Genomic DNA, 72,089 nt, shown 5'->3' on the forward strand with positions numbered 1-72,089 from the left:
ATTTTATCAGTTTCAAAATCTTCCCAATCCCAGGTCCAATCCTCCCAATCCTCCCTCTCATCCCTGCCTCCTTGACCTGACGCAAGATGTCCATCTTCCCTCCCAACTGTCAGTCCCTCCTACCTCAATAACCAATCCCCACCACTGCCTACCCACACTCACCTATTACCATCCCACCTACCTTCCCCAACACAACCCCTCCTCTATTTATTTCTGAGCTCCCTTCCCCTTCTGAAGAAAGGTTCCGATACAAAACGCCAACTTTCCTGCTCCTCTGATGCTGCCTGGCCTGCTGTGTTCCCCCAACTCCACACTGATTCTAGTATTAATAGTTCTTGCCATCTCTGCGAAGATATGGGTGTTTTATCCAAAGGGATTAGGTTACAGAGACTGAAGAGAATTGATGTCAGTGATTGAGAGGAGTGTGCTGCAGTGACTGAGTGGATTTAAATATCATGAGATATTGGGAGTTGTGTGCACTGACTGACTGAGGGTTTGATAAACAGTGACTGAGGGTAGTTAGATGCAACGAGTGAGGAGAGCAGTAATCAGTGTATGATGTGAATGAAATATAATGAATGAAGAGTGTAGGATACGACAGGGTGAGGTCGATTGCCGTGACTGGGTCGAGTGGGATTCATTGACTGGCATGAGTGAGAGTGAGTGACTGAGGGCTGTGTGTATTGCAGTGGGATTGAGGGGAGTGGGCTGGTGTGGCTGACAGGAAGGGGATGGAGAGAGGGAGGGAGGGGAGGTGATGCCAGTGACTGAGGGGTTATGGAGGCAGGTTCTAAGGGAAGTGATGTGTGGTTGCTGAGGGGTTCTGGGATAGAGTGACAGAGAGAAAAGTGTGGGACGTAGTAACTGAGATATGTGGGATGTAGCGACTGAGTGGAGAGGATGCTAGGAATTTTTGCATAGAGCAACTGAGAGGAGTTGGATCATGTAATGACTAAGCTAATTGAAATGCAGAAACTGAAAGGACAGAGATGAAGTAAGTGAGGGGAGTGGAGTGCCATAGCTGGATGGACCGTGATCCATGAATAGAGTGTGGGATGCCGTGACTGAGGCGAGTGGGTTCTGGTGACTGAAGAGCATAAGATGTAACGACTGAGGCGTGTGTGAGCGACGGAACTGAGGAGAGTGAGTTCCAATAAGTTAGCTGAATGGGATGTAGGAACTGAGGAACGGCAAACAGTGACTGAGGGCAGCGTGGTGAATTGAGAGGGATTCAGTGAACAGGGGAAGCTTTGAACATAGCAGTCGAGAAGAGTTGTCTGCTGTAGTGACCGAGGAGAGTGTGATGGATTAACTGAGTGGAGTCAGATGCGGTGACATGAGATGTCAGATACCTTTGACTGGGAAAAGTTGTGTTGTGGTGAGTGAGGAAAGAGTGGCGTGATCACAGGGATGGACATGAGGTTGTGATGAAATGAATGACAGATAGTGGCAGATGCGGGTGTGCTGCGGCAAATGAGGGAAATGTGATGTAGTGGCCGTGGGTCTGCAACACAGTAACTGAGTGGAATGGGAATGTTGTGTTTGAGGGGAATGGGATATTGTGTCTGAGGGGAACGAGATGTTGTGTCTGAGAGGACTGGGATGGAGAAGTTGTCAGATTGAGATGAGGTGTCTGAGGTGACTGTGATGCAGTGACTGATGAAAGAGGGTTTCGGCGACTAAGGAGAGTGCAATGCCATGTATGAGAGGGGAGTGGGATGATGTTTCTGAGATGTATGGACTCTGAAGTAAATGGGATGCAGTGACTGATGGTAATGTGTTCTAGTAACTGAGATATTGGGTTGCAACGATTGAAGAAGTGGAAATAATATACTGAGGGGAGTAAGACATAGTGACAAAAAGGTATGTGCTGTAATGACTGAGGGGTAGGGAATACAGTGATCAGACTTACTGAATGCAGCAACTGAGAAGAATGAGAGGGCATTAGGGTACGGTGACAGAGAAAGTAGAAGACAGTGACGAAAGAGCAAATTGCAGTGACTACGGAAGTGGGCTCAGTGTCCAATGGGAGTGTGGTGTAGGCAGTGAGGGTAGAGGGATGCTGTGAATGCGGAGAGTTAAGTGTCGTGATTGCAATGTCACTACGTCACTGACGGGAGTGTGAATCAGCAACTGAGGTGATTGCCAGCGAGTTAGGCAACAGAGATGCAGAGACTGAGGGGATTGTGACTGTGCAGGGTTGTGGGGTGTGTGGGAGAATTTGAGATGATTGGGATGTCAGCACAGAGAGAAGTAGGATTAAAGTGACTGAGGATAATATGTATTAGTGATGATCAGCTGATGGAGTGACTGAGGGGGTTCCAGTGAAGTGATTGAAGCCAATTGGATGCTGTACTGAAGAGGATGGGACGCGGTGTGTAGTTTTAAAGTTATAATTTTTTTTCTTTTGGAATGTGGGCACCAGTGACTGAGCAGCATTTATTCCCTATCCCGAGTTATGTCGTCAGAGTAACACAGCATGGAAACAGGCCTATCAGCCCAAACTGGACCATGATGAACGTGGCACCCATCTGCCAGTTTCAATTGCACACATTTGGTCCATATCCCTCTCAACCCTTCCCATCCATATACCTACCCAAATGGTTCTTAAATGTTGCTATTGTACCTGCCTCAACCACTTGCTGTGGCAATCCTTTCCATACATGCACAATGCTCTGCATGAAGAAGTTGCACCTCAGGCCCTACTTAAATCTTTGCCCTCTCACTTCAAACCTATGCCCTCCAGTTTTCAATTTCCCATCCCTGGGAAAGAGACTACATGCATTCATCCTCTCTATGCCTCCCATAATTTTATGCAACATGCATTCTTCACCTCCCTGTCTACCAGTGACGTCGCTTTCACCGAACTAGTACTTGTACTCCTTGGACCCTCTTCCACAACACTTTTTAGGACCGCACCATTTACTGTATAAGTCCTACCTTGGTTTGATTTTCCAAAGTGCAACCCCTCACAGTTATCTATTACCTTTGAGAAGTTGCTGGTTGGCTGCCTGTCTTCAACCACTGCAGTCCACCTGATATGGGTTGACCCACAATGCCATTAGGAAGAGAATTTGAATATTTTGAACGAACTATCGTGGTTTGAATGGGAACTTGAAGATTGTGGTCTTGCCACGTATCTGCTACACTTGCCCTTCCAAATGGAACTGGCAGTGGGTTTGGGAAGATTGCCCTGAGGGTCTTTGATAATTTTCTGCAATGCATCTTGTAGCGAGTACACACTGCTGCTACTGTGCATGGGTGGTGGAGAGAGTGGGTGTTTGTCGATGTCACGCCAACCAAGCAGGATGCTTTGTCCTGGACTGTTACAAGCTTCTTAAGTTTTTTTTCAAAGCTGTATCATTCAGCAAAGTGGGGAGTATTTCATCTCACTAATGACTTGTGCCTTGTAGGTTGTGGACGTACATTGGGGAGCCGGGAGGTGAGTTGCTCTCCTCTGACCTAATTTTGTAGCTCTGTCTATCACTTGCTGCATGTTCTGTTTGGCATGCAAGTAGTCCTGTTTGTTAGCTTCACCAGGTTGACACAACATCTTAAGTGTGTCTTGTGCTGCTCCTGGAATGTCCTCCTGCATTGATTGGGAGGATTGGAATGTAGTGACAGGTGAGAGAATGCTATATCACCAGAGTTGAGTAGGATACAGTAAATGACGGGAGTAGGATGTAGTGACAGAGCGGAGTAGATTGTAGTGTTTGAGGTGAGTGGGATTTATTGACAGAGGAATGATATGAAGGGACTGAGTTGACTGTGAAGCAGTGACTGAAGGGAATACAAATTGTTAACATGGGTCAATGGTATATGATGACTGATGGATGGTGGATACAGTGACTGAGATGGATGGGACGTGATGACTGGGGTAAGTGGGAAGTTGTATTTTGGGAAAGTGAGATGTCATGGCTGCATGGAATGGGATATAGTGACTGAGGTGATTGGAGTTCAATGGTGGAGAGAAGTAGGCTTTGTGACACTTAGGCGTGAGAATGAAGATAATGAGGCAGAGGGATGCAGTGACTGGGCATAGTGAGAAAGCAATGACAGAATGTTTGCGATACGTTGACTGAGGGGAGTAACGTGTTGATTGGTGGAAGTCGGATGCAGAGACTGAGATGCGTAGGATGTGGTGGTTGAGCGGAGTTGTATGTAGGTATTGACACCATTGGGCTGCACTGACAGACAAAATGAATTGGAGCGACTGAGGGAGAGGGAATGCAGTTGAATCAGTGGAATTCAATGCATCGGCTCAGGGGATTTGGAAAATGTAACTGAGCAAATCGCACATAGGGACTGAGCAAAATAGGATACCGTGACTAATGGAGTTGGGAAAACTGATTTGGGGGAGTAATTTTTAGCTATTCGAGGCAGCACGATGTGGTGACCAAGGCTTGTTGAATATAGTGAGTTAGAGAAGTGTGAGGATATGCCTGAGGGGAATGGGATACAGTTACTGAAAAGAGTGTGGCGGTGTGACGAAGGCCTGTCACTGTCTGATTTTGTCTCTCTATCATAGAATCCCTAGAGTGTAGAAACAGGCCCTGCGGCCCAACATATCCACAGCGACCATCCAAACCCATTCCCCTATAAACCCACCTAATCTACACATCCCTGAACACTATGGGAAATTTAGCATGGCCAATCCACCTAGCCTGCACATCTTTAGACTGTGGGAGGAAATCGGAGCACCCGGAGGAAACCCACACAGACACGGGGAGAATGTGCAAACTCCACACAGATAGTTGCCCGAGGATGGAATTAAACCTGGGTCACTGGCGCTGTGAGGCAGCCATACTAACCACGGAGCCACCGTGCTACCCCTATCTTTGTCTGACTCTCTTAATTTCTGCCTCCCTCCCTCATTTGATCTGTCTGTCTTTCTGTCTCTCCCCGTATCTTGGTCTTTCTTTCACTCTCCCCAGATGTGTCTCCCTGCCACCTTCGCTCTCTCACCACCTCATCCCCTGTGTGTGTGCGTGCCCGCTTATCTCTGCAGGTCTGCATTTGACTGTCTGTCTTTATCCTCGTCTCTCTGTCTCAGCCTATCTGGTCCTATCTCTGTGTCTCCCTATTTTCGTCTGTCTGTCTCTTCCTGTCTTCATCAGTCTGAGTCTTTCTTTCTGTGCCTTACACTTTCCACCTCTCTATCTCTCTCAAAATGTGCTTCCCTCTCTTCATCGTTTTCTCTCAATGCTAACATCTCCTTTTCTTCATCTGGCTGTCTCTCCTTGTCTGTCTCTGCTTTTTCTTTATATCTCTTCTTCTTCTCATTCCACTTCTCATTCTCCTGTATGTGACTTTGGATCGTGGCTTGGTTTTCCCATCTGGATGAGAGTTTATTTATCTCTCCCCATCTCCTTGCATACATTGTTGCCTCAGCCTGTCACCATGTCTCCATTCCTTTGCCTGATTCTCACGCTCTATTTTTTTTGTCTCCTCCGTCTTTGCCTGTCTCTCTTTGTTTGAAACTCCCCATCTTCTTATACCTCTCTCTCTCTCTCTCTCTCTCACCTTCCCTCCCTGCATCATTCTGTCTGTCAGTCTTTCACTGGTTTCACTGTCTTTATTTGTGTCTCCCTGCCTTCTTACGACTGCCTCAATCTGTGACTCCCTATCTCTGTTTCTCTGTCTTGATCTGCCTGTCTGTCTGCCTTTCTCTGTCAGATGTCAGACAAATAGATGTCTACCTGTCTGGTTTTTATGTCTCTATTTTTTTTTCTGACTCTACCTCTGAGTCTCCCTAAATCAGTCCATTTGGTTCTTTCTGTGTGTCTCCCTGTCTTTACCTGGCTCTCTCTTTCCAAGTCTTCCAGTCACGCTTTCTCTGTCTCTGTCAATATCTGCCTCCTCTCTGTCTGTTTGGCTCTCTGTCTCCTGAGTCAGACAGCATTCAGTTGTCTCTCTGACAATTGGGCAAAGACGAAAATGGAGTGTCGAGTAAAGATACAATGTAAAACATAAACTATTGATGAGTTGGGAGCAATGAGAAGAAAAGTGGAATCGGGGGCGGGGAGTGGTGTGTGAAGAATGGTCATTGAGGGAGGAGAACGAAGACCAGTGCAGTGAATTGACAGCAGAATAATTAAAACACAGGGGAAGAAGAACTAAATGAGGAGCAAGAGTTAAGGGACATCAATAGGATGGGTGAAATTGTGCTAATCAATACTGTACTCTGTGGGTTTAACTCTGCGTGTGCATAACGTGTTGATGTTTTGCCTTGTGTTTAGATATTCAGTACCAATGGGTTAATGTGTTGCTTACTTCGGAGGTGGAGATCAAGATTGAAGAGGCGAAGAAAATCGCCTTGCAGAGGGTAAGATATTCTGCTGTACAAAGTGGGTAGATGCAGATTACTCTCCTCTTGGCTCCTCTTAACTGTCTGCTTTCACTCATTATGGAATGGACCTCAGCAAAAATGAATGGTTACTCCTCATGCCGAGTTGCCCTCAAGTCATACTGAAGCATATGTTTGGTTGGGAAAAGGGAGACTGTCCTTTGAGGAACAAAATGGTCTCCTTGGAAGTGTCACGCAGCTTGGGACAAAGGAATAGGTTGAATGCATTGACACTGTTCCAGGGTAACAGGTTGATAAGGAAGTTCTGAATGGCCTCCTGTATCGAACAAGCAGGATCAATAGTGGAATTGAGTGGTGCCCTATTGCTGAATAATAGATTCAGTGTGAGAACTGAATGGCCTTCCTCTCCTTTGTTTCGCCTTATTTTATTGACTCCTCAATTCCTATCTTCTCTTTCTCCTTTGCCCCCATCCCTGCTTGCAAATTCCTCAAGTTCTGTCCTTCTCTATCTCTATCTCTAGCTCTTTCCTTCCCACAGACTGTCTCTCCATGGTCCTGCTGTTGTATTTTCTTACTCCTCACTTTCTCTCTCACTCTACCCCTCTCCCATCTTTTCTCCCGGTTCTTGATACTTTTGTCGCAGCCTCCATCACTTTCCTCCCACTCCCTGTCTTGCCTCTGTCTTTACCTCAAAAGTCGTCTTCACTCCCTCCTACTTTCATATTCACTCGTGGGAATTGAGTGGGGTTTATTGGCCAGTTCTTGTTACCTGTTAGTATCTGCCGTTGAACTCAATGGCTTGTTAGGGTATTTCAGAGGGCAGTTGAATGTCAACCACATTGTTGTGAGTCTGCAGTCGTGGGTAGTCCAGACAAGCTGAGGATGGCAAATTTCCTTCTTTGAAGGGCATCAGTGTACCAAGTCAGTTGTGCCAACCAAAGAAACTGCAAATACCGTGAATCAGAAGCAGAAACAGAAATTGCTGGAAAAGCTAACAGGTCTGGCAGCATCTATGGAGGGAAAACAAATAACATTTTGGACCGGGTGACACTTTCTCAGAACAGTTGGTAGCATGAGATATTTAATTTTATTGAATTCAAATTCTACCATCAACTCCGACGGGATTCGATCCCAAGACTCCAGAACATGATCTGAACTTCTGAGTTAATAGACCAATGGTAATAGCGTTAGACTATGGTCTCCATTTAAAATAGCCCCTCTTTCTTTCCCCTTCTGCACTCCAGCTTCAGAAGATGGTCAACAAGAGAGCTGGCCAGGAGCTGGAATTGGCCTTGGAAGAGGAATACTGTTTGGCTGTGGACCTCTTGGAATCTGAAGGAAGCTGACCATGTTCATTAGACGCTAACACTGGGTGATTGCCTCACTTGTTGATTTCAGCCTTGACACTGAGCGACTGGAACTCCTCTTCAGGAAACACTTAGAAATTGTTGTTTATTTTCCAATTGTTTTCATGGAGCATTTTATTTGTATACATTTATGCCAATGCACTGCTGAATCTGCTTGGCTTGTGTGATTATTGATATGCTGACCCAGTCAAATTTGTGTCTTTCTTTGTCCGTGTTTATTGAGACCAGTGAGAATTGGTTGTGGCTCTTGGTGGCTAGTCACTGTTCGTGTATCCTTATTCAAGCCATACACATATCACTGAAAAACAGAACCAAAAGCAATACCAACCACCGCTGCAAACCAAAGCATAGAAATAACAAGTGGGACAGAACGCCGCCACTTCGTCAGAGCCACTCTGATGATATTACCCAACAGGGTGATGAAACATCTGAATCCAAACACACCAGCTTGGCACGCAAGTCGACAACCTGATCCAATTCCGGATTCAGAATTGGCTGACCCTTAGAAGACAAAGGGTGGTAGTGGATGGAAAATATTCAATACGGTGCTCAGTTACGAGTGGTGTACCACAAGGATCTGTTCTGGGTCCTCTTCTATTTGTGATTTTTGGAAATGATTTGGATGAAGGAGTGGAAGGGTGGATTAACAAGTTCGCGGATGATACGAAGTTGGGTCACGCTGTGAACAGTGCAGAGGGCTATTCTAGATGACAAAGGGTCATTGAGAGAATACAGATCTGGGCTGAGAAGTGGCAGATGAAGTTTAACCCTGAAAAGTGAGAGGTGATTCATTTTGGAAGGATAAACTCGAAAGCAGAACACAAGGTTAACGGAAAGATTCGTGGTGGTGTGGATGAGCAGAGGGATCTTGGGGTTCATGTCCACAGTTCCCTGACAGCTGCCACCCAGGTGGATAGAGTTGTTAAGAAGGTGTATGGTGTGTTAGCTTTTGTGAATGGAGGGATTGAGTTCAAGAGCTGTGAAGTTATGCTCCATCTATACAAAAGCTTGATTCAGCCACATCTGGCATAGTGTGTCCAGTTCTGGTCAATTTGTTACAGGAAAGATGTGGAAGCGTTAGAAAAGTTGCAGAGGAGATTTACCAGGATGTTGCCTGGAATGGATGGATGGAAGGTGTTACGAGGAAAGGTTGAGAGAGCTAGGGCTTTTCTCTTTGGAATAACAAAGGATGAGAGGTGACTTGATAGAGGTCTACAAAATGATCAGAGGTATAGATCGAGTAGACACCCAGAAACTTTATCCTGAGGTGGAGGTAGCTATTACAAAGGGTCATAGTTTTAAAGTGAAAGGAGGTATATACCGGGGAGATGTCAGAGGTAGGTTCTTTACTCAGTGTGGTAGGGATGTGGAATGCATTGCCGGAGAGGGTAGTGGAGTTGGCCTCATTAGGGGCATTTAAGCAGCTATTAGAAAGGTGTGTAGATAATAGTATAACATAGCGGTGGAGGCTAGATAGACCTTATGTTTAGTGTAAAAGTTTGGCATAACGTCGTGGGCCAAAGGGCCTGTAATGTTCTGTTTTCTACGTGCTATGTTCTAACCTCATTCACAACCCTAGCTACAAATCTTCTCAAAAACTTTAAACAGTTAACCCGGTCACGATAAAACATATTATTCCATTCATCTTGGGCTAGGCTTGTGAGACATAATGCAACCTCTCCTCTTCGCTTCAACTTCTATCCTTGCCATCATTGGGTGGCATGTTGGCTCAGTGGTTAGCACTGCTGACTTATATTGCTGGAGGCCTGGGTTCCGTTCTATTCTCAGGTGACTGTAGGTAGTTTGTACATTCTTCCTGTTTCTGCTGGGTGCTCCAGTTTCCTCCCACTGTTCAGAGATGTGCAGGATAGGTGATTTACATAGAATATAAAGCATAGAAAAGTGCAGCACAGTACAGGCCCTTCGGCCCACGATGTTGTGCCGTGGAATAATCCTAATCCAAAAATAAAATAACCTAACCTACATTCCCCTCAGAGATAATGGGAACTGCAGATGCTGGAGAATCCAAGATAATAAAATGTGAGGCTGGATGAACACAGCAGGCCAAGCAGCATCTCAGGAGCACAAAAGCTGACGTTTCGGGCCTAGACCCTTCATCAGAGAGGGGGATGGGGTGAGGGTTCTGGAATAAAGAGAGAGAGAGGGGGAGGCGGACCAAAGATGGAGAGAAAAGAAGATAGATGGAGAGAGTATAGGTAGGGAGGGGACAGGTCAGTCCAGGGAAGACGGACAGGTCAAGGAGGTGGGATGAGGTCAGTAGGTAGATGGGGGTGCGGCTTGGGATGGGAGGAAGGGATGGGTGAGAGGAAGAACAGGTTAGGGAGGCAGAGACAGTTTGGACTGGTTTTGGGATGCAGTGGGTGGAGGGGAAGAGCTGGGCTGGTTGTGTGGTGCAGTGGGGGCAGGGGACGAACTGGGCTGGTTTTGGGATGCGGTGGGGGAAGGGGAGATTTTGAAACTGGTGAAATCCACATTGATACCATTAGTCTGCAGGGTTCCCAGGCGGAATATGAGTTGCTGTTCCTGCAACCTTCGGGTGGCATCATTGTGGCACTGCAGGAGGCCCATGATGGACATCTAAAGAATGGGAGGGGGAGTGGAAATGGTTTGCGACTGGGAGGTGCAGTTGTTTGTTGCGAACTGAGTGGAGGTGTTCTGCAAAGCAATCCCCAAGCCTCCGCTTGGTTTCCCCAATGTAGAGGAAGCCACACCGGGTACAGTGTCCCTGCCCCCTGCACCACACAACCAGCCCAGCTCTTCCCCTCCACCCACTGCATCCCAAAACCAGTCCAACCTGTCTCTGCCTCCCTAACCTGTTCTTCCTCTCACCCATCCCTTCCTCCCACCCCAAGCCGCACCCCCATCTACCTACTGACCTCATCCCACCTCCTTGACCTGTCCGTCTTCCCTGGACTGACCTATCCCCTCCCTACCTCCCCACCTATACTCTCTCCACCTATCTTCTTTTCTCTCCATCTTCGGTCCGCCTCCCCCTCTCTCCCTATTTATTCCAGAACCCTCACCCCATCCCCCTCTCTGATGAAGGGTCTAGGCCTGAAACGTCAGCTTTTGTGCTCCTGAGATGCTGCTTGGCCTGCTGTGTTCATCCAGCCTCACATTTTAGTATCCTACATTCCCCTCAATTCACTGCTGTCCGTGTGCATATCCAGCAGTCGCTTAAATGTCACTAATGACTCTGCTTCCACGACTACCACTGGTAAAGTATTCCATGCGCTCACAACTCTCTGGGTGAAGAACGTCCCTCTGACGTCTCCTCTATACCTTCCTCATAACACCTTAAAACTATGACCTCTCATGGCAGTCAATCCTGCCCTGGGGAAAAGTCTCTGGCTATCAACTTTATCCATGCCTCTCATTACCTTGTACACCTTGATCAGGTCACCTCTCTTCCTCCTTCTCTCCAGAGAGAAAAGTCCAAGCACAGTCAACCTCTCATCGTAAGACAAGCCCTCCAGTCCAGGCAGCATCCTGGTAAACCTCCTTTGCACCCTCTCCAAAGCCTCCACATCTTCCCTATTATAGGGCGACCAGAACTGGACACAATATTCCAAGTGTGGTCTCAACAGGGTTTTGTAGAGCTGCAGCATAACCTCGTGGCTCTTAAACTTGATCCCCCTGTTAATGAAAGCCAAAACACCATATGCTTTCTTAACAACCTTATCCACCTGGGTGGCAACTTTGAGGGAGCTGTGCACTTGAACACCAAGATCCCACTGTTCCTCCACACTGCCGAGAATTCTGCCTTTAATCCTATAATTTGACCATGCTAAATTTGCCATAGTGTTCAGGGATGTGTAGGCTATGAGGGGATTGGCCTGGGTGGTGTGCTCTGAGCATTGGTGTGGCCTTGCTGGGCCAAAGGGCCTGTTTCTGCACTGTAGGGATTCTAAGAAACATGAATTATTTTATGTCCAAATTCCCTACTTTTCAGCTGGATTGTTCATGTCCCATGACCAATTTTCTTTGGGCTGCAGCCTTCTGTTTCTTCTTACCCAATTTTGTCTTGACTGGGATAGCAAAGCAGCCTGTTTCTTTGGTGTCTTTGATTCCTTTTTCGTTTCCTTTCTCACTTTACCACCAAGTCAGGCAGTGGATATTGTCCTGCCCAAAGTCACCCTCACCTTGGATTTTCAGTTAGTCATCCTCTTGTTCTCCTGGATGATCAGCATCAGGACATTGTGTGTATCGAGCATGACATACCAATGATGACTGTCTGTTTGTCTCCTTTTACCATTAATTAATTAAAATATTGCATATTCCAGTCTTATCTGGCGCGGTTAACACATTGCATATGGATGGACTCTCTACAAAATAATATCGAACTGTATGGCACATGAAAGGGCCCTTGTTTACCAAAATGTTGTGCTGAACACGCCACTAAATCAAATGAATCAGTTCTGCCGGCCCTTCATCCATATCCCTCCATCCCTTTTATTTTCATCTGCTTATCTAAAAGTTCCCTAAATACCTTTGTCGTACCTGCCTTCACCACTGCCCCTAGCAGTGCATTTTTGCTTCCTACCACTCTCACCTTAAATGCACGCCCTCTAATTTAAACACATTCCCAACTCTGGGAGAAAAATTCTGATCATCAATCTCCTCTATACATCTCATATTTTTATGAATTCTGTCAAGTCACCTGTCAGTTTGAGCCACAGAAAGGAAAACAACCCGAGCCTATCCTTATAGCTCATATCCTGTAATCCAGGCAGCATCCTGGTAAACCTCTTTTGCACTTTCTTGGAAACCTCCACATTATTCCTGCAATATGATGACCAGAACTGAACACAATACTGTTAGTGCGGCCTAACCAAAGTCTTATAAAGCTGCAACATGGCATCCTGACTCTTGAACTTCCTCGACCAATGAAGACAAGCATACTATCTGCCTTCTTTACCGCACTATCTACTTGAGAGTCCACTTTCAGAGAGCTATGGACTTGAACCCCGAGATCCTTCTGTACATCAATGCTGTTCAGTGTCCTGCTGTTAACTGTATACGTTTCCCAAAGATATCTGATCTCCCAAAGTGCAGCACCTTGCAATTAACTGGATTAAACTCCATCTGCTATTTCTCCACCCATATCTGCAACTGATCTATCTTCCACTGTATCCTTTGACAACCTTCTACACAATCCACAACACCACTGAGCTTCATGTTGTCTGCAAACTTAATAACCCATCTATCTACATTTTCATCTGTCTGCATGGGATTCCCATGGGTGTTCAAGTTTTCTTCCACACTCCAAAGATGTGCAGGCGAGATGAATTGGCTATGCTAATTAAGTTATATATAGGTCCATTATGGATCCCTGCAGAACACCACTAGTCATTGACAAGCAGCCTGAAAGTCAACTTCCACCTCTGTCTTTTATGGACAAGCTAATTCTGAATTCACACATCCAAGTCACTGTGGATCTCATGCGTCTTAGTCTTCTGCAGGAGCCTACCATACGGGATCTTGTCGAATGCCTTACTAGCATACAGATAAACACCATCCATAGTTCTGCCCATATTGATGACCTTCGTCACCTCCTTGAAATATTCAATCAAATTAGTAAGACATAACCTGCCCTGCACAAAGACATGTTGGCTGTCCTTGCTTTTCCAAATGTGCATAAATCCTATCCCTAACAATTCTCTCCAATAGCTTCAATCACTGATGTGACACTTACCAGTCTCTCGTTTTCTGGATTATCCATACTTCTCTTCTTGAACTGAGGAAAAACATAAGCTATTCACCAGCCCTGCGGGACCTCTCAAGTGGCTAGCGAGAATGCAAAGATCTTGGTCAAGACCCCAGCACTCTTCTCTCTTGTCTCTCTCAATAACCTGGGGTAGATACCATCAGACCCTGGGGACCTATCCACCTTGATGTTCTTCAAGAGATCCAACACCACGTCTTTCTTGATCTTAAACAGCTCTGGCATATTGACAATCGCCACACACATCTCATTATCTGACATGTCTAGGCCCAAAATGTCAGCTTTTGTGCTTCTGAGATGCTGCTTGGCCTTCTGTGTTCATCCAGCTTCACACTTTGTTACCTTGGATTCTCCAGCATCTGCAGTTCCCATTATCTCATCTCATTATCTGACATACCCTTTTTCTGGGTGAATACCTATGCAAAGTATTGCTTTAGGGTCTCACCCACATCCTCAGCCTCTAAGCACAAGTTCCCTCCTTTTTTTTGAGGGGACTCACCTTCTCCCTGGTTATGCTTTTGTTTTTATTGTTATTTATAAAGTGCCTTGGGATTCTCTGTAATTACTTGCCAAGTTCACTTCCTGGTTCCTTCTTGCTCTCCTAATTCCCTACTGAGTACTTTTCTGCTTTCCAGATATTGCGAAAGGTCATGTCCAGTTTTAGCTTCCTAAATATTAAGTATTCTCTTTTTTTGCCTTTCTGACTAAATTCACAACCTCCCTCATTATCCAAATGTCCCTTACTTTGCCATCCTTGCCAGACTGGAATATACGATATTTTCATCCTTCATGGATAATGCCGTTTTTGACAGAGATGGAGGGGGGAGGGAGTGATGGGGAGGAGGAATGGAGGAAGGAAGGGAGAAAGAGAGAGCACATGCAAGGGGGAGAGGTAGAGGCAGAGGGATTGAGTGTGAGGATGTGTGTGAAAGGGAGAGGGATGGTGTGAGGGTGAAGGTGAGGGGAAGCGAGAGGGAGGGAGAGGAAGAGGGAGGGCAAGAGCAATGGTGGTGGTGGGGTGCAGGGGGAGAGGGAGAGAAAGAGTGATAGGAAGATGGAAGAGGGAGGTTGCGTGTGATGGGAACAGGGAGAGACAGGCAGATGGAGGGGAGTCAAGAGGAAGAAGAAGGCTTATGTTAGGATGAGATGTGAAGGCTCAGTTAGGACACTTGAGGGCTACGAGGTAACCAGGAAAGACCTAAAGAGAGAGCTCAGAAGTGCCATGAGGAGACATGAGAAGTTGTTGGCGGATAGGATCAGGGTAAACCCTAAGACTTTCTATAGGTATTTAAGGAATAAAAGAATGACAAAAGTAAGATCAGGCCCAATTAAGGATAGTAGTGGTAAGTTGTGTGTGGAGTCAGATGAGATAGGGAAGCGCTAAATGAATATGTTTCAACAGTATTCACTCCAGAAAATGACAATGTTGTTGAGGAGAATACTGAGATACAGGCTGCTAGACTAGGTGGGATTGAGGTTCACAAGGAAGAGGTATTAGAAATCCTTCAGAGGGTTAAGATAGATAAGTCCCCTGGGCTGGATGGGATTTATCCTAGGATCCTCTGGGAAGCCAGGGAGGAGATTGCTGAGCCTTTAGCATTGATCTTTAACTTGTCATTGTCTACAGGAATAGTGCCAGATGACTGGAGGATAGCAAATGTGGTTCCCCTGTTCAGGAAGGGGAGTAGAGACAACCCTGGTAATTATAGACCAGTAAGCCTTACCTCAGTTGTTGGTAAAGTGTTGGAAAAGGTTATAAGGGATAGGATTTATAGTCATCTAGAAAAGAATAAATTGATTAGGGATAGTCAGCACGGTTTTGTGAAGGGAAGGTCATGCCTCACAAACCTCATTGAGTTATTTGAGAGGGTGACCAAACAGGTAGATGAGAGTAAACTGGTTGATGTGGTGTATATGGATTTCAGCAAGGCGTTCGATAAGGTTCCCCACAATAGGCTCTTGTACAAAGTGCGGGTGAATAGAATTGTGGGAGATATAGCAGTCTGGATCGGAAATTGGCTTGCTGAAAGAAGACAGAGTAGTTGATGGGAAATGTTCATCCTGGAGACCAGTTACTAGTGGTGTACCACAAGGGTCGGTGTTGGGTCCACTGCTGTTTGTCATTTTTATAAATGACCTGGATGAGGGCGTAGAAGGATGAGTTAGTAAATTTGCAGACGACACTAAGGTCAGTGGTGTTGTGGATAGTGACGAAGGATGTTGTAGGTTGCAGAGAGACATAGATAAGCTGCAGAGCTGGGGTGAGTGGTGGCAAATGGAGTTTAATGTAGACAAGTGTGAGGTGATGCATTTGGTAGGAGTAACCGGAAGGCAAAGTACTGGGCTAATGGTAAGATTCTTAGTAGTGTAGATGAGCAGAGAGATCTCGGTGTCCATGTACACAGATCCTTGAAAGTTGCCACCCAGGTTGACAGGGCTGTTAAGAATGCATACAGTGTTTTAGCTTTTATTAATAGAGGGATCGAGTTCCGGAACCAAGAGGTTATGGTGAAGCTGTACAAAACTCTGGTGCAGCTGCACTTGGAGTATTGTGTACAGTTCTGGTCACTGCATTATAAGAAGGATGTGGAAGTTTTGGAAAGGGTGCAGAGGAGATTTACTAGGATGTTGCCTGGTATGGAGGGAAGGTCTTACGAGGAAAGGCTGAGGGACTTGAAGCTGTTTTCGTTACAGAGAAGGAGGTTGAGAGGTGTCTTAATTGAAATATATAAAATAATCAGAGGGTTAGATAGCGTGGATAGGGAAAGCCTTTTTCCTAGGATGGTGATGGCGAGCACGAGGGGGCATAGCTTTAAATTGAGGGGTGAAAGATATAGGACAGATGTCAGAGGTGGTTTCTTTACTCAGAGAGTAGTAAGGGAATGGAACGCTTTGCCTGCAACGGTAGTAGATTCGCCAACTTTAGGTACATTTAAGTCGTCATTGGATAAGTATATGGATGAACATGGAATAGTGCAGGTTCGATGGGCTTGAGATTGGTATGACAGGTCGGCACAACATCGAGGGCCGAAGGGCCTGTACTCTGCTGTAATGTTCTATGTTCTATGTGTGGGAGAGGCAGAGGGAGGTGACGTGTGAGGGAGGGAGTATAGAAAGAAAGAGACAGTTGAGGGGCACTGTGTGTAAGGCGGAGAGAGAGGGAAGGTGTGTGAGACAGAGAGGGAGAGAGATGGAGTGTGCATGCAAAGAGGAGTGGGAGGGAGAGGGAGGGGTGCATAAGGGAGAGTGAGAGAAGAAAAGCGCACCAGAGGAGCACAGTGGGTGAAAGAGGGGGCGTGTATTATGGGGAGAGGAACAGAGAGGGAGTTTGTGGACTATAATGAGGGGGAAGGGAGAAAGAGAGAGGGAGGTGGAGAGAGGGAGAAAAGGAGGGAGAGGGAGAGAGGGAAGGAATGTGTTTGTGTGCTGGGGGTGTTCAGACAGTTTATGCGTGTGTATCTTTGAGGGAGAAAGAGATGATGTTTTGTGACGGAGAATGCGTGTGTGTTAGTGTTTGTGTATGGGTGTGAGGGAGAAACAGAGTAAGTGAATGTAAGGCAGTAGAGAGAGGGAGTGAGTGCATGAGGAAGAGTGTGTGTGAGTACGTGAGGGAGAGAGAATATGAGTGTATGTGTGTCTGTAGGAGGGAGCGAGTGTGCTGTGTATGAGGGTGTGTGTGTGTGTGGCAGTAGAGAGAGAGAGAGAGAGAGTGTGTGTGTGTGTGTGTGTGTGTGTGAGAGTGAATGTGTGTGAAGCAGAGAGAGAGTGAATGTGAGTGAAGGAGAGATAGAGAGTGAATGCGTGTGAGTAGAAACAGAGGCAATGGGGAGAGAGTGAATGTGTGTGACAGAGAGCGCGCATGGGTGTTAGGGCATAAGAGTGAGAGTGTATGAGTGTCTGAAGGAGAGAGTGAGTGTGCTGCGTGTGAGGGAGAGAGAGAGAGACAGAGACACAGTGTGTATAAGGGACAGAGAGAGTGTGTATGTGAGGGAGAGAGAGAATGTGTGAGGCAGAGAGAGAGAGCATGAAGGACAGAGAGAGACACAAAGTTTATTTGTGTGTGTGTAACTGTGAGTGTGAGGGAGAGAGGGCGTGTGTGCATGAGAGATAAAATATGTGTGTGTATGTCGGTGTGTGTTAGATAATGAGTGAGTGGGTGTATGTGATCATGTACTCAAGTGGGGGGAAAAAATAGAAGATAGAAAGAGATAGGAGGAAATGCCGATGCTGGAGAATCAGATGTAACAAGGTGTAGAGCTGGATGAACACAGCAGGCCAAGCAGCATCAGAGGAGCAGGAAAGCTGACGTTTAGGAATGAGATCCTTCTTCAGAAAAAATTTTCAGAGAAAGGGTCAAGGCCTGAAACATCAGCTTTTCTGCCCCTAATGCTGCTTGGCCTGCTGTATTCATTCAGCTCTGCACCTTGTATTCTAAAGAGTGTGTGTTATAGTTTGAGTGTGTGTGTGTGTGTGTGTGTGTGTGTGTGAGAGAGAGACGGTGAGGGAGAAAGTGTGTGTGAGTGTGTGGATGTGTTTGTGTGAGACAGAAAATGAATCATTGTGTGTGAGACAGAGAGTGAGTGTGTGAGTTTATATTTGAGGGGATGAGAGAGAGAGAGAGCACAAGACAGAAGGATTATGTGTGTGTATGTGTTAGTGTGTGTGTGAGAGAGAAAAAACAGAAAGAAGGACTGTGTGTGATTTGTGTGTGAGTGATAGCAAGGGAGAGAGAAGGTATGTGCGTGTTTGCATGTGAGGGAGAGAGATTGAAAGTGTGTGTATGTGCATGATTTTTTGGCATGTGAAGAAGTGTGTGTGTGTGTGAGAGAGAGAGGGTGAGAGAGAGACAGAGTGTGTGGGGGAAAGGGATGTGGGTGTGAGACAGAGAGATAGAGTGAATGTGTGTGAGGAAGAAAGACAGTAAGGGTGTGTGAGGCAGTAAAGAGAGAGTGAGTGGGGGTGAGGGAGTGAGAGACAGTATGAATATGAGGGGAGAGAGAGATTGAGGGTATGTGTGCGTGAAGGGGAGAGAGTGAGTGTGCTGTGTGAGTGAGAGAGACAGAGAGTGTGTAAGGGAGAGAGAGAGTGTGGTTGTGAGGGAGAGAGGAAGTAAGTGTATGTGAGGGAGAGAGATACAGTGAATGCGTGTGAGGGAGAAAGACGGTAAGTGTGTGAGGCAGCAGAGAAAGAGAGAGTCAGTGTGTGAGGGCGGCAGAGTTAGAGTAAGGGAGAGGGACAGAGCGTGTGTGTGATGGGGAGAATGGGTGACAGTTTTTGTGTGTGAAAGAGAGGGGCAGTGTGCTGCGTGCGAGGGAAGGGGGAGGCAGAGTGTGTGTAAGCGGAGAGACAGTGTGTGTGATGGAGAGACAGAGCGACTGTATGTGAGGCAGATAGGGAGAGTTGATGCATGTGAGGGCGAGAGGCAGTAAGTATGTGTGAAGCAGAGAGAGTGTGTGTATGTGTGTCGGAGAGTGAGATTGAGTGTGTGGGAGGGAGGGAGAGCAGGTATGTGTGTGCGTGCGCAAAGGAGAAGAGTGTATGTGTGATGGGGAGAGGGAATGAGTGTGTGTATGTGAGGCAGAGAGAGTACATGTCTAAGGAAGAGAGAGTTTATATAAATTGATTAGGGATAGTCGGCACGGCTTTGTGAAGGAAAGGTTGTGCCTCACAAACCTCATTGAGTTCTTTGAGAAGGTGACCAAACAGGTAGATGAGAGTAAACCGGTTGATGTGGTGTATATGGATTTCAGCAAGGCGTTCGATAAGGTTCCCCACAGGAGGCTATTGTACAAAATGCGGAGGAATGGAATTGTGGGAGATATAGCAGTTTGGATCGGAAATTGGCTTGCTGAAAGAAGACAGAGGGTGGTAGTTGATGGGAAATGTTCATCCTGGAGACCAGTTACTAGTGGTGTGCCACAAGGGTCGGTGTTGGGTCCACTGCTGTTTGTCATTTTTATAAATGACCTGGATGAGGGCGTAGAAGGATGGGTTAGTAAATTTGTAGACGACACTAAGGTCGGTGGAGTTGTGGATAGTGACGAAGGATGTTGTAGGTTGCAGAGATACATAGATAAGCTGCAGAGCTAGGGTGAGAGGTGGCAAATGGAGTTTAATGCAGGCAAGTGTGAGGTGATGCACTTTGGTAGGAGTAACCGGAAGGCAAAGTACTGGGCTAATGGTAAGATTCTTGGTAGTGTAGATGAGCAGAGAGATCTCGGTGTTCATGTACACAGATCCTTGAAAGTTGCCACCCAGGTTGACAGGGCTGTTAAGAAGGCATACAGTGTTTTAGCTTTTATTAATAGAGGGATCGAGTTCCGGAACCAAGAGGTTATGGTGAAGCTGTACAAAACTCTGGTGCAGCTGCATTTGGAGTATTGTGTACAGTTCTGGTCACTGCATTATAAGAAGGATGTGGAAGCTTTGGAAAGGGTGCAGAGGAGATTTACTAGGATGTTGCCTGGTATGGACGGAAGGTCTTACGAGGAAAGGCTGAGGGACTTGAAGCTGTTTTCATTAGAGAGAAGGAGGTTGAGAGGTGACTTAATTGAAATATATAAAATAATCAGAGGGTTAGATAGGGTGGATAGGGAGAGCCTTTTTCCTGGGATGGCGATGGCGAGCACGAGGGGGCATAGCTTTAAATTGAGGGGTGAAAGATATAGGACAGATGTTAGAGGTAGTTTCTTTACTCAGAGAGTAGTAAGGGAATGGAACGCTTTGCCTGCAACAGTAGAAGATTCGCCAACTTTAGGTCATTGGATAAGCATATGGACGTACATGGAATAGTGTAGGTTAGATGGGCTTCAGATCGGTATGACAAGTCGGCACAACATCGAGGGCCGAAGGGCCTGAACTGTGCTGCAATGTTCTATGTGAGAGAGGGAGAGAGTGGGAGAGAGAGTGCATCTGTGATGGAGAGAGAGTGCGTGTGTGAGGAAAGAGAAAGAGTGTGTGTTTATGCGGAACAGAGAGAGTGTGCGCATGTTATTGAGAGAGAGATATTGTGCGTGTGTCAGTGAGATTGCAAAAGACTGTGCGTGAGGGAGACAGAGACAGTGAATGTGCGTGAGGGAGAAAGAGAGTGAGTGTGTGAGGGGGAGAGAGTGTGTGTGACGGGGAAAGAGAGTGAGTGTATTTTTTGTGAGAATGAGGCTGTATGTATGTGTGACAGAGAGAGAGTGATTGTGCTTCGTGTGAGGGAGAGAGACAGTGAGTGTGTGCGCGTAAGGGACACAGTGTGTATGTGAGGGAGAGAGACAGAGAGAGAAAGTGCATGTGTGTGTATATGTGTTTGCGTGTGGAGAGAGAGAGTGTGTGTGCGTGCTTGCACGTGTAAGTGTGTTTGCATGTGTGTGAGGAAGAGGGAGTGTGAGTGTATGTGAGCGAGAGAGAGTGAATATGTATGAGGCAAAGACAGAGTGAATGTGTGTGAGACAGAGAGATCAAGCGAATGTGTGTGAAGGACAGACACACAGAGTGAATGTGTGTGAGGGAGAAAGAGGATAAGTGTGTGTGTGGCTGAGAGGGTGAGAGAGAGTGTATGTACTTCTGAAGGAGAGAGGGAGTGAGTGTGCTACTTGTGAGGGAGGGAGAGACAGATTGAGTATGTGTATAAGGGAGAGAAAGTGAATCTGTGTGAGGAGAGAGAGCGAGTTAATGTGTGTGGGGAGAGAGCGTAAGTGTGTGTGACGCAGAGAGAGATAGAGAGAGAAAGAGAGTGTTTTTGAGGGATCGAGAGAGACAGTGTGTGTGTGTACTTGCAGGCGTCTGGGTGAGGGAGAGAGAGCGGGAGGGAATCGGTCTATGAAGGAGAGAGAGTCCGTGTGCTACCTGTGAGGGGGAGAGACAGGGAATATGTGGCGAGGGAAAGTGTATGTGTAAGGAAGAGAGGTTGTGAGTGTGAGACAGAGGGAGACAGAGTGTGTGAGGGAGAGAGAATGTGTGAGGGAAGAGAGAGAGTGTGAGGGAAGTATGTGCGTGTATGAGGGAGATTGCAAGAGAGAGTTAGCATGTGCCTTTCTTTGAGGGAGAGAGTCACTGTGTGTCTGTGTGTGTGTGTGTATGTGTGTATGTGTGTGTGTGTGTGTGTGTGTGTGATTGTGTGTGTGTGAGACAGAGAGAGAAAGAAAGAGTGTGTGCGAGGGGGAGAGAAAGTGAGGGTGTGAGTAAGGGAGAGAGAGTGAGTGTGTGTGAGTGAGTGTGAGAGAGAGAGTTTGTGAGTGTCAAAGGGAGAGGGAGTTTGTGTGCTGCATGTAAGAGAGACAGACAGAGGAGTGTGTGAATAAAGGAGAGAGAGTGAATATGTGTGAGGGAGAGAGATACAGTGAATGTGTATAAGTCAGAGAGATAGAGTGAAATTGTGGGACGCAGAGACAGCGAGAGAGAATATGTGTGAAGGAGAGTGAGTGTGTGTGTGTGTGTGTGTGTGTGTGTGTGCACGTGCATGCGTGTGCAAGAGCGAGAGGGAGTGAGTGTACATGTTTCTGCAGGAGAAAGGGAGTGTCTGGGCTGTGTATGAGGGAGGGAGAGACAGATTGAGTGTATGTACAGGGAGAGAGTAAAGGTTTGTGAGGCAGAGAGAGAGTTAATGTGTCTGAGGGCGAGAGTGTGTATGTGTGCATGAGTGAGAGAGACAAAATGTGTGTGTGAGAGAGAGTGAGGGGCGGAGAGAGTGTGCGTTGGGATGATAGACAGAGAGCGAGAGAGGGAGTGAATGTGTGTGTGTTTGCATCAGCGTGTGAGTAAAAGACAGTGACAGAGTTTGTGTTGGTCAGGGAGAAAAAGAAAGATAGTGAGGGTGTGTGTGAGTGAGAGTAAGAGAGAAAATTTGTGTGTGTCAGGGAAACAGCCAGAGGTTGTGTGTGTGTGTGTGAGAGAGACAGTCGGACAGAGAGACAATGTGTGGGGGTACAGAGAAAAGAGTGAGAGAGTTTGTGCACGTGTGTGTGTGTGTGTGTGTGTGTGTGTGTGTGTGTGTGTGTGTGCGTGTGAGTGTGTGTGAGAGAGAGTATACGTGGGTGTTTGTGTAGGTGTTGGAGGGAGAGAGTGATTATGTGCATTAGTGCGTGTGGAAAAGAAAGAGAGAGAAAGTGTGTGTGTGCGCGCGCATGAAGCAGAGAGAGAAGAAGTTTATGCATGAGTGTGAGAGAGAGTGTGTGAGAGAGAAATTGTGTGAACATGTGTATGTCAGTGACTGTTAGAGAAAGAATAAGTATGTCCCTGCAAGCGTGTATTTGAGGGAGAGAGAGTGGGAAATACAAAGATTGTGTGTGTGTGAGAGTGCACAAGAGACAAGATGTGTGTGTTTGCTTGTGACGGATTTTGGGAGAAAGTATGTGTGAGTATGAGTGTGCATGTGTGAGAGAGAGAGAAAAAGAGAGAGAAACTGTGGGTGTTTATGTGCAGGAGAGATGTGTGTGTGGGAGAGAGAGTGACTCTGTGTGAGTGGAAGAGAGAATGTCTGTGAAGGAGAGAAAGTGAGTGTGCACAAAGGGGAGAGAGAGTGTAAGTGTGTGGGGAGGAGACAGCGTGGGTGTGCACAAAGGAGAGAGTGTGTGATTGTATGTAGGAGGAAGAGAGAGTGAAACTGCACAGAATAGAGAAAGAAACGTGTGTGTTTGTGTATGTGTGTATGTATGTGTGTGTGTGAGAGAGAGAAGCAGATATAAAGACTGTTGATGTTGTAATTTTCCAAAAACAAAACCTCTGATTAGAGTCGGAGGAGTCAAAGCATGAAAACAGTTTCTTCTGCCCAAATTACCTATGCCACTTCGTTTCTACAATTAAACTTACCCCATTTACCTGTGTTTGGTCCATGTCCCTCCATATCTATCCCATCCATTGAACTTCCAAAATGTTTCTTCAATGACAAAATTGTACACACCTCCACCACCACCTCCAGCAGACATTCCAGTCACTTGCCACTCTCTGTGTTGGATAAAACAGAATTACCCCATTGACATTTTAGTATCTCTCCTTTCTTATCTTAGAATTATGCCCTCTAGTTTTAGACTCCCCTACCACTATCCTCTATGCCTCACATGATTGGAAAGACCTCTCTAAGGTCAGCCCCTAGACTTCTAAGTTCCAGGGAGGACAAAATCCCAGAATATCAATCTCTCTTTATAACTCTAACATTCCAGCCTAGATAGCCTCCCAGCAAAACCTTTTCTGAGTTCTTTCAAGAGTCTCTCACTTTCATACATTCTGTCTCTCTCTCTCTCACATACACAGTTTCTCTCCCTCAAAGACACACACAGGCTCTCTCTCTCTCTCTCCCTCTCTTCCTCAAAGTGACACATTCTCACTCTCTCAGTCCCTCACAAATTCACACACTCTCTCTCCCACACACACTGGGAAAAAGTCAGTCTATATGCGGAAAAAGTGGTGTGGGGAAGTGGAGAGGGGGTGAGGAATATGGTAAGGAATAAATGATAGGAAAGAAGCTAAAGAGAGAGAAGAGCAGTTGGACAGACAAAAGAGTTGATAATGATTGGGCTGGGAGGGTGAATAGTTTTTAATGGGGAGCATTAGTGGCTAATAACAGGTAGTGTGTAATGGCCAGCTATGTGGTAACAGGGCCTGGTGTGTGAGGCTAGGGGCTGGGACATGGGAGGGTTTAGGTCCTAAAATTTTTGAACTCAATATTGCGTCCAGATGGCTGCAGTGACCTCAAGCAGAAAATGGGGTCTTGTTCTTCTAGCTTGCATAGAGCTTCATTATAACAAGGTGTGGAGCTGGATGAACACAGCAGGCCAAGCAGCATCTTAGGAGCAGGAAAGCTGACGTTTTGGGCCTGGATCCTTCATCAGAAAGGGCCTCAGAAAGGATCATCATCTGATGATCAGGCATGATCTACCCCTCAGAAACACATGTAAAGAGATTGCACGTCCATGGTAAAGAGGTGGGAGCTGGATCCTGCAGACTGTAAGTTTTGTAAGTAGCGTAAGGCCTCAGTATAATTACGTATGTATGTGGCCAGGGGTAGAACTGGGGAGAGAAGACAGAGTCAAGGTAGGAAGAGGTGAGTTCTGTCCAACAGGAACAGGCCGAAACAATGTGTGTGCCCGGACAGTCTGTTTCATGAATTTTTGGAAAGAGGTAGAAACGAGTTGTATTGATTTGGGGGACTATTAGCTTGGAAGCAGTTGGGGGGAGTTCACCAGATGAAATGAGATCAGTTAGTAGTACAATCACCTGTTGCATCTTGTGGTGGCGGGGAGGTCACAGTCCCCATTAACAACTATTCACCTTCCCAGCCAGATCGTTTTCAACTGCTTTGCCCGTTCAAATGATTTTCTCTCTCTTTAGGTTCTATCCTATCATTTACTCCCTACCCAACATCCAGTTTCACACTTTGTTATCTTTCTCCATATAAGCCGATGTTTTACCAGCTACCATCAGTTCTGAGGAAGGGTCCCCAGACCTGAAACGCCAAGTCTATTTTTTTTCTTCACCAATGCTACCAGACCTGCTGAGCTTTTCTAGAAACTTCTGTAAATGTATATAGTCTTTTTCTCAGGGTTGGGGAATTGAAAAGTGGAGGGCATAGGTTTAAAGTGAGAAGGGAAAGATTGAAGAAGGGCTTCAGGGGCAACTTATTCATACAGAGAGTGGTGCATAAATGCAATGTGATGACAAAGAAAGTGGTTAAGGCAGGTATAATAGCAATATTTTTAAAAATTGGATACGTACAGGGATAGCATGGGTTTAGAGAGGCGTGGACCAAATGCAGGCAGTTGAAACTAGCTGATTGGGCACTATGGACCAGTCTGGGACCAAAGGGCCTGTTTCCATGCTGTATTACTCTATAAACATTTGACTCTATGTTTGCGGATTCGACTTATTTGGAATCTGACTTTCCGCTTGTCCTGTTTTCTTGTCACAGGTTTGGGATTTCCCTTGTAAAATGCCCCTTTTGACCACTGTTATAACATTTCGATATTCCACCTTTAGTTCTCTCCATTCCCAGCACCGTTGCTTTTCTCTACCTGGTCCTTCTCTGCAGCTTAATGGGGTGGGTTTCCAAACCTGGTTTTTCCAAGCTGTCGTTGGAACTTTAATAAACAACACCTTGCCACCTGAAGTTTTAAGTGTTTACCTCTCTCATACCCTCGCCATTTTTCTAAGGGTCCATGCCTCAGTGCACGTGGGTCATTGGAATCAAACTGTTCCAATGCTTTCCTTGACTGGTCCTTACCGTCAGACACCAACTTTCTTAACCCTCGATTGGTGTGTCCCAGGGTCTTAATACCCCGATCTAACGTTATTCATAAACTCTTCGGAACATCACCCAGAAGCCGGTACAAACACTGTTGGGTGATTACGTTTGTTAATATTTGGTCAGCGCATCTAGCAGGTCGCCATTGTGAATATCCATAATGGTCAATATCACACTCTTTAATTGCTTATTTGTTTCCCCCTCTGCCGATACACATCAGGCAAAGTCAAGTGTATGTCTGGACACTGGCACATTCTAATCAATTTCCTTTCTTAGGCATCACCTAAACTATGTCTATTCTCTGCTGATTAGTTGCCTGGAACAATTCCCTCGCATTAAACTTGGGCACACATATTCCTGTATCCTTGGCAATATTTCACAATTGTTTTACCCTGAAGCGAGTATTTCATATGGTTTAGATATCCTGTCCCGGAGCCCCACTCTCTGGTACTATCTTGCAGGCCAAGGGTTGGGTTGGACGGTCTTGAAATTGGTGACACTGGTTTCATCAGCTCCTTCTGGCCATATTCTAATCGAGGGTCCCTGACGTCATTGTGAACGTATCTGGCTACTATATTGACTCCATAAGCTCAATTTATACCTTTATCACTGTTTTGCCTCCCTATTTTAGGTCCAAATGCACATATTATTCCTCTCTGAGCAGGGAGCTTGCTTTGTAATGTTCCATCTGATTTGAATACTTTGTATGATTTCCTGTGTTACTTTTCTTTTGCTATGCTGCTCTCTGTATCACGTTCATACCAGTTTTCAAATCATTGCATTTTTTTTTTCATTCCTGTACCACATAATTGATTGTATAGGCTTACCTTTCTCTTTAACCAGCAGCTAATGAACTTAAAAGGCTCTATACAGACAACAAGCAAAATGAACGTCATCTACAAAATACCTTGCAAGAACTGTGACAAACACTACATTGGACAAACAGGCAGAAAGTTAGCCACCAGGATACATGAACATCAACTAGCCACAAAAAGACATGATCCACTATCACTAGTATCCTTACATACAGATAAGGAAGGACACCACTTTGATTGGGACAACACATCCATCCTAGGACAAGCCAAACAGAGACACGCATGAGAATTCCTAGAAGCATGGCATTCCAACCGGAACTCCATCAACAAACACATTGATTTGGAGCCAATCTACCATCCTCTGAGAACAAGAACAGGAAATGACATCACCAACACAAGAAATGACATCACCAACCCAAGGAAACCTAAACAGATAAATAGAAAGCGGGACATAACACCAGCGCTTCACCGGAGGCTCACTGATGATGTTACCTAGAATGGTGACGAAATGTCTGAAAACGAACCTCCCAGCTCAGCGAGCAAACTCACATCCAGGACATCTGGATGTCCCATCACCAGGCAATGGGATGCAATGTGAGGATGTCTTTGGCTATGTCAAAGGCATCTTGAGACCCACTGTACAGGGAACCCTCAGCTTCTTTTGTGGCAGTACGGATTTCTTACCGAAACTCACTACCAAGGGACCAGTCGAACCACGAACATTCCTCGTCACTATGGACATTCCAGCACTCTATGCTAACATTCCCCACAACGATGGCAGCCTCTGTACTCAATACTACCAATGCCAATTTCCATACACCAATGTACAACTCATCCACTTCATCCTCGATCACAATGTTGTCACCTTCAACAACCAATTCTTCATCCAGACACATGAAAGAGCCATGGGGAACAGATTTGCTCCCCAATATGACAAAATTTTCATGCAAAATTTGAACAAGACTTCTTTGCTGCACAGAACGTTTGACCAATGCATTACACCAGATACATCGATGCCATCCTCTTCCTTTGAACTCATAGCAATATCAATAAGTTACATCCCACCATCAAGCTTACCATGGACTCCTCTTTAGAATCAGTCTCATTTTTGAACGCCTACAACTCCATCAAGGATGGACACCTTTGTACCTCATACTACTGTAAGCCCATGGATAACCTCACGGTGCTGCATTTCTCTAGCTTCCACCCTAAACATAGTAAAACAGCCATCCCCTCCAGACAAGACCTACACATACACAGGTTCTGTTTGGATGAGTAGGAATGAGACAAACACCTGAATGTTTGAAGGACTCCCTCTAGAAACAGGATACAATGCTCACCTCATCAATTACAAGTTCTGAAATGCCACAACGGATGTTGGTCTACAAAATCATGACGGGTATAGACGAGGTAGACAGCAAGAAGCTTTTTTCCAGAGTGGGGGATTCAATTACTAGGGGTCATGAGTTCAAAGTGACAGGAGGAAAGTTTAAGGGAGATATGTGTGGAAAGTTCCTTACGCAGAGGGTGGTGGGTGCCTGGAACGCGTTGCCAGCAGAGGTGGTAGACGCAGACATGTTAGCATCTTTTAAGATGTATCTGGACAGGTACATGGATGGGTAGGGAGCAAATGGACACAAACCCTTAGAAAATAGATGACAGGTTAGACAGAGGATCTCGATCGGTGCAGGCTTGGAGGGCTGAAGGGCTTGTTCCTGTGCTGTAATTTTCTTTGTTCTTTTCTTCTTTGTTCATAATGACCTCAGAAGACAGACGCAGCATACACCTGATAAGCTGCCCTTTATTGTCCAGTATTTGCCAGTAGCAGAGAAACTACGTCATGTTCCTCACAGCCTTCGAGACATTATTGATGAGGATAAGCAAATTTCCAACATCTTCCCTAGGCATCCAATTCTCACCTTCAAACAACCGCTATGCCTTAAACAGACCATTGTTCACAGAAAAGTACCCAGACTTCAGGATAACATTGACCATAACACTGCACAACCCTGTCATGCCAACCCCTGTGAGACATGTTAGATCATCAAAATAGACACGACCATCACACGTGGGAACACCACCCACCACATGTGTGGCAGATGCTCATGTGGCTCAGCCAATGTCTTTGATCTCAAACGCTGCAGGCCAGGCTGCCCAAAGGTATGTTATATTGGTGAAACCATGCAAACAATATGACAATGGATGAATGGACACTGCACAATAATCGCCAGACAGGGATGTTCCGTCCCAGTGGGGGAACACTTCAGGGGCATTCAGCCTCGGATCTTCAGGTAAATGTCCTCCAAGGTCAATTTCGCAATACACACAACACAGAGTCATTGAGCAGAGGGTAATAGCCAAGTTTGGTACCCATGAGAACAGCATCAACTGGGATCCTGGGTTCATGTCACACTGTAGGTGACCCCACCGCACTACACACTCTCACACAGACACGCATACATATACGCACATACTCACATATACAAACACACAGACACACACACACACACACTCCCTGACACACACACGCACTCACACACATGCACACACATACTCAGTGTCCCTCACACTTCCACACTAACTGTTGCTCACACACACACGCTCCTACACACGTGCTCATACACACACACACACACACACACACACACACACACACACACACACACACACAGGCTCCCTGACACACACACATGCACTCACACACATACACAGTGTCCCTCACACATACGCACACACACACACACACACATACTAACTGTTGCTCACACACACACATGCACACATGAATCTATGGGTGAATTTGTATTTGCAGATGCATTCTATTTTGTTCAAAAAGCATGCAGTTTATCGATAGTCATTCAATTCAGCCATTTTTACAATTCCTACTTCAGAAATAAAATCAATGTGACTCTAAACAGTGGGGCAGCATGGTGGCTCAGTGGTTAGCACTGCAGTCTCACAGCGCCAGGGACCTGGGTTCAAATCCACCTTGCACTGCCTGTGTGGAGTTTGCACACTCTCCCCATGTCTGCGTGAGTTTCCTCCGGGTGCTCCGGTTTCCTCCCACAGTCCAAAAATGTGCCGGTTCGGTGGATTGGCCATGCTAAATTGCCCGTAGTATTCAAGGGTGTGAAGGATATAGGGGAGTGGATCTGGGTGGGATATGTCAAGGGGCAGTGTTGACTTGTTGGGCCGAAGGGCCTGTTTCCACACTGTAGGGAATCTAATCTAAACCAAAGCACAAACAGATTCTAAACAAGGCCTCACACCTAACATGCATTGTCTGATCTAAAATGTCACTCTTCCTTACACTGATAAAATGTTTAATTCACTCAGGACAGTGATTTGAGAGGAATTCAGGGATTTACATATACATATTCATCGATTAAAAACTTCTAACTGATTAAAGATTTAACAGCAGACTATGCTTGTTTAGTATATCCTCATGAATTTGGTGACATTATCATCTTTTACTTATAAATTCTGTGTCTGATACTACTTCTCTCACTAATATCTCAAAAGGAGTAAAACTCCAAAATCTTATGTTTTCAAATAAACCTGTCGGACTGTAACCTGGAGTCATGTGACTTCTGACCTGGTGCACCTAGTCCAACATCGGCACGTCCACATCTTGGTCGAAATGAGTATCATTAACGTTTGATGATGTTTCAGCCAACCAGCACCACTGTGAGTATCATGTGACTCCAAAGTCTTGAGCGTTGCGGGGAATGTTATCCTGAGACTGAACGCACTCACAGCAGATCGTGTTTGAAACTGAAAATGTGGCAGCAAGACCCAATTCAGAGAATTTGTTCAGCTGAGCTATTTAAATAGGATTTTAAAACAATGTTCCAACTGTGTAAATCTACCTCTCCACCTACACTCACCTTTACTGGCTCCATCCCCGCCTCTTTGACCTGTCTGTCTCCATCTATCTTCACCTCTATCCATCTTCTTTCTGCCCTTCCCTCTCTCGCTATTATTTCAGAACCCTTTTCCCCTCCCCAATTTCTGATGCAGGGTCTAGGCCCAAAACGTCAAAAAGCTTTCCTGCTCCTAAGATGCTGCTCGGCCTGCTGTGTTTGTCCAGCTCCACATCTTGTTATCTCGGATTCTTCAGCATCTGCAGTTCCTATTATCTCTGTGTAAATTACTTCATGTTGACATGGTCGTGCATTTACTGCTCCAGTTTCCCTCATTCAAGCTTCAGGAAATGAGCCTTAGTTGAAGCTGACATTGAGCTGACACTGCAGTGTTAGAGGTGCACCTGGAAAATAGACGCAGCATGTCACAAATATAGAAGATTAATATTATTGGTCCTGTTCTTTTAGCTGATCTGTGTGTGAAAACAATTATCTGACATAAGATTTGAATACTTGTCATGCGGATCTAATGATGTGAGAGCAAGTGTGTCAGTACATGTGCCAATGTACAAAAACAGAAAAGCTCATCAGGTCTAGCAGCATCTATAAAATAAAAAAATCACAGTTAACTTTTTGGGCCCAGGGACTCTTGTACAGAGAAATGAGCACAGAGGCAAAAATGGCAGAAGAAGACTTTGACGTCTAGTCGTGCCAGAGATAATGGGAACTGCAAATGCTGGAGAATCTGAGATTACAAGATGTGGAGCTGGATGAACACAGCAGGCCAAGCAGCATCTTAGGAGCAGGAAAGCTGACGTTTCGGGCCTCGACTCTTCATCAAGAGTCCAGGCCTGAAACGTCAGCTTTCCTGCTCCCAAGATGCTGCTTGGCCTAGTCGTGCCTGAAATTCATTAAGGTGGGGATGCAGAAGAATAAAACTGAGGCCTTTGCTTTGTACAGAGAGTTCAGCATCTAAGAGTGTAAGATTAGGAGAGATGGTGATTACCCGACAGGAGGTGGGGTTGGGAGAGGGGATGGAGTCAGAGGGATAGGGAGGAGAGAAAGTTTCCAGAGGGTCATGGGTATCTTTGAGTTGTTGCATCTTGTGGGCCTTTATGCCTGAAAGGAAAAGAAAAGGTTTCTGGTGAGCTCGACGAATGAAGTGGAACTGTGGAGTGGTGCAACCCTGAGCCATTGTGTTAGAATGCTGTTGGAGAGAAAGATCGAGAGTGTGCATGTGACACTGCATAGCACTGAGTCTGGATCTCAGGATTTGACGAGAACAGCTGTCCATGGAACCCTGAACATCTCATGAGAAACATGAGAGATGAAATTTCAGCTCGGGTCCACGAGGGCTAAGTCTGAGCAGGAGGCAGTCACTGAGGAATGTAATTTGGCTGTGGAAGCGAGTTTTAGGAAATATTTGGTCAAACATCAGCAATGACAGTGAAGTTAAGGTTGGTGGGCAAGAAGAAAGATTGGAATGAAAATCCCATTGGAGAGAGGAGCAGAACTTCTTCAAGGTGGGCATGCCTGGAGGACATGTGGCAGTGAGTTAAATACTAAATAAAAACTAAAATGTCTACTGATGCTGTAAATCTGGAACAAAAACAAGAGTTCCTAGAAAAGCTCAGTTGGTCTGCCAGCATCTGTGAATTAAACATCAGAGTTAAAATTTCGGGTCTTTGTGATTCTTCTTCAGAACTATGGTACGCCAATGTAGCTGTGGGAGGGAGGCTGTGGTTAAAGGTCTCTTTTATGTGTACAAGGCAGGTTTATTTCTATCAGTTGGACAGGCAGTGAAGGTGATTGGAGAAGTTCACTCATCCTGTTGTAGTTCAACAGGGGTTGCACAATGGCTCAGTGGTTCGCACTACAACCTCACAGCACCAGGGACCCGGGTTCAATTCCGGCCTCAGGCAATCGTCTGTGCAGAGTTTGCACATTCTTCCTGTGTCTGTGTGGTTTGCTCTGGATGCTCTGAGTTTCCTCCCACAGTCCAAAGATGTGCAGGATAGATAGATCAGCCATGCTAAATTACCCACAGTGTGTGGGTTATAGGGGGATGGATCTGGGTGGGAAGCTCCAAGGGGTAGTGTGGACTTTTTGGGCCAAGGGGCCTGTTTCCACACTATAGGCAATCCAATCTAATCAAGTAACTGAGGAGGTAGTGCTTGTTCCATCCATTTCCCTCTTATCCAGTGTCTTAGTGATGCAGTATTAATCCACTCAAAATTTAGATTCTCATACAGCATCCCTTCCCCTAAAAAAATTCAAACATTTCTTCTTGCAGTAACTTTAACAAATTGCATTTCAATGTTTCACTTTGCAAGCAATCACAAAGTCAGATGGGTACTCTGCTGCTGGTGTTCTGTTTCCCAAGTAAGACATTAGCATTTTATACATCCCTTGTTTAAGATAAATCTGGCATTGTGCATATATAGTGCCTTCTATGTGTGACTTTGAACAGGAAATACTCTGTTTCAAGGAGACAAGATGCATTGTCGACATTGAACAAGCAATGTCATATTCAAAAGGCAATTTGTGCACTTAAGTAAATGGCCAGTGCTGTAGTAGTTGACTTTCTTCTTACCAATTGTGAATTGATGTATTTTCTTCTCAAAAATATCACTGAATAACGTCCTTTTTTTAATGAATGGAATTCCAAACAGATTGAGTGTCCCATGTGCAGATTATGGCCCAATCGCAGCATGTCTGAAGCAGAGATGTAAGCCATTAAACAATAACTGCCTTCTTTATTTTTAACATAAAAGTGCAGCATCATTCTGTTCCAAGAACAAACCAATTCCGTTTTTAATGCCTCTTCTGAAAGCACGCACATCACCGTCTTTCACAGAGAATTTCATAGTGTAACTGCTATGTGAGGAAAAATAATGAATTTCACCTGACTGCTTCAAGATTTGCAATATTAAATCTCTGGTTTATATCAACATGAAAACACTTCCTGTCATTTAGGAGCAAGGACAGCACTTACTGACCCGTGTGTCAACCACACCATCCTGGACCAGTTCGTGAGGAACATTGATTGTACTCAGATTCAGTGCTCTGGTCAGTGGAAGTGTAAAAAGTATGGATAAAATAAATTGTACAGATTTAAAAGGAAACTTCAAGAGGCTAGTAAACAAACTTATAATTTCACAGTAAAAAAAAAGTGATTGTACATTGGTAATGTCACTGAACCTGGATTACTTTCTGTGGAGAATTGATGGAATTTCAATTCAATTAATAAGCTAGTTGTACAAACCTTGTGAAACGAATGATGGTAAATGTTCAGAAAACCATTTCGTAAAGTTACAACTGTTCATTGATAACCTTGAGGGAATGAAAATAGTTATTCAATGAAAAAAAAGAGTAATTCTGTTCAGCATGTAAGAAAGCTTGGTTTTAAAATGCCCAAACCAAACTGCTTTCCACATCACTAATATTATCACACTTTGGTCATTGTGCAGTATTTTGATTTCCATACTGATTAGGAACTCATACTTGTCGTACCATGTACAGTGTAACATCGAGATGTATGGATGACTAACAGCTACAATATTATTCACAATTCACTTCTAAATATCCTTTAGTTCGAATACACTCCTAACAATTCACATAGATAAGGATTTCATATCACTTATTTGTACAGCTGGTCCACTGTATATCATTTTGGCTTCCATAGTCCTGAATTACATGTGATCAGAGAAATGTACACAGGTCTGCTCTCTTCATCACTGGATTAGCCCTCACCTCAAGAAATATACATTGATCAATTTTGTATAATCTTTAAGCAACAATTATAACATTGTGCAGTATTCAGTCCTTTGGGTCCTTGCTTTGACCATTCCTCCAACTGTAGACAGTTTTGATGCACATTCACTCATTGCACAAGATGTGGGACCACTATGCATAACTGTATCTGCAAAACCCCTAATTTAGACACAGTTAGACCACTGTGTGCTTTCTGTTTTCCACACACCTGAGTCAGGCTACACACTCTAAGGACTCAAAATATTGATTATCTCATCTCATGTCTATTTGGCAGACAAGATCTAGAAAATTGTGCACACATCTGGTGATCACATACCACGAGATATGTGGGAACACAACAACTTGCAAATTCTCCTCAAAACAAGTCACTATATAATTTGGAAATAAATGATATACTTCCTTGTTTGGAGCAGCAGGAGTGCGAGCCAGCGTGCCAATGGGAAGGTAAAGCGTTTTGTTCCCCTGTGTAAAAATCTACCTCGTGCAGAAGCAGCCTTCTTGTTTGGAGCGCCGGGTGTGTGGGGAGAATGCGAGGCAGGAGGCTAAACCCGAAACTCTACACGTGTAGTTTCTTCCACCCATCTTCCTCCTCTAACCAAAAAATGGACTGTGTGGAGGGCTGGTAAGGTAAGCCTTTTTTTTTATTCTTCTGGAAATCTAAAGTAGAAAGAATGAAAGCTCAGGCAGTTGCATGCTCCTCTTGCAGGATGTGGGAGGTTAGGGTCATTGCTGGTGTCTCCTCTGACTTCACCTGTGAGAAGTGCACCCAACTCCAGCCCCTCACAAACCTTGTTAGCAAATTAGAGCTAGAGCTGGATGAACTCCAGATCATTCGATAGGCTGAGGGGGTGATAGAGAGGAGTTATAAGGAGTTGCCCACACCCAAAGTACAGGACAAAGGTAGCTTGGTGACTGTCAGGAATTGAAAAGGGAATAGGCAGGGGTCTCCTGAGGCCGTTCTCCTCAACAATAAGTATACCATTTTGGATGCTGTTGGTGGGAACGACCTACCAGGGGAAGGCCATAGCGGACAGTTCTCTGGCCCTAAGGCACAGAAGGGAAGGGGGGGGAGAATAAGAGAGCAATTGTAGTGAGGAATTCAATAGTTAGAGACACAGACAGGCGGTTCTGTGAACGCGAAAGAGACGAATGAATGGTACATACCATTCCTGGGTGCTAGGATCCATGATGTCTCAGATTGTGTCTTCAAGATCCTTAAGGGGGATGGTGAGCAACCAGCTAACGCTAACCCTAACCAGCAAATGGGTACTGATGACATAGTTAGAAAAAGGACTGAGAATGTGAGAAATGAGTACAGGGAGTTAGGTTAGATTTGATTCCCTACAGTGTCGAAACAGGCCCTTTGGCCCAGCAAATCCACACTGTCCCTTGAAGCATCCCATCTCGACCCATCCCCATCCCTCTGTAACCCACACACCCCTGAACACTATGGGAAATTTAGCATGGCCGATTCACCTAGTCTGCACATCTTTGGGCTGTGGGAGGCAACTTATGCAGACACAGGGAGAATGTGCAAACTCCACACAGACAGTTACCCAAGGCTGAGAATCGAACCTGGGTCCCTGGCGCTGTGAGGCTGCAGTGCTAACGACTGAGCCACCGTGCCACCCTGATGGCATTCTCGAATTAGGGAGTTAGGTTGGAAGCTAAAGTCCAGGGCAAACAGGGTAGTTATCTCTGGATTACTACCAGTGCCACTTGATAATGAGGGAAGAAATAGGGAGAGAGGGCAGCTAAACACATGGCTACAGGGCTGGTGTAGGAGGGAGGGCTTCTATTATGTGAAAAATTGGAGTGTATTCTGGAGGAGGTGGGACCTGTACAGTAAGGGCATGTTGCACCTGAAACCAGAAGGCCACAAATATCCTGGGAGCGAGGTTTGCTCGAGCTATACAGGATGGTTTAAATGAGATTGGCAGGGGATGGGGAACCAGATTTTTAATTCAGAGGATGAGGTATTCAGCCTTCTAACAGACACATCGGAAGTGAGGTTGTTAATAAAGAAATGCAGCCGCTGGAGCGTAATTGTGGACACAGAGATGGTTTGAAGTGTGGAAACTGCAGTGCTAAAAGTATCACAAATAACTGAGATGACGCAAAGGTTGGAGGTGCCGTTGATAATATCGCGGGCTATTTCAGGCTTCAGCAAGACATTGACAGTATGCAGAGCTGGGCTGAGAAATGGCAGATGGAGTTCAACGTGGATAAATGCGAAGTGATGCATTTCGGATTTAAATGCTGAATACAGGATTAAAGGCAGGATTCTCAGTAGTGTGGAGGAACAGCAGGATCTTGGTGTTCAAGTGCAGAGCTCCCTCAAAGTTGCCACCCAAGTGGATAAGGTTGTTAAGAAAGCACATGGTGTTTTGGCTTTCATTAACTGGGGGATCGAGTTTAACAGCCACGAGGTTTTGCTGCAGCTCTACAAAACCCTGGTGAGACGACACTTGGAATATTGTGCCCAGTTCTGGTTGCCTTATTATAGGAAAGATGTGGAGGCTTTGGAGAGGGTGCAAAGGAGGTTTACCAGGATGCTGCCTAGACTAGAGGGCTTGTCTTACGAGGAGAGGTTGACTGAATTCGGACATTTCTCTCTGGAGAGAAGGAGCAAGAAAGGTGACTTGATCGAGGTGTACAAGGTAATGAGAGGCGTGGATAGAGTCGATAGCCAGAGACTTTTCCCCAGGGCAGGATTGACTGCCATGAGCGGTCATAGTTTTAAGGTGTTAGGAGGAAGGTACAGAGGAGACATCAGAGGGAGGTTCTTCACCCAGAGAGTTGTGAGTGCATGGAATAGTTTACCAGTGGTAGTCGTGGAAGCAGAGTCATTAGTGACATTTAAGCGACTGCTGGACATGCACATGGACAGCAGTGAATTGAGGGGAATGTGGGTTAGGTTATTTTATTTTTTGATTAGGATTAATCCACGGCACAACATCGTGGGCCAAAGGGCCTATACTGTGCTGTACTTTTCTATGTTCTATGCTCTATGAGGCAGATGAACTTAGCGCATGGATCAGTACTTGGAAGTACAATGTTGTGGCCATTACAGAAAATTGGGTAACTCGGGGACAGGAACGGTTATTGGAAGTTCCTGGATTTAGATGCTTTAAAAGAAATAGTGAGGATGGAAAAAGAGGTGGGGGAGTGGCATTGCTAGTCAGGGATAGTATAGCAGCTACTGAAAGGCAGTTTGAGAATGCTATGTCTATAGAATCAGTTTGGGTTGAGGACAGGAACAAGAAATGAGTAGTAACTTTGTTGATTTTTTTACAGATGCCTGAACAGTTGCAGAGAAATGGGGGAGTGGATTGGGAGGCAGATACTGGAAATGTTCAGAATTCACAGGGTTGTAGTCATGGGTGACTTCAACTTTCCAAATATTGATCAGAAACATTTTACTTGTAATAGTTTAGCTGGAACAGATTTTGTCCAATGTGTTCAGGAAGGATTCCTGAAGATAGACCAACATGAGGAGAGGCCACTTTAGATTTGGTGCTTGGCAATGAACCAGGCCAAGTGTTCGAACTGTTAGCAGGAGAGCATTTTGGTGTTAGCGATTATAACTGTTACTTTTAAAATAGTCATGGAAAAGGATAGTTTTATACAGCAGGGTAAGGCTGAGAATTGGAGAAAGAGTAATTACAATTCTGTTGGGCAAGAACTGGGTTACAGAAAATGGGAACTGATGTTGTCAGGGAAGACCACGACTGAAATATGGAGATTGTTTAAGGAATGCATACTGTGTGTGCTCGATATGTTTGTCTGTAGCAGGCAGGAAAGATGCGGTCCTTGTTTCTCGAGAGGTCGAATGACTGGTTAAGAGGAAGAAAGATGCTTATATAAGGTTAAGGAAACAAGGGAGGGAAAAGGCTCTAAAGGGATACAAGTTACCCAGGAAGGAGCTGAAGAAAGGGCTGAGGAGAGCTATAAGAGGCATGAGAAAATCTTGGTAGATAGGATCAAGGAAAACTCTAAGGCTTTTTACACATATGTGAGGAATAAGAGAATGACCAGAGAAAGGGTAGGGCCAATCAAGGATTGTAAATGGAATTTGTGCACGGAGCCTAAAGAGATAGGAGAGGTCCTTAATGAATACTTGTCTTTGGTGTTCACAGCTGAGAGGGACCTAGTTGTAGAGGAGGACTGTGTGAAACAGGCTGGTAGGCTTGAGGCAGTCGATGTTAGTAAGGAAGATGAACTAGGAATTTTGAGGAGCTTGAAGATTGATTATCCCCCGGGCATGATGGGATTTATCCAAGGATTCTATGGGAAGCAAGGGAAGAGATTGCAGGGCCTTTTCGTCCTCACTGACTAAGGGTATAGTGCCAGAAGATGGGAGAGAGACAATCATCATTCCATTGCTCAAAAAAGAGAATAGGGATAATCCCAGAAATTACAGGCCAGTGAGTATTACATCAGTGGTGGGAAAATTATTGGAAAGGGCTCTGAGAAATTGGATTATGATCATTTGGAAAGGCAGTTTCATTCATGATAGTCACCATGGATTTGTGAGGGATAGATCATGTCTCACAAACCTTACTGAATTCTTTGAAGAAGTGACCAAACACGTGGATGAAGGTGGAGCAGTGGATGTGGTATACATGGATTTAAGTAAGGCGTTTGATAAGGTTCCCCATGGTAGGTTTATACAGAAGGTAAGGAGGCATGGGATCGGGGGAAATGTGGCAGATTGGATTCAGAATTGGCTGATCCTTAGAAGACAAAGGGTGGTATTGGACGGAAAATATTCAAATGGTGCTCAGTTACGAGTGGTGTACCACAAGGATCTGTTCTGCGTCCTCTTTTATTTGTGATTTTTGTAAATGATTTGGATGAAAGAGTGGAAGGGTGGATTAGCAAGTTTGCGGATGATATGAAGGTGGGTCATGTTGTGAACAGTGCGGAGGGCTGTTCTATATTACAAAGGGACATTGATAGGATGCAGAGCTGGGCTGACAAGTGGCAAATGGAGTTTAACCCAGAAAAGTGAGAGGTGATTCATTTTGGAAGGACAAACTTGAAAGCAGAATACAGACTTAATGGAAAGTTTCTTGGCAGTGTGGAGGAGCAAAGGAATCATGGGGTTCATGTCCACAGTTCCCTGAAAGTTGCCACCTGGTGGATAGAATTGTTAAGAAGGTGTATGGTGTGTTAGCTTTCATTAATAAAGGGATTGAGTTCAAGAGCCGTGAAGTTATGCTCCAGGTATACAAAAGCCTGGTTCAGCCGAACATGGAGTATTGTGTCCAGTTCTTCTCGCCTCATTACAGTAAGACGTGGAGGCATTGGAAAAGGTGCAGAGGAGATTTACAGGATGTTGCCTGGAATGGAGAGTAGGTCTTACGAGGAACAGCTGAAAGAGCTAAGGCTTTTCTCTTTAGAATGACAAAGAATGAGGTGACTTGATAGAGGTGTACAAAATGATCAGAGGTATAGATAGAGTGGACAGCCAGAGAGTTTTTCCAAGGGTGGATGTAGCTATTACGCGAGGGCATACTTTTAAACTGAGTGGAGGTAGATACAGGGGTGACATCAGAGGTAGGTTCTTTATTAAGAGAGTAGTATGCGCGTGGAATATTGTCAGAGAGAGTTGTGGAGTCAGCCTCATTAGGGGCATTTAAGCAGCTAGGCATATGGATGATAGTATAAGTTAGGAGTGGAGGTTCGATAGACTTTAGGAATAGGGTGAAAGTTTTGCATAACATCGTGGGCCGAACGGCCTGTACTGTGCTGCACTGTTCTATGTTCTATGTTCTATGTTCTATGTTCTATGCTCTATGTTCTGTGTTCTATTGTTCTATTGTTCTATGTCCATTCTGCACCAGGAGTGTCAGAGAGCTGTCCATTTCTTCCTGGACAAAACATTTGAACCATCCCGACCCACCACCACCCTCATCCACTTGGTCGAGCTCGTCCTCACCCTCTAGAACTTCTCTTTTAACTCCTCTCATTTTCTTCATGTAAATGGTGTAGCCATGAATATCCACTTGGACCCTAGTTATGCCTGTCTCTTCTTGGTGTATGTGGAATATTCCTTGTTCCAGTCCTATTCTCGCCCCCATCTTTGCCAATTTATTGATGATATCATCAATGTTGTGTTCTTTTCTCATCTGGAATTTGAAAATTTAATCAAATTCACTTCCAATTTCCACTCTGCCGTCCTATTCACCTGGTCTATGTCTATCTACTCCCCTCCCTTCCTCAACATTTCTGTTTCCTTTTCTGGGGATAAACTGGCCACTAATATCTACAACAAACCCACTGACTCCCACTGGTACCTGGACGGTACATCCTCACACCCTGCTCCTTGTAAAGACTCCATCTCATTCTCTCAGTTCCTCTGTCTCCATCATATATATTCAGATAAGGCCAGCTTTGACAAGGGAGCCCTGAAGCGCCCACCTTCTTCATCAATCAAGGGATTCCCTAGCAGCATCAGTGAACAGGCCCTTCAACCAGGCCCGACACATCTCCAGCACTGCTGCTCTCGCACTTTCTGTTCCCTGCCACAACAGCGATAGGGTTCCACTTGTCCTTATCTAACATCCCACCAGCATCCACATGCAGAAGATCATCAGGTGCCATTTCCACCGCCTCCAGCGAGATGCCACCACCAGACACATATTCCCCTTGCATCCCTTGTCTGCCTCCTGCAACTGGAGAAGATGTTACACCTGTATATTTACCTCCTCCCTCCACACTATTCAAGGGCCTAAACATATTTTTCAGGTGAAGCAACACTTCACCTGCACTTCCCAGAATCGAGTCTCCTGCATTCGCTGCTGACAATGTGGTCTCCTGTATACTGGGGAAACAAAGATTGGGTTTGCAGACATCTATGTTCTGCTCGCAAAAAAGATCCTGTGCTACCTGTTGCCTCCCACTTCACACATCACCCTGTTCCCTGGGCAAGATCTCTGTCTGTGGATTGCTGTGGTGTTCCAGAAAAGCTCAACGTAAGCTGAAAGAACAACACCTCATTTTCCATTTGGGGCAACTGCAGCCCTCCAGACTTAATATTAAGTTCAATAATTTTAGGGCCAAAACTTTCCCATGTCATCACATGCCCCCTGCCCAACTCACACACCAGGCTTTGTTATCACATAGCCTGCCATTACACACCACCTATTGTTAGCCACTAACAGCCCTTTTTCACAACTATTCACTGTTCAGCCCAATTAACTCCTTTGTCTGTCCAACAGTTTTTTTCTCTCTCTTTAGGCTCGATTCTATCGTTTACTCCATGCACCACCCCCTCCCCAGATTCTGCATATAAACTGACATTCTCCCAGCCACCACCGTAGTTCTGAGAAAGGGTCCCCAGACCCGAAATGTTAACTCTGATTTTTTTTTCTTCACAGATGCTGCCAGACCTGCTGAGCTTTTCCAGCAACTTCTGTTTTTGTTCCTGATTTACAGCAACTGCATTTCTTTCAGTTTTTACTATATGCCTTCACTCTATCTATGTCCCTCATGACTTTAAACACTTCAATAAGGTCGTTCTTTATTCTCCGATGGCCTATTTCGGCCAGCCTCTCAAGCCTCCAAGCCCTGGCAGGATCCTGGTAAATCTTCTTTGCACACTTCCCAATTTAATTATGTCTTTCCTATAACAGGGTGATGAATAATGTACACAATGCTCCAACTGCGGACTCACCAATGACTTATACAACTGTAACATAATGTCCCAACTCCTATCCTCAATGCGTTGACTGATGAAGGCCAGCATGCCAAACGCCTCTTTTACACCCTGACTACGTATGTCGACATTTTTGACAAATTATGTACTTGTACTCCTAGGCCCCTCTTTTCCACAGCACTCCATACAATTTTACCATTTCCTGTGTAAGTCCTATCTTGGTTTGAGTTTCCAAAGTGCAATGCCTCGCACTTATCAATACTGAATTGCATTTGCCAAACCTCAGCCTAACTCCCCATTAACATCCTTCTGCAAGTTTTGATATCATTATCATTATCAATGATAGTTCCTAATTTGTATCATGCAGAAACATACTTATCATGCCTTGTACATTCACATTCATACTATTTATGTAAATAACAAATAACATGGGTCCCAGCACTGACCGCGTGGCACAGAGGCCTCCAGACTGAGAAAATAACTTTCAACCATCACCCATCTGCTTCCTACCATCGATCCAAATTTGAATCCAATTAGCTGACTCTCCCTGGATCCCAAGCAACCTAGTCGCCATGACTGACCTGCTGTGTGCAACCTTGTCAAAGGCCTTACTAAAGTCCACATGGACAACATCCACTGCCCTACCCTCATGTTGGTTTGAAGTGTGTCTACTTTAACGCCAGGAGCATTCGAAATAAAGTGGGTGAACTAGCAGCATGGGTTGGTACCTGGGACTTCGATGTTGTGGCCATTTCGGAGACATGGATAAAGCAGGGGCAGGAATGGTTGTTGCAGGTTCCGGGATTTAGATGTTTCAGTAAGAACAGAGAAGATGGTAAAAGTGGGGGAGGTGTGGCATTGTTGGTCAAGGACAGTATGACAGTTGCAGAAAGGATGTTTGGGGATTCGTCAACTGAGGTAGTATGGGCTGAGGATAGAAACAGGAAAGGAGAGGTCACCCTGTTGGGAGTTTTCTATAGGCCTCCGAATAGTTCCAGATATATAGAAGAAAGGATAGCAAAGATGATTCTCCATAGGAGTGAGAGGGACAAGGTAGTTGTCATGGGGGACTTCAACTTTCCAAATATTGTCTGGGAGCACTATAGTTTGAGTACTATAGATGGGTCAGATTTTGTCCAGAGTGTGCAGGAGGGCTTCCTGACACAGTGTGTAGACAGGCCAACAAGGAGCGAAGCCACATTAGATTTGGTACTGGGTAATGAGCCCGGCCAGGTGTTAGATTTGGATGTAGGTGGGCACTTTGGTGATAGCGATCACAATTCTGTTATGTTTACTTTAGTGATGGAAAGGGATAGGTGTATACCACTGGGCAAGAGTTATAGCTGGGGGAAAGGCAATTATGATGAGATTAGGCAAGATTTAGGGAGCATAGGAAGAGGAAGGAAACTGCAGGGGATGGGCACATTAGAAACGTGGAGCTTATTCAAGGAAAAGCTCCTGTGTGTCCGAGATAAGTATGTACCTGTCAGGCAGGGAGGAAGCTGTAGAGTGCGGGAGCTGTGGTTTACGAAAGAAGTGGAATCTCTGGTCAAGAGGAAGAAGAAGGCTTATGTTAGGATGAGAAGTGAAGGCTCAGTGAGGGCGCTTGAGGGTTACAAGGTAGCCAGGAAAGAACTAAAGAGAGAGCTCAGAAGAGCCAGGATGAGACGTGAGAAGTTGTTGGCGAATAGGATCAGGGTAAACCCTAAGGCTTTCTATAAGTATTTACGGAATAAAAGAATGACAAAAGTAAGATTAGGGCCAATCAAGGATAGTAGCGGGAAGTTGTGTATGGAGTCAGAGGAGAGAGGGGAAGCACTAAATGAATATTTTTTGACAGTATTCAGTCTAGAAAACGACAATGTTATCAAGGAGAATACTGAGATACAGGTGACTAGACTAGGTGGGATTGAGGTTCACAAGAAAGAGGTATTAGAAATCCTATGGAGAGTGAAAATAGATAAGTCTCCTGGGCCAGATGGGATTTATCCTAGGATCCTCTGGGAAGCCAGGGAGGAGATTGCTGAGCCTTTGGCATTGATCTTTAACTCGCCATTGTCTGCAGGAATAGTGCCAGAAGACTGGAGGATAGCAAATGTGGTTCCCCCATTCAAGAAAGGGAGTAGAGACAACCCTGGTAATTATAGACCAGTGAACCTTACCTCAGTTGTTGGTAAAGTGTTGGAAAATGTTATAAGAGATAGGATTTATAATAATCTAGAAAAGAATAATTTGATTAGGGATAGTCAGCACGGTTTTGTGAAGGGTAGGTCGTGCCTCACAAACCTTATTGAGTTCTTTGAGAAAGTGACAAAACAAGTAGATGAGAGTAAACCAGTTGATGTGGTGTATATGGATTTCAGCAAAGCTTTCGATAAGGTTCCCCACAGTAGGCTATTGTACAAAATGCGGAGGAATGGAATTGTGGGAGATATAGCAGTTTGGATCGGAAATTGGCTTGCTGAAAGAAGACAGAAGGTGGTGATTGACGGGAAATGTTCATCCTGGAGTCCAGTTACTAGTGGTGTACCGCAAGGGTCGGTGTTGGGTCCACTGCTGTTTGTCATTTCTATAAACAACCTGGATGTGGGCGTAGAAGGATGAGTTAGTAAATTTGCAGACGACACTAAGGTCGGTGGAGTTGTGGGTAGTGACGAAGGATGTTGTAGGTTACAGAGAGACATAGATAATCTGGAGAGCTGGGCTGAGAGGTGGCAAATGGTGTTTAATGCGGACAAGTGTGAGGTGATGCGCTTTGGATGAGCAGAGAGATCTAGGTGTCCATGTACACAGATCCTTGAAAGTTGCCACCCTAGTTGACAGGGCTGTTAAGAAGGCATACAGTGTTTTAGCTTTTATTAATAGAGGGATTGAGTTCCGGAACCAAGAGGTTATGGTGAAGCTGTACAAAACTCTGGTGCAGCTGCACTTGGAGTATTGTGTACAGTTCTGGTCACTGCATTATAAGAAGGATGTGGAAGCTTTGGAAAGGGTGCAGAGGAGATTTACTAGGATGTTGCCTGGTATGGAGGGAAGGTCTTACGAGGAAAGGCTGAGGGAATTGAGGCTGTTTTTGTTAGAGAGAAGAAGGTTGAGAGGTGACTTAATTGAGACATATAAGATAATCAGAGGGTTAGATAGTGTGGATAGGGAGATCCTTTTTCCTAGGATGGTGATGGCGAGCATGAGGGGGCATAGCTTTAAATTGAGGGGTGAAAGATAGGACAGATGTCAGAGGTAGTTTCTTTACTCAGAGAGTAGTACGGGCATGGAACGCTTTGCTTGCAACGGTAGTAGATTCACCAACTTTAAGTACATTTAAGTCATCATTGGACAAGCATATGGACGTACATGGAATAGTGTAGGTTTGATGGGCTTCAGATTGTTGTGCCGACCTGTCATACCATTGAGGGCCGAAGGGCCTGTACTGTGCTGTAATGTTCTATGTTCTATGTGTCCTCTTAGTTACCTCTTTGAAAACTTCAAAACTTTTGTCAGAGACGCACATCCCGTGCACAAATCTATGCTGACTATCCCTCATCAGAACTTGACTAATGTCATTTGATCTTGTACCTCAGTATCATCTCCAATAACGTGCCTACCACTGATGTCAGGCTCTCTGGCCTGTAGTTCCCTGCCTTGTCTTTGCTGCCTTTCTTAAACAATCAATCAGTCACCCTCCAGTCTTCTGGAACTTCATGAATGGCTATAGATGAAGCAAAAATGAAGCAAAGAACTCTGCAATTTCTTTCCTTCCCTCCCACTTGATCAGATTTAATCACCTTAATGTGATCTTAGCTGTAAACACCTCCTTTCTGGTAATATATATGAGGCCCAAAACATGCTCACTTGTTTCCGTTATTTCCTTAGCATCCACAATTCTGTCCTTAGCAAACACTGAGGAAAAGTATTCATTAAAAATGTACCCTTATCCCCCATGACACCACAAATTGACGGCCATGCTGATCTCTAAATTCTGTGCTTAGCCACACTTTTAATCGTAATATAGCTATAAAAACTCTTGTGATTATCCTTAACATTACCTGCCATCTAAGGCTCTCTTTTAGCTCTTCTGATTTCCCTCCTAAGTGTGATCCTACAGTTTTTATAGTCATGTAAGGATTCACTTATGCCTCATAGGTTAAATCATCTTCTTTTTCCTGACCAGAGCGTCAATATCTCTTGTCAGGCACAGATCTCTAAACCTGCCCAGCTTTTCCCTTTACCCTCACATGGATATACTGTCCCAGAAATCTCGATTTCATACTTTTAAAATACCCATACTCCCAATTTCTAGTCACCTTTTCGTTCAAACAGACTCTCCAATTGACCTCTGCTAGATCCTTCCTAATAACCCCAGCTGCTACCCCTACTGACTTGGATCTAGACAGAAGTAAAATAGAGTTAAAGAGCCCAGACCTGTTCTTCCCTGCAGCCCTGCTCAGTCTCGTCACGTCGAAACATCTTGAGCAAATGAGCTCTTTTTTTTGCTCGTAGGAGGAGGGAAAGTGGGGAAACACCAAAGTAATGTTTCAACACCAAGTTATGACTGACCTGCTGTACAGTCGTGATGACTCTGGCAATATCTCCCAGAATTCTGCTATGATGACTCTCAGCTGGCCTCTGATTTGCTGCCCTTCTTTGCCATCTCACAGATGTGGTCGAGATACCACCATCCATGGGAATGAAATCTCACTGACAGTCTCAGGCCTCACCAACATGGCCATATGACATGAGTTGGCACAAGATGAGAAGATCTCTCGTGAATGGCAAAGCTGGAACCCACTCTGTTACTTCCTTGTGGGACACCAGCGGATCTCTAACCACTGTCAACACCACTAATGTAAATAAAGACCGAAGGACTGCGAATGCTGTAAATCAGTAATAAAAATATAAGTTACTGGAAAAGCTCAGCAGGTCTAGCAGCATCTGAGACAAAATAAAAATCAGAGTTAACAATTCAGAAATGGTGACCCTTCCTCAGAATATCCTGAGCTTCGTCCATGGTTATATGATTCTGTTCGTTCAGCAGCCAATCAAAATGTTGTCAATAATTTTCCCATCTTTGTTTTTCATCTCTGTATGTTAACTGCTTCAGCGGAGAACAGTCAAATGTGAGATAATGAGACCAGGGACGGCATGATTGCATTCATATAATGGGCAAGGCTGTCAGAGGTAGGGGACATTGAATGACGAGAGATAATGAGTCTCTGGTCAAAAATGGAACACATATATCAGGCATAGACAGCTATGATCAATGAATCCTTTGGTGAATATAGAGTGCAGGAGTACACGTAAGACAGAAATTGGGATGGAGAAGACATGAGATAACTTTTGCAGATAAGGCTCGGGTTAATTCAAAAAATCTACAAGTAAATTTATGGCAAAATTTCAAAGCAGGAGAGAATAAGGTCCAATAAATATCAACAAGGTTATCTATGTGTGGAATAGTGACATCCTGCACAAATATTTCATGTTCGTATTTACTGTAGAGCAATACATCAAAAGGTAGGTGAAGTAAATATTGATGTTTTGAAGGCAGTCCATATTGCAGAAGAGGAAATGCTGGAGGTCTTGAAACACATAAATGTAGATAAATACCAGGGGTTTTATCATGTTTATGCCAGGACATTGTGAGAACCAAGGGAAGATATTGAAAGTCCCTACTAGAGATATTTGTATCATGGACAGCCATGGTTGAAGGGCCAGGAGACTGAAATCTAATGGTATGCCATTATTTGAGAAAAATCTCAAGAAAAGATAGACCAGTGAGCCAGACATGAGTCTATAAGTTGTTAGAAGGGATTCTGAGAGACAAGATATAAATGTGTTTGGAATAGTAAGGAATGCTTTGGGACCATAAGCACTGCTTTGAACGTGGGAAATCATATTTCACAAACTTGCGTTCCTGTGAAGAGGCGACCAGCAAAATAAATGAAGGTAGAGTGGTTGCCGTTGTCTACATGGACTTGAGCATGGCCCTCATCAATGTTCTGCATGATAGACTGCGTAGTGATCGAGGGAGAGCTAAGCATTTGGATACAAAATTGGCTTGAGGGTAGGTTACAAATGTTGATCATAGAGGGTTGTTTTTCAGACCAGAGGTCTCTGACCAGCAGAGTGCCATAATAATCAGTGCTGGGTCCACTGCTTTCAGCATTTGTGGTAATGATCTGGATGAGAATATATGACAGTTTGGGTGGTTAAAATTGGTTGTATTCAGGACACTGAAGAAGCTCATTTAAGAGTACAACTGGATCTTCACCAATTAAACCTGTAGGCCAAGGATTGGCAGGTGGAGTTTAATTTAGATAAATGCGCATTTTGGTAAGACAAACCAGGGCAAGATTTGGTAGTTAATGATAGGGCTCTGGGGAGTGCTGTTGAACAGAGAGACCTAGTGGTGCAGGTACATAGTTCCTATAAAGTCTTATGACAGGTAAACAAGGTGGTGAGGAAGGCATTTGACATTCTTGACTTCATTGATCAGGGCATTAAGTGCTAGAGCTGTGACATCATTTTATGGATGCACAAGATGTTGGTAAGGCAAAATATCGACCACAGTTTACAATTCTCGTCGTCTTGATATATGAGGGACATTACTAAACTGGACAAGCTGCAGATCAACACTTACAAAACTGTTATTGAGACTGGAAGTTTGAGTTATAAGCAGAGGTTTTGATGGAACATTGGATGCTGAGGGGGTGACCTGATCTAGGATTATAAAATCCTGAGTGGGCATAGTTAAGACCTTTTCCTCAAGGGTAGGGAAGTCCAAAACCAGAGGGGACAGATTTAAGGTGAGGGGATTAATATTTAAAAGGGACTTGATGGACAAATTGTTCACACAGAGGGTGGCGTGTATATGGGATGAGCTTCCAAAGGAAGTGATAGAGGCGAGTGCAATTTCAACATTTAAAAGATGTTGGGACAGGTACATGTGTAGGAAAGATTTGCAGGCCGTATGCAAGAAAATTGGACTCATTTAGGCTAAGAACCTGGTTGGCATGGAAAAGTTGGACCGAAGCATAAGTTTCCATGTTATGACTTTACGTCTCTTTGTGGGAGTTTAGAAATGAAGAGTTGAAGAATTCCGACTGAAAATTGTGGGCATCACCACCTATAGGCATTCAACAATGTTCTTATACTGGATCCTCCATTATCAACATCCTGCAGAGTTACTATTGACCAGAAACTTAACTAGGGTCGACACATAAACATTGTGGCCACATGAGCAGGTTGTAGACTCAGAATACTGCAGTGCGTAACACACTCGCTGATGACTCAAAGCCTGTCAACCATCTGCAAAGCCCAAGTCAAGTGTGTGGTGGAATGGTCTGCAGTTACCTGGATGGGCATAGCTCAATCAACACTCAAGAAGCTTGATATCACCAAGGACAAGCCAGCAACTTAATGGATACCATATTAACACGCATTCTCTCAGTGGAAGCATTGTGCTCCGTCTACAAGATGCAATGCAGAAATTCACCAAAGCCCCTTCGGCAGCACTTTCCAAACACACAGTCACTTCTATTCAGTAAGACATGGGCAAGATTTACATGGGAACACTGCCACCTGCAATTGCCTTTCCAAGTCACTCAATGCCCTGACTTGGAAATATATTGCCGTTCCTTCATGTTGCATTTTCGAAATCCTGGAATTCCTTTTCCAAATGCACGTTAAGTCAACCTACAGCAGACGGACTTGCACCAGTTCAAGAAGACAGCTCGCTATCACCTTCTCAATGGCTTCTTGTGACAGGCAATTAAATCCTGGCAGCCAGAGACATCGACGGCCCACTGAAGATTGTTTTAAAATCCAATTGAATGCCAAATCAGGCAGGAGATGAGCACACTAACAACTTCAGAGAAAAAGAAAAGGAAGTAGACTCAGTGGAAAAACTCTGTCTGAGGTGTCCTACTCTGCCGCCTTATTGTCTTTTCTAAAGCATTTCAGTGCTGTTACATTTATGCCAATTCTTCATTCATTTTATTGTATTTTAACTGTAGTGGAGGAATAAAGTGTATTTTTTTTTTCTTAAAGCTTGGTACTTTGACAGATCGTAGCATAATTGGGACACAGTTCCTCTCAGTTAGCTTTAAATACTTTAGTAGTTATGCTAATAGGCTTATCTCTGATATAATTTGAGGAGGTTTTGCCTGGTCCATAATAGGAAATGAGGATTGAACAGGTGAACACATTTAGGAAGGACCTCTCAGACCGCAGAACACAGAAGTCCATAAATTGTGAACGTTTTATGCATTAAAGAAAATGTTGAAGACGTTGAAGTGATTCAGGTATTTTGAGAAACAGATGAAAGGGTCTGGCGCAGGTTAGAGAGAGGGGAAGATTTGTTTGGCACATTGGAGGAGGTTATGGTGACTGAGAATATTGTTGTGCCCAGAGAACATTTCGTGGATAATAAGGGTGTGAGGTCTGAAGGATGATATTAAGATAGTTTGGATGGTAAAGTTTTGTGAAACATATCGAGGCCATGAGTGTTGTGGAGTCCGCAAAGTATTGGTGAGATGGTATATTTTGCAAGGGTCTATTGTAGGCTATGAAGAAAGGAGAGCTGTAGGAAATGGGGGAGCTTATAGAGATGGTAAGTATTCTTGCATGTTGTTGGAATATAAAAAAAGTGAGAGCTGTAGGGTGCGTAAAATGCAACAGAGTTAGAATAGCAGGGTGTACTGAAGGCCATGATGACAGAGTGCCTTGTAGGGTCTGTGGGAAGTTTCAGAGAAGGAGACAAGAGTAAAGGATGGTGGTAGATGCGGGGAAAGTTAACATATAAACTCGAGGACACACAATATCTCTATACTTAATGCTCAGTAATTCGATCATCCTGGTGTCATGTAATGGTTGCCCATCCTTTGTCCTCTAGATACAAAATGCCACAAGAAAATCTAAAGTGTAGGAGCTGGGGGAGTTTTCAGTGATAGAGAAGGATCAATATTCTGTAGGTTTTACAGGGAAAGAGGAGCTGGAGGAGATTAAGATTTTCGGAAGGCATCAGGAGGTTGGAAGAGATAGCAAAGTGTACAATAGTTGCACGACGTGACTGATGTCTACAAACGTTGAAATGTCCACGAAATTCCTTTTACAGATTAAAATAAATGTAAATTTCAGGGTTTCAAAGTTGTTATTAAGGCATATAATGGTAAAGGGGTTGACTTAGACATTAATATAGGAAAGTTTGCATTGCCTGAAATTAACAAAACCAAATGTATCGATCCTGGTGGAAATAATGGAACCAGTGGAGGTCATACGTGCTGGAGGAATTTGGAGTCTAATTATGTTTGTGTTCCAGAAATGCGAAGTCTTGTCATATCTGAAATATATTTTGAAGATTGCGAGGGTTGCACTTTTGTATATGTTGCACGATTTGAAAGTTATAGAGAGTAGATGCACGAACACAAGCATGGAATTCGAGGAGGTGAAGACGATGGAGAGGAGAAAAAGTGATCCAGAATGAAGAAAAATGATGCAGTTCTTTAGATTTTCTTGTGCCATTTTGCATCTAGAGGACAAAGGATGGGCAACCATTACATGGCACCAGGATGATCGAATTACTGAGCATTAAGTGTAGAGATATTGTGTCCTCAAGTTTATAAAAGTTAGAATCTGGCATTTTCCTCACAAGCGCTCATATTCAACTTTCCACTATATCATTGCGCTATTAAGAGCTGTGTCATTGGGACCTACCTCTGTATCTCACTTGCATTGTTTATTGACTAAATGAATAATTGATGGAAGTAGATGCTTCACCACACAGTTGACCTGTTCACCAAGCTTGGGCTGTGTCATTTGATAAATGACTGTATTTGTGCAACAACATAAATTTCTCAGCATTGATCCAATTTCTGTAAATACATATGATGAACAGTTGTAAATCAAGGGATCAGCTTCTGCAATTCTATAGCGATTGAAATATGTAATACAGTTAATTCACAGAAGTATGAAGAGTAAAGACTCTGGCTTCTTTCAGTTCCGAATCTCTGTATCTCTGTGGTTGCTTCCCTTGCTATGAAGCTTCCGGACTTGGCTAGCACGAAAATTTGCCTGACTTTCACAGCGTTGAACAACAGAATTAGACTGGGAGCAATCACATTAAAACTGTGTCTGACCAGTCAAATTCAAAGGGTGCGTGATCAATATAATTGCTTTGCTACGTGGTAAAATGTCAACGCTTATTTCAGCGTCATATGCACACGGAGGTTTTTTTTAAAACAGTAGCTGGTTGCAGCTACAAACACACCTTCAGGGTTTTTTTTTCTCTCTGGTGCAATATTTTGTTATCAAATTCCAGACATAGTTCACACTAGGCACAGAAGTTTTGTTCAAAAAATACACTGAGAAATAATAACTAAATACCTTCAGCATGAACATTCGACCAACCTCTGCCATGGCCATTGGGTAGCGAGACATGCAGCTTTGGGTGTCGGGGGCGGTGTGGAGCAGGGGAATGTTGATTTTCCCTGGGATAGAGCCACGATCAGCATGAAATAAACTGAAAGGCAGAGATGAAAAAGGAGTCATAAAATTGCATTCAAAGCTTTTTTGTGTGTGTTCAAGTATCGACAACAATAATTGGACTTTAAACAAAGAACAACCTCGTGCAGGTATGAAGACGTATTAAAAAGACCTCAGCAATGAAGACGAGCAATTCTGCTTACACATTAGACAAACAGGGCAGTGCCATGGCAGCATACTCTTTTGAAAATAACCTCGACTGTGTTCTGTTTACGATTCATACAACTTCCAATTTCACCTGGTTTTCGGAGATAACGTTCTGCAATGCGAATATTCTGCTGTTTGGAATTCACCACTCACCCTATAAAGCACATGGAATGTCTCCGGGGGATATACTCTACTTCGCTCGATGTGTGTTGTTCCCCCAACACAGACCAATCTTGAAGCAAACTGGGACAGAGCATTCTGAGCCCCATTCATTACATTAAACATCCACTAACTGCACGACTGAGGCACAGGGTTTGCGATGTGTACTGTTTAGAAGACACACAGTAGCAACTCATCCATGCAGCTGCGACAGAACCTTCCAAATTCGTGACCTGTATCCTCGATAAGAACAAGTGTAGGAGATACTCAAGAACGTCAACACCTGCAAATCCCCCTCCTGCCACTAACATTACCGGACTTGGGTTCTTACCATCTTTACTTCAGGATTGCCGTGAAAACCTCGGCGAAATAGCATTAGGTCTGGGTCTGCATCACATGGGCTGCAGAAGTGCAGGCATGGGACTCACCACCACCTTCTCAAGCACAATTAGGAATCGGTTGTAATCAGACATCTACCAAGGAACACCTTTGTCAAGCAGTTCAGAGATGGCAGAAAGACAACCATTCGATTTTAGGAGGTTTCATCAGAAGCATGTAACACAAAAACTGAACTGCTTTGCTTAGTGATTAATCTGAAAGAAAGAGCTCACATGAGTCATAAGGAAGCAAGAAGAGGCTACGGCGACCATTTGTGTGCAGGACTGATTTAATGAAAAAATAATACTGGGACATAGAAACAGGAATAACCCATTCATCCGTGATAATGGGAACTGCAGATGCTGGAGAATGCAAGATAATAAAATGTGAGGCTGGATGAACACAGCAGGCCCAGAAGCATCTCAGGAGCACAAAAGCCCATTCATCCCTCCAGTTTGTTCCATCATTCAAAGAGATCATCTGATCTATGACCTAACTCCATGCATCTGCTTTTGTCCCAGATCTCTTAATAATTTTTTCTGAACCCAAAGTATCTATCTCAGATTTCAAGATGAGGGTGCAACGTGAATTGAACTAATAAATGAAGTGGAGGTATTTCTAAAGGTGGGTAAATGGAAATGATAAAACAAAGAGGGATCAAACAACTTAGAGAGTCAGTAAATAAGTATTTCTAGTCACAATAGTTCCTCAAGGACCAAAGGGCTGCTCTTGGATTGTAGAAATACAACTAGTCTTGAGTTTAACCTAAAGGTAAGCCAAGCTGGTAAAAACAGGGCCTTCACTGTAATCTTGCTCAGCCATCTGACTGCCAATGTGGAGTAGGTTGGTTAGAACAGAGGGATTTGGGTATGCCATTTGCCCTGACAATGATAGATGATACCTCTCGCAAAACAGCAGCCACAATTCCATCGAATACATTAACATTAATGCAGCTGCCCCCCCCCCCCCCCCACTTACACTAGTGAACAATGGGGAACATGGAATCGTATGTGATCTTCTAAGATAGTAGGAACTGTCAGTGCTGGAGTCCGAGATAACAAGGTGTGGAGGTGGACAGAGCAGTCTAAGCAGCATCAGAGGAGCAGGAAAGCTGACGTTTCGGGTCTGGATCTTTCTTCAGAAATGGTATAGATCCGAAACATCAGCTTTCCTGCTCCTGTGATGCTGCCTGGCTTGCTGTGTTCATCCAGCTTCACACCTTATGATCTTCTGAAGTATTTTTTGTAGAGTGCGTTGGGTGGTTAAGGATTGTTGTGGAAAACATACAGCCCATTTGCATTTACCTCTAATGGTTGCACATGAGAAAAGGTGGAGGATAAAGAATCCAGGTGTTGGAGGAGGGCAGGGGGTGATGTGAACAAGGTGCAAAATGGTAATTGGAACTCTGTACCTCTAATGCAAGATGAGAAGTAGTTTTAGCAACACAATCAATGAGTCGGTGAGAAGATGGACCATGGGGAGCCAAATACTGGGATCAAAAACAGCTGTGTAAGTTCATCATTTCAGCATTTGGTTGGTTGCTTTGTGGGAGGAGAAGGTGGCAAATGCATATAATGCTTGGAGATGCTGTTGGGGAAGACAGAGAGAGAAGCAGAGAGGGTTTTCTGATGGTAGGGTGTGCAGGGGAAAGATGCTGATGTGCATTAAGGAGGGTATTTGTTTTCACTGATAAACTCAATAATGAGTCCCAAAAGCTGTAAGGCACCTGTTTGAAAAAATGAGGGAGAAACAAAAGAGACGAGCATTACATCTTCTGGAAGTGCATGGGAAGGTGCCATCATGGTTGTTGGGATAGTGTTGAGTATGTGAGGAGATGTTTGGAGAGAAGGAGGAATGCACACTCTCCTTCATGTTTGTTCTGCTCCCCCAACCTCATGTCTTGTTTTGCATGAGTTTTCCAGCACAACTAACACTTTATCAAACATTCATGCTTCTCATTCTAACCCCAGAGGTGAATTGCTCATAAATAGTATATAATAGTTAGGTGTTTGTTATTGATGGTGCACACACGATGGGCCAAATACCCTTTCTTCAGTGCTGTGGATTTCCACAGCTGACTCTATGACACCGCATCCAACATTCATATTCCCTCCTGGCTTCTCAACAGGACTCTTTCATCGCTCCACCCCTCTTTCACCTCCCCAAACTTACACTTAGTTCTCAGCAGAAGTACCACATTTTGGAAGCTGATTTCATATATTTCAAAGGATGACTGGACTCAAAGATGTTAAATTCAGTTTCCTGATACTGTCAAACCTGCTAAATATCTCCTAAAATTTCAGTTCTTCTGTGTTCTGTCAAATTTTCACTGTCTATCATTATATTGGATTCAAAACACACTGTATTTAAACATCCAATCGTGCTTAAAATTACTCATTCTTCCGATCCAGACGTTATGAAAAGTAGATCTCAACTGCAAAGTTTATAACTTCATCAAAAACTAACAATTTATTCTTAATTGTTTAGCACTAGTGAAACACAGATAGATAAGATAGCTCATTTAATGTCTGTATTGTATGTCAAGACTTTGTAACCCTAGAATCAGTGAAGGGATTTTTTTAAAGGGAATTTTTTTTTAAAAAATGCTATTTCAATAACAGATTCAAGAGGAAAGGGCAGGCTTTTACGAAATCCTTGGATGATGTGTTGAAAGTCACTTGCAAAGATGTCTTGCTTGAATTTCGAAGTTAGTGGCCACTCCAAACAGATTCTGCAATCTCCTGATCACTTTCACTTTATTTTTCTTCTTAACCAAGTGGGGATCTTTTCGCAAGCTGCAGAATATGTCAGTAACTAGAGAATAATGAGAAAAGGAAATGTAACTCCTCAGTGTTGCAGCTTCTCAAGCAAAACTGCTTTCTACACAACTCACAGTCATTGTTAATTCACTGCTTTTCTGTTCAGGTTTCAACGTTCCCTGTGGTTGCTTGACCAGCACTAGTTGTTCCTTGATTGACCATTTCAAAATCCAAATCCAACTCAGTACCAATAAATGAAGATCACAAAATCTCAACGCTGAAACGTCTATAATGCTTCAGAGAATGAATTAACTCATTATAGTTCCAGGTCAGTTTGTAACGATAAATGTCAGATTTATGTTGTTTCCTCTTTTATTTAAGAATGTGTTGCTGCTCAGAACTGAAAGTTTAATTCGCAACTATAACTCACTGCTCCAAGCCAAAGAAAAAGGAAAAAAAAAATACTGATGATCTGAGCAATACATATAAATCATGACGCCTCTTCGCTCAGGCCAAGCATGACAGTTGGATTTTATCAGAATGACTAATAATGAAGACAATGAAGGAGACAGAGTTCAAGAGAAAAACATAAAGAGAATTAGTGATTGAGATTTATGCAGAAATTGAGATTGGTAGAGAGCTAGAGAGAAAGTGAAAGAGATGGAAGGAGACAGAAGACATATAATGACAAAGAAAAAAGTGAGAAAGTATTACACAAAGACTGAGACTAAAATAAACTAAAAAAACACAGTAAACCAGAGTACACGTCAAGTCATCCTCACATCCTTCAAGTTTCCCTGAATCTGGTAGTCTTTGCTCGTGACAGCCTGCTTTGCTCCAATATTTTCTCTGACTTTTCTTTTAATAGCATTCCGCATCTCATGCTTACCTTTGCCTTTTGAGTAAACATCAGAGGAGAACGTCAGTCTTCTTTTGTATCTGCTGCATTTGTTCATTCAATAACTTGTTTTTTCCTGAGTCTCTTGTATGATACACATGAATGTGTAGCACCTCACTTATTCCGTAATTCTGGAAGTTCAAATACAATTTCGTCCCTCCTGTGAGTGTCTGTGAAGCATAGCTTCATAATAGCTGCCCAATGTCTCTTTTGCATTCAGTTACTTTTCTTTTTCTCTCTTATGTGCCTCATTTATTTTCAGTTATTGTCTCTTTCCAGCCTTCTCCAGAAATTGCCAATGCAATCAAAGCTTCTGGTTTCCCGAAGGGAATGGGAGTGAGGTGGGCTGGGGGTAGTGTTAGAAACTCCATGTGTATTGAAACCTAATCTGAGAGCAATAGTTCTCAAAATTTATACCAAGTACACATGAACTCATGAAGAATGACAGGATAGAATACATGTGTGATTTTGAGGGGTTGTCATCTCGACTACATAATTTGCACAGTTGACCATTCCTAAGCTACTTTCAGAAAGATTATTATCTCTATGTAGCAGCAACAATGAAGATATCCTCCCTTTATCTTTATTGTCCTTGTGCTTCATCTTTCATCTATGAAACACATTGGACTGATATTTGGCAGACTTGTAAATCCAAGCACTTAACAGTAAAACCAGGCACTGGTTTATTCTAGTTTATGCCGTTTTGTTGTATAAACTTAATTTACCTTCCCAAACTTCCTGTAAAACATCTCTCAATAATATAGTATCATCATTTCCATCAAACTTCTTGACCAGCATAAGATAATGTTTGCTGTTGAGATCAATATTTTTCACCGTTTCCTGAGGAGCTTCAATCAATTGCTATGTACAATTTGCTATTAACTCTTCTTTCTGCCCACAATGTTGGTAGATCTGTTGAAATTCTCCAACAATTTCTGTATTCCTGCTATTTAGATTTCAGAACACTGATAATGCACATATCATTCCAGATAACATAGTGATGCCACTTCCATGGAAATGAAACCAAAGAGGCTGACAGCACAGAAAGAAAGAACTGATGCCTATCAACTCTAAAAACTAAATATTCTAATTCCATTTTCCAGCACATACCCTCGCTTGTCTTGATATTTCAAGTTTACATCTAAATAAATCGGCAATGCTGTGAGTGTTTCTGCTACCAGCACACTTATCGGTGATGAATTCCATGTTCCCACCCCTCACTGGGTATTGATTTATCACTTCCCTCCTTAAATGCCTGCCCCTTGATCACTCCACTAAGAGAAAAATGCTTCCTGCCAACCATATCTATCCATTTCATATCAGGATACATCTGTCAGGTCTTCCAACAGCCTCCTCTGAGCTCTTCGTCTGTGCTCTTATGAAGCGTGGTGACCCTTAGATTCAAAGACAACCATTCAACTCATTTGAGAAAGAAGCTCTGTGGCCTGGTAGGACTGTGATGGCCTCATATTTTACCTTGTCATAGTATACACCACTTCTCTCATTTTATGTTAAATTAAATGTTTTGTTGTAAAATGTTCATCAAAATATACATGAAAGATACCGTCTCCTGTTTGCTATATAATTCCTGAAAATTTGCATTCATTTGATGTATAATGACAAAAATGAGAGAACTTTGAATTTGAGATAGATATTGTGTTCAAAAAAAAATAAACATATAAATATAGGAGATGGGAGCAGGAAAAGGCTGTTCGACACTTATAGCCTGCTCCGCCATTCTTCATGAACATGGCTGATCATCCAACTCAATAGCCTAATTGTGCTTTCTCTCCATAAACCTTGATCCCAGTCGCCCCAAGTGCTATATCTAGTCGTCTCTTGAATGCATTAATGTTTTTGCACCAGTCTTCTCTCCATCATGACGTTAGAAGTGGGGCTGTTCGCCAATGATTGCACAATTTCTCAGCACCATTCTTGACTCTTCAGATACTGAAGAAGTCCGTGTGCGAAAAGCAACAACAGGCTTGGGCTGACAAATGACAAGTGATTTTCATGCCAAACAAATGCCAGGCTGTGGCCATTACCAGCAAGAGACAATCTAATCACCATCGTTTGACACTCAATGGTGTTACCATCACTGAATCCCCCACAATCAACATGCTGGGGGTTATCATTGATCAGCGACTCAAGTGGACTTGCCACATAAATACAATGGCTACATGAGAAGGCCAGAAGCTAGGAATATTGCAGCAAGCAACTCACCTCCTGATTCCTCAAAGCCTGTGCTTTGTGCAAAGGCACAAATCCAGATTGTGATGGAATACTCCCCACTCGCCTGGATGAGTGCAGCTCTAGCAACACTCAAGAAGCTTGGCACCATACAGGACAAAGCAGCCTGCATGATTGGCACCATATGCACCAGCATCCACTCCTCCACCACTCACGCCCAGTAGCAACAGTGTGTACTATCTACAAGATGCACTGCAGAACTTCACAGAAAATCCTCAGACAGCACCTTCCAAACCCCAATACCAATTCCATCTAAAGGACAAGGGCAGCAGACACATGGGAATACCTCCTCCAAATTCCCCTCCAAGCCATTCAGCATCCTGGCTTGGAAATATATCCCCGTTCCTTCACTATCTCTGCATAAAAATGATGGAACTCCCTCCCGAATAGCATTGTGGGTCAACCTACAGCAGGAGAACTGTAACAGTTCAAGAAGGCAGTCACCGCCACATTCTCAAGGGCAACTAGGGATAGGTAGGAAAGGCTGGCCAGCCAGTGATGCCCACATCCCACAAATGAATAGGTAAAAGAAACCACTTCCTGTGGTTATGAAGTCCACTGTCTCGCCATTCTCTGGGTGAAGCAATGTCTCCTCATCTCCGTCTTAAATCGTCTACCCCAAATCCTCATACTGTGACCTGTGGTGCTGGCCACATCTACCATTGGGAACATCCTCCTTGCATTTACCCTGTCAAGTCCTGTTAGAATTTCATAAGTCTAAATGAAGTACCCCCTCATTCATCTGAACTCCAGTGAAAACAATCCCAGCCTAGTCAATACCCCGTCTGCATTAGACCCGCCATCCCAGTAAACCTTCACTACACTTTATCGAGAACAAAACATGCTTCCTCAGAAAAGGAGACCACAACTGCACATAATATTCCAGGCGTAGTCTCATCAAGGCCCTGTACAACTGCGACAACACATCCCTGCTCTGTTCTGGAAATTTTGCAGAATGAAGGCTGACATATAATTTAACTTTTTTTACCACCAGCTGTACCTGCATGCTTACCCTCAACCACCAGTGCAACAAGGACACCCAGGTTCCACTGCACACTCCCCTCTTTACAGTCACTCAGGCACTAATCTGCTTTCTTGGTTTTGCTTCCAAAGTGAATAACCTCACGTTTACTCTGTGTTGATTCATTCTGACATAGTGGTCACTGTTTTACAAATATGTAATCAATGAAAGAACTTAATTTTCTCAAATATCCTTAACATGCTATTTGTCTCCTCAAATGATGCTGAAACTCACCAGCACAGAAAATTATTAAAACGTAATCAAAATAGTTAGTTAAGCCACAAATCACCCTGATCTCATTTAATGACAGAGTGGGACCAAGGGGGTGAATGGTGCACTCCCACTCATGTGTTGATTTTCCTAATGGCTCATTTTTGTATTGTGTGAACACCACCATTCCAGGGAGAATTCTGTTTTTTTTTCATGTTTTAATTACTGCCATTCTGACTGAACAATTTAATTTCAGTGGTAAACATAAGTTATCACGTCAGGGAATTTACTTGTTGTCATAGTCTGCAACTCAGTTTTGATTTCAGGAATGAAAATTGTTTTGAACAATATTGTAACCTTCATAATCCCCAAGATAATATCATAGGGCGTAAATGCAAGATTTCAAGAAATCACCACCTCAGGTTTTGATACAAGGAGTTAGTGTACCACAGAAACGTAGCCCTGAACAAACAGTGAAAATGCATCTTCTAATCCAGCAGGTGGTGAAGATATATTACATGATTCTTGCTGTCATTGGTGTTCCTGGTAAGTGACTGTAAGCACTGAATTTAGGTGACTGTGTACATAAACTGCTCTCTGGGGTGATTCTGTGATGATTCATTCGAGCAAAGTGGTCACTATTTTATGAAAGAACTGAATTTTCTCAAGTATCCTTATCATGTTATTTGGTTCCTTAAATGGTACTGAAACTCACAGGCAAGCAAAATTATTAAGGTTGTACACCTAGTGGAACATTGTGTTAAAATACCTCAGAGAAGGCAAATTCACTGAAGGAAATATTGAGAGATAGTGAGAGGGAAATCACACTAAGAATTCGCCCCTCAATAGTTTTAAATTTTCTTGTTCATTTGTCGTGGATATGTTACAATAATTCAGAGACATGATTGATTGACATTTCTAAAACAAAAGCCTGTCAATAAACTAGCAATTTTCAATGATTTGGCCAGTTTCTGCTAATCATCCATCCATTTTGAAGCAATTGCAGCTCTTCTTTCAAATGATTGCTTTCCCCATACATTGGTAACCTATGTGGTAGGCCTTATCTTAAAAAAAAATTGACTCTTTTCATGGCAATCTCTCATTGTGTTCAGGGTGGAAAAAGACAGCTGCCTGCAATGAAACAAAGTTATTTTCCTTTGCTTTGTTTTACATCTTTCTTTTTTGCATTGGGGGAGCAGTTACTTCCTGCCAAGTCTATGAAAAGTGCATTTCTGGGCAGATACTGCTGCGTTGCCCATTTGCCATTTTCCTTCTACTGTTCAGGAGTGGAGACTTTGCGAGGGCCTTATTTGGAGTGTATTTGTTTGTTTTTCTACAGTCTCCATTCCCACAGATACCTTAATCTTCACAAAAGGCCATGCCCTGGGAGTGAAAACAATTTCAATTTTCTGGTCCTGGACTCCTACACACGTGGCCTATTCACATGCACAGGTGTGCAGAGCTCTGCTGTAACTTTTGGGACAGTCGGAAGTCATGTGTTGACCTTGTACTGTTCTAACTATGCTGTCCATGCTCCATACATGGTTTGTTCTCTTTTCCAATTTTATTCAGCCCCCTACATCTCAAACCTCTTTGCCAATTTGATCGCTGTGTTTACGCCAACTGATACTTTTACTTTGAATTTGTCAATCCGTTCAGTTTGCTATTAATAACCAATATCATATGACACATTTCCTTTCTTCAAATTCTCCATCTGAATTTCGGGATGGAAAAGTCATTCTCCAACAATTAATTATTCATCTTTGCTACTGACATCCTGAAAAGTCTGTATTTGAAACAAAAAACTTATTTTAAGAATCTCTAGTGTGGGAATAGGCCCTTCGGCCCAACAAATTCCCACCAACCCTCAGACCATCCCACCCAGACTCATCCCCCTATAACGCACCTATTCTACATATCCCTGAACGCTATGGACAATTTAGCATGGCAAAACCACCTAGCCTGCACACCTTTAGACTGTGGGAGGAAATCCACGCAGACACAGGGAGAATGTGCAAAATCCACACAGACAGTGGCCCGAGGGTAGAGTCAAACACGGGTCCTTATCATTGCTAGCAATGAGCCACCATGTTATGGTTCTCATTTTCCTCATTGTGTTTCATCTATTTTGCTGATGTAAGATTCACAATCAATATGGAAATTAAATATTTTACATTATAAAAAGGGGAACAAATTTTTTTCACGGATTCTGTTGATAATGAATGACTGTCCCATATTCATTGTTACGCAGAAAGGTCTCTGGCCAATCTCTTGCATTTTTGGTATAATAATTTGGATCTATGTAATAATTTTCATTTCCTTTGGAGACATTATCTCATCCCTCAGCCAGAAACTGTGCTTTTTTTTTACTGAAGTAAGTTTGGGCAGATATGCCAGCATCACATAGATTCAAGATTATGTGCGCATTTATGTGAAAGAGTAAGGAGTGGGGTGCGGATGGGTGGGCAGTTCACGATTTCAGGAGTAGCTACTAATAGGGCCATTGGCCTTGATGCCCTGAATTAGGGGGAATCTGTCACATTAGGGAAAGAATTGTCGGGGCAATCTATGAATTTGCCGCGCTGTGTGGTTCAAGCACATAGAATCCTCAGACTAAGTTTTGGTTTTTGAGTATCAGTCTAATCCTCAGAGGTGTCAAATCCTGAGATCATACAGGTACTGTAGGCTATCTGATGGTCAAAGAATTATCAGAGAAATCTGCTCCTGAGATTACTTACACCCTTGTGAGTGTATAATTACGAGCGTTCTGATCATCAGAGTGCCCTGATTCTGATAGGACTGATCCTTGGAGGGATCCGAATGTGATAGGTAATCTGACCCATAGGATTTCACAGTTTGAAATGTCTTTAATTGTTTATGTTATCTGATGCTGAGAGACATCAGGTCAAGAGAGTTGTATGATTAGGAAAAAAAAGTTTTTCGCCTAAAATGCATTTAATCCCGAGGGATGTTCCATTTTAGTCTTTGATTCAATCATAAAATGCATGTGCCACCCTCAAGGATAAGATTTAACATCAGCTTTTACACTGTTTCATAGATGCCCCTGAACTTTAGCCTATGTTTGTCAGCTACTACATCAGTGACATTAACCGCATCACCATTGTAAACACCAGCACTAGCAATGCCATCTCAAGCACCACAGACATCAGCATCACAGCCACGACTGCCCCTGACACCACTGATACCTCCAGTTGACAAAAACCACCAAGCTCACTAGTAACATGACTAGAAAGGCCAAACAACAAAACCACCATCACCCCTACCAGCACCATGACCAACAACACTACCATCAACACCAGAACCATAACAACTGTCAAGGTCTGAAGGACATGTACTGTGCTGTAATGTTCTAACTGCCACCAACACAACTATCACCAGCAACACAACCAACACCATCAAAGATCACCAGTACCAAAAATGCAAACACAATCACCAAACACCACAAACAGCAACACTATCATCATCAGCCTAAAGACCACCTGAAACCCTACCAAAACCAGCACCATTATCAGCATCAATGCAACTGCTTAGATCAACATCATGACAACCACCAACACCAATACCAACACCATCAGGGCCAAACCAACACCACCAAAACCATCACCAACAAAACACCAACACCATCACCACCACTATTTCCACTGTCATCAGCCTAAAAATACATATCTCTCATCACCACCAATATGACCATCAGCCCAACATCACCCAATGTCCACAAACACCAACAAAACCAAGACCACCGCATCGAATGACACCAAAACCGTCACAAGCTCCACAGCTACAACAGCCATCGGTACCACCAAAACCATCAACACCAACAGCAACATCACCAGCAGGACAAATAACACCAACAGCAACAACACCAGCAGCAACATCACCAGCAGGACAAATAACACCAAAACCATCAACACCAGCAGCAACATCACCAGCAGGACAAATAACACCAAAACCATCAACACCAGCAGCAACATCACCAGCAGGACAAATAACACCAAAACCATCAACACCAGCAGCAACATCACCAGCAGGACAAATAACACCAAAACCATCAACACCAGCAGCAACATCACCAGCAGGACAAATAACACCAAAACCATCAACACCAGCAGCAACATCACCAGCAGGACAAATAACACCAAAACCATCAACACCAGCAGCAACATCACCAGCAGGACAAATAACACCAAAACCATCAACACCAGCAGCAACATCACCAGCAGGACAAATAACACCAAAACCATCAACACCAGCAGCAACATCACCAGCAGGACAAATAACACCAAAACCATCAACACCAGCAGCAACATCACCAGCAGGACAAATAACACCAAAACCATCAACACCAGCAGCAACATCACCAGCAGGACAAATAACACCAAAACCGACAACACCAGCAGCACCATCACCAGCAGGACAAATAACACCAAATCCATCAACACCAGCATCAACATCACCAGCAGGACAAATAACACCAACAGCAACAACACCAGCAGCACCAGTACGAGAAAAGCACAAACACCAGTACCACCATTACCAACACGAGCATTACCAACACCACTCAAGCTAGAGGGAACACAACAGTGATGAATTTGCACAACTATCGGTGGTACAAAGCTGACAGAGGTTGTGTGAGTGGACAGTTTCTGAATCAGGTGATGTGACAAAATTTGGAAAATCCTCAATCAGTGTTAGGGTTCATTAGGTTAACGAGTGAGAAGCCAAATCCGATTGAACAGCAATTGTCAATTTTTTTTTAAAGTAGTATTGAGCATTCTTCAACTGGCCCATCTCACAGGCTCAGTTGCACAGAAAATTCAGATCAGTTTTCTGTTTTTTTTTAATGGATGCACAGGCTGACAGAGTAATCCTAATAAACGTCTCTCACTTATTCATTTGGTGGCAGTTTTTAACATCTGCTTAATGAAAACTAATAGGTTTTTTTTGTTTTAATTCTTCTCGTGGTTAAAATTGGTGAACAAGGAGAGTTCCTGAGATTACGGCGATCCATTTGCTTCTGATTACTTCTGTCACAACCGTAGGCTGCTTGGGAGCATGAAACATATGTCTTAGCCAAATAGCTTCTGAAATAAACATGGGCCTAATGTCAGAAATCGTGTACATTTTGGCGAGAGATATGATGGCCAAATAGTTTCTTCTGTATTTAATGATTCTACTATTCTGTGATCAATTAGCTATTATTTAACAGCAGAAATCCGACTTTTAAAAAGCACAGATGTAATGGGAACTGCAGATGCTGGAGAATCCGAGATAACAAAGTGTGGAGCTGGATGAAAACAGCGGGCCAAGAGAACTGCAGTGGCCCTGAGGTGGACAGCAGAAGGAAGTCTGTGATTTTACTTTTCACGATATCTGGCAGCTTCATACTTTGTTCCTCTGTGAATGGTTTGTTGAGCAAACAGCTGAGAAGACTACACGTGCCATTTACATGCTTTTAAATAACGAATCCTTCACCATCATTGATGAAAACGGTTACTTTTTTCATGTCAGTCCAAAATCAAATATGCAACAAAACTTAAGAAAAACACTGTCACCCTGGGAAATTTATGATGCTTGAGATGGTCGGAGGCTGAGAGGCTGTACATCTGGGATAATCCTCAGTATGGGGGGGGGGGACACATAAATTCGGCTGAGTTCCCATTATCTCTGAGTTCAACCCCTGCTGGGTTCCGAAGTGCCTGATAAAACTCCTAACACTATTTTGAGTTCTAAAGAATACTCATGCAGTATAAAAACGCTAACTGTGTTTCTCCCTCCACAACTGCCGCCAGACCTGCTGAGATGTTTCAGAAAATATTGCATTTATTTCAGATTGCTAGTATCTGCAGACCTTTGATTCTATTTCATTCGACTGTTTTAGTGTCCCGACTCTTCAAATCGGAATTTAGTGTGTTGCACGTGGGTCTGGATTGGGATTTCTTTTTAACAGTCCTCTTCCCTTTGAACATCCCCTCCCCCAAAATGCACACATAATAGTTTTGCTGCTATAATTTTAGACTTACTGCCTAGTACATAAAAGGGTAGTTTGGTAAATTCATTTTCCCTTCTCTCCTTCACAGTGAGTTTGCTGGGAATTATGATACTGTGCCGCGGGAATTGTGGCCTTTCTGCGTGCACCACCTACTACGTTGTGGCCATGGCAATTTCGGATCTACTTGTCATTGTTACTGATGTTATATTGAGCCAAATCAGTAATTATTATTTCCGCTGGTCTTTCCTGGACTTCACACCTGTGTGTACCGTTATTGCTGTTCTAACGTCTGCGGCAACAGACTGTTCTGTCTGGTTCACTGTCACGTTCACCTTTGATCGATTTATTGCTATTAGTTGCCAGCAGATGAAAGCAAAATATTGTACCGCAAAAACGGCAACTGTCGTTCTATTAACAGCTTGCATTCTGCTTACATCGAAAAATATGCCTTTGTACTTCATATATGAACCCGCGGAGACAATCAATAATGTTCCCTGGTTCTGCTCTGTGAAACCAAGCTACTTTGCGGATCTTGGATGGTTGTGTTTTGACTGGGTTGACAAGGCTTTAACGCCAATGCTGCCATTCGCTTTGATTCTCTTTGTCAACTCCCTGACGGTCAGACATATTTTAATGGCGAGTAGAGTCCGAAAAAGACTGCGAGGACATTGCAAAGGAGAGAACTGCAGTGACCCTGAGGTGGACAGCAGAAGGAAGTCTGTGATTTTACTTTTCACGATATCTGGCAGCTTCATCCTCTTATGGTCGGTATATGTGATAGAAGTCATGTATTACAACATGAGAGGGAGAGTTACCACGGATTACACGCATCTGAAATTACCTTTCAACAAGTTGGAGGGATGCTGCAGAATTTAATTTGCTGCGCAAATACCTTTATTTATGCAATGACGCAGTCCAAGTTCAGAGCGCAGCTCAGTATGCTGGTGAAAGGTCCTCTTGTATTCGTTATTGGATTAACAAAGAAACATAAGAACTGAAACTTCCCTCCAAACCTGAAGACGAGCAGCAAACTTGACTGATGAAGGGTCTAGGCCCGAAGCGTCAGCTTTTTGCTCCTGAGATGCTGCTTGGTCTGCTGTGTTCATCCAGCCCCACACTTTGTTGTCCAGTAAACTTGACTGCCACCTCCAGCAGCGAAGTATTTTGAATTGAACTGAATTGATGCGGAGGTGCCGGTGTTGCACTGCTGCGGACAAAGCCAGGAGTCGGGTGACACCAGGTTGTATTCCAACGGGTCAACTTGAACTCACAAGCTTAGTGAGCGCTGCTCCCTCAGCAGGTGAAGTGATGAAGGGGCAGATCTTTGAAAGCTTGTGATTTCAAATAAACCTGTTGCACTATAAGATGGTGTCGTGTGCCTTCTGAATTATGTTGAATTAGTTTAATTGTCCCATGTACTCAAGTTAATAAAGTGAAAAGACTGTTAATCAACAGTTACAGCGCTACGTATGTACTCGGGTGTATTCTTTAGTTGCAGAATACAGAGATGAAGAAACAAATGTAACATTACGGCTCTGCACTATAGACCTGAAAAACAAGAAGCAAAATTGAAAAGACAAATATAACAGTCTCTCTCCCATGGTTATCTGCAGCAGCCTAGGGCTGGCTTCCCGGTTCTGAACACTGGTCACTGGCGTCCCCTCCGGCCGCTGGCGCTAGTGTCCCTGCTAGGAGCCATTAACTGCCAACACAGTGCGGGGCCGGGTAGGGGACCCGGTGTCTGAGACCAAGATAAGAGTGGGAGACGAGAAACAAAAAGCAGTCACAGAATGGGTGGAGTGGAGGAGCTCCAGCGTGAGCATGCTACTCCATCGCTGTTTCACTGGAAACACCAGTATCTTTTCGCACTGAAGAATCGACGACTCAGACAACAAAGTAACCAGGTCAAACCACATTGTCTTTCGGCCAAACATTTCAGTCAAGCTGTGCTTTCAAAAGCGTAAAGTGGAATTTGTGACTTTTTTTTCTGTTTCCCTCTGCCTTATGCAACTCACTAAGTGAATTCCCAAACACGCCCTGGAATAAATAAAATAAGCATAATTTTCTCACTTATGCATGATCATTGTGAACAAATTCAAAAAAGTCTATCGCCATTCAAGTTGTAGACAACACATTCAAGCATTTGGTGTGAACCTTTGCAGGTTATTGATAAACTGTATACTTGATCTGGTTTACCTGTGCATTTGCTTGCATGCGTCTGTGTGTGAGAGAGAGTGTGTGTTTGGGTGAGAGAAACAGAGAAAGCTACACGAGGATCTGCTGTTGTTAGAACAAAAAAGAACTGAACTAACTCAAGTGGTGGATGATCTATCTAATTGCTTTTACAGCAGAACTGTGCATCTCTCTACTGCTGACACATACATGATCGTGGCGACAAGCCATTGATGAAGATGAGGATAAGTCACGTCAGTCTATCCTTTTACTTTGCACTATTGACAAGATTTTGTGTTTTTGCAGTTTACTCATCAACTGCTGGAGATCGAGCAGAGGTTTTGGGATTTTTTATTCGATCAACGCAAGAAGAGATAGGTCTCAGTTATTAGACTGAAGCTAAGTTCGAAACCTCTCAGAAGAGTTTTTTTTAAGAAACTTTCTAAACTTAGCATCGTACTATCCACATTCTAATCTTTCTCCACCGATAGCAAATACAACAGAAGTTCCTTCAGTGTCATATATTAATGTGTCAACATCTTCACCCAGTTAGGGAATAATCGAGCATGAATCCAGATGTTAGAAAAATTACGAGAGAAATTCACAATACCTGTAGCATTTGCAGAGAGAAAATAGAGTTAACGTTTCTTTGGACATGCTCTGATGAAGTGTCCCTGTCCGAAACCTCTTTCTGTCCATTTTTTGTACCACAGAATCTGTCAGACCTGCTGAATTTCTCGACGAATTTCTATTTTTGTTTCAGATCTTCAGCATTTCCTGTTCATAGACTTATTTTTATTATTCAGTGTGCATGTTACTGGATCTTCCATTATCAGTGTCTGATATTTGACATGCGCGGTTCTTTGAAGCCATTCACATTTTTGTTTTTGATCATGATCTCTGTCTCCTGCTGACACGGATATCTCCAGGAATTCTCCTGACACGAGAGTCAAAACTGCATCAGGCACACTCCATAGAATGTTTAAAACTGCGTGATACTTCGAGCATGAAATTGTCATTTAACACAGAGCCTAAAATCTACATTTCAGCGAGCATAGAGACGTAGACTCAAAGAATAAGATGGAACAAGAGAGATTTAAGTCCATTGAGTCTACGCCATCTGTACTGTACTAAGGCCAACATTAATCCTGTTTACCAACAGGCCGACAGCCTTGTACGTTATGACATTTCAAAATATATATCCCAAGTCCCTTATCGTTGTATTTTTCCCATCTAAAGACCCGACCAGCCCCTGCGTTCCAGCTTCCCACATATTCTTGGCAAATAATAAGATGGCTCAAATCCTTCAAACTGTCTGCCTTTTACATTGAAATAATGTCCCCTTGTTAATGTCACATTGCCGAAATCGACTGCCGCTTTCTATTCGGCCTGTCCATGCCCCACACCTTGTACATCTCCAATGCATCCCGCTGAATATTCTCCGTTCCATATATGACAACCCAACCTCTCTTCAGAGCTCCATCTCAGCTAAATCTTGTTGAATATCCTTTTCAAACCGTCCAAAGTAATCATATCTTTCCAGATGTGTGGTCACAACATTGAAAAGGCATCTCTGGATGCATACATGAATAGGAAGGGTTTAAGAGGGATATTTATCAAACGCTGGCAAATGAGACTGGATCAGTTTAGGATATTGAGTCGGCACGGACGGGTTCGATTGAAGGATTTGTTTCTGTAACTTTTTGAGTAATCCTGCGCAGTCTTTCCACCATTCCATATTTCCTCCCACCAAGCGGTAGTATCTATAAGTTCAATGTCACTGGGAAAAAATGTAACACTGTGAAGGGCAATTATCAAGTGTTTCATGCACCCTCTCATCCTCATATCAATCAGGGCGTGGGGTACAGAAACAAAAAAGAACAGCTTAAGGTATTGCATCAGGGTGATTTTCATTCTTTCTGCAGCCTGACGAGTAACTGCCTCCACTTTATACATTTCAGCCAGGTCGGTGTTTGGCAGGCTTAGCAGTTCTGTCAGACCCTGTGGGTGGAAGCGAACTTAGTTGTTATAAATGGGGCCATAAGAAAACAAACCTTAAGAACTGCAGATCCTCGAAATCGGAAGCAAAAAGCAGAAATTGCTGAAAAATGACTCAGCAGGATTGGTAGCATCCTTAGAGAGAGAGATCAAACGTTTTTTTTGACCCAGTGACCTTTCTTCAGAATGTATTGCTGCTGTGAGTGATTGGTCCTGTATCAGAACTCCCACTGCCATGCAATACAACAATATCACTCAGTAGCCACGGCACCAGCTTGTGTTGGCTCTTTTGTAGTCCATATTGTCCCCATTGTACATTTATCTGAGTTACTGCCAAAGCACGCTGCCTTTCATTTGCCTATATTGGATGAGGACCTACAATTGGTTTACCATGTCACTTAAGTGTAGTGGCAAGCATACTAATGCTCCTAATGCATTATATGATTATAAGTGAGATAATTATTACCATCACCACATCTACGTCTAAATTTCATAAGATTATCAATTAGATGTCACTTCAGATACGATAGATATGAGAAAGAAAATGTTTATATTTTGATATGATTATCGACAATCCAAAATTGTGTAGATTACGTGGATTACCTATGAGAATTGCAGGGTTACAGGGACAGGGTGGGGTTTAGTCTGGGTGGTATGCTCTTCAGGGAGTCAATGTGGATGTGTTTGGCCTGTTTCAACGGTGTACGGATTCTATGGATTATACAAACATTCAGCATTACTTATACAGATCATTAATATAGCAACGTTCTCAACCTTGTCTGTGTGGTACAATGTCAAAGCGATGTACGTTAGATCTTCATAAAGGAAGCATATCCTTATAAGGCATTTAAAAGGCATTTGTGTGAATACATGGATAGGAAAGGTTTCGAAGGACTTGAGCCAAGCGCTGCAAAATGGGATTAGCATGGATGGGCATTCTGGTCAGCATAGACCAGTTCGGGCTGAAGAGCCTGTCTCCGTGCTGCCGAACTCCATGACACTTACAACGTTTGCCAATTGTTTAATTGCTTTATTTTCAAGTACCCGTAATTCATATGGCGCATAAGCATTATCCCTTATGGATCATGCAAAATCCGTACCCCCTCAATCAGTACATCAGGAGTGCCCACATGAATCATCCAATGTCATCTTTAATTACCTAAATAGTCATTTCAGTAACGAGTCTGCTTGTAAATGGATGTCTCAAGCCTATCGCCCCCTATATTTTTTTAAGCTGTGAACTTCCAGAGTGGACCTTTCAGGTGACAGTTACTAAACCAATGTAGTTAACTGATAATGGTCCTGTATTGAATATGTTAACAGGTTTATTTATTAGGTAAGGCACAAGTCTGCTCTTGTTCCTGGATTGCTGGAGAATTGGTCATGTGGAACCATTCAGCTAAACTGATTCTATCATTCACCAACCCCTTAAGGTGGTACACGTAACTGGAGTGGTGGTTGAGCACAATTGGGCAGTGTTATGTGGGGCAGATTTATGAACCTTGGATACCAGATCATGTTGTACATTATCATACAAGATCATATAATTCAACAAACACATAGAATTAGACCCTATTATGTACACCACTGTGAAGGAAAACCAGAAATGAGGTAATCAACTCCAACGGAACCCAGAGTCTAAATAACAGGCGAGAAAACACAACAGCTCTTCTTTGGAGGCTGCATTGTTGGTGTTACCCAGCAGAGTCATGAAACATCTGCAGAACAATGAACCAGCTCAGCGAGCCAACCAACCACAGCATGGTTTCCTGTAATTGTACTTCAACTTC

This window comes from Stegostoma tigrinum, chromosome 38 (genome assembly GCF_030684315.1).
Source record: "Stegostoma tigrinum isolate sSteTig4 chromosome 38, sSteTig4.hap1, whole genome shotgun sequence".
Taxonomy (NCBI): domain Eukaryota; kingdom Metazoa; phylum Chordata; class Chondrichthyes; order Orectolobiformes; family Stegostomatidae; genus Stegostoma; species Stegostoma tigrinum.